Source organism: Crotalus tigris, unplaced genomic scaffold (genome assembly GCF_016545835.1).
Source record: "Crotalus tigris isolate CLP2741 ecotype Arizona unplaced genomic scaffold, ASM1654583v1 scf7180000017541.2806704, whole genome shotgun sequence".
Taxonomy (NCBI): domain Eukaryota; kingdom Metazoa; phylum Chordata; class Lepidosauria; order Squamata; family Viperidae; genus Crotalus; species Crotalus tigris.
In genome coordinates this window covers 1,528,662-1,600,750 of record NW_024096462.1, presented here as the reverse complement: position 1 = coordinate 1,600,750, position 72,089 = coordinate 1,528,662, and the positions used below count along the sequence as shown (strand labels likewise).

General features: G+C 39.8%; 4 protein-coding genes across 30 annotated transcripts in view; 2 read left to right on the top strand and 2 right to left on the bottom strand.

Annotated features, from left to right (window-relative positions):
• Positions 1-643: 643 nt before the first annotated feature.
• On the top strand, positions 644-14,094 carry HDHD5 (haloacid dehalogenase like hydrolase domain containing 5). The gene is made up of 8 exons (XM_039362720.1): positions 644-867; positions 3,177-3,383; positions 6,302-6,414; positions 9,097-9,190; positions 9,982-10,015; positions 10,226-10,400; positions 12,754-12,942; positions 13,409-14,094. The coding sequence occupies exons 1-8, from the start codon at positions 724-726 to the stop codon at positions 13,764-13,766; spliced, it is 1,314 nt and encodes a 437-aa protein (XP_039218654.1). The 5' UTR covers positions 644-723; the 3' UTR covers positions 13,767-14,094.
• Positions 14,095-19,402: 5,308 nt separating this feature from the next.
• TMEM121B (transmembrane protein 121B) lies at positions 19,403-22,025 on the top strand. Its single transcript, XM_039369484.1, has one exon. It carries the CDS (start codon positions 19,521-19,523, stop codon positions 21,126-21,128), a length of 1,608 nt encoding a protein of 535 aa, XP_039225418.1. The 5' UTR covers positions 19,403-19,520; the 3' UTR covers positions 21,129-22,025.
• Positions 22,026-23,235: 1,210 nt separating this feature from the next.
• IL17RA (interleukin 17 receptor A) lies at positions 23,236-54,257 on the bottom strand. The gene is made up of 12 exons (XM_039362587.1): positions 54,027-54,257; positions 46,710-46,734; positions 45,516-45,662; positions 44,018-44,145; positions 42,539-42,665; positions 40,917-40,964; positions 40,680-40,840; positions 39,665-39,742; positions 34,686-34,794; positions 33,903-34,004; positions 33,211-33,252; positions 23,236-32,686 (listed from the first exon to the last, which is right to left on the bottom strand). Exons 1-12 carry the CDS (start codon positions 54,165-54,167, stop codon positions 31,248-31,250), a joined length of 2,547 nt encoding a protein of 848 aa, XP_039218521.1. The 5' UTR covers positions 54,168-54,257; the 3' UTR covers positions 23,236-31,247.
• Positions 54,258-62,848: 8,591 nt separating this feature from the next.
• The window catches only part of CACNA1C (calcium voltage-gated channel subunit alpha1 C), a 590,134-nt gene continuing 580,893 nt past the window's right edge, over positions 62,849-72,089 (bottom strand). For 25 of the 27 annotated variants that reach the window (XM_039359892.1, XM_039359986.1, XM_039360172.1 and 22 more), the window contains one exon: positions 62,849-70,353. In XM_039359892.1, the coding sequence (XP_039215826.1) occupies positions 70,057-70,353 (297 nt within the window). In that variant the 3' untranslated portion in view covers positions 62,849-70,056. The remainder of the gene's footprint in view (positions 70,354-72,089) is intronic. The other 2 variants (XM_039360686.1, XM_039361578.1) reach the window with 1 other exon arrangement.

The window sequence follows — 72,089 nt, the reverse complement described above, 5'->3', positions numbered from 1 at the left end:
AAAAGGGCCAAGTTTGAAGGCCTTTGGTCTAGTCTCTCAACCTTTATTTTTGGTGGGGGAAAACATGTTTCAACACCGATCCGGAAAAAGATGCATTATTTTATTGAGCAAAAAAAAAAGTCTCTTTCTCCCTCTTCCTCCAGAGGATATTTGCGGGTGGCCCTTATTTGTCAAAGATGCCGCTCGTCTCTCCGCCGTCCTTTTTTTTCTCTGCCAATCCTTTGCACCCTTCCTCGGACTGACCCGCAGCTGCTCCTTCTAATCCAGAATTTCTCAAAGTTGGCAACTTCAAATGGACTTCAACTTCCAGAAATCACCCATCTTAAAGTTGCCAAGTTTGACCGACCCTGTTTTTAATTCAACTGGCTGAACCCGGTGATTCACACGCAGCCTTGTATGGTGGGCTCCTTTGGATTGATCATGAGTGAGTTACTGGATTGGATCGATCTCGTTCTGCGAAGCCCTTTCTTGGGTTCCTGCCTGGCGTGTTCAAAAAGGAGTCGCTTCGGGGTCTTCAGGACAGCCCTTGCCCACCTCCCCCTCCCTCCCCCCGCGAGCAGCGGAACCTGGGAACTGTAGTTCCTCGTTCCTCCCAGCGCCGCCGGCTCTCTGCGGTCCATGTGATCTGGCCGAGATTGGCTGCCCCTAGGCTCCCCCCACCCGCGGGCAGTGCCCGGCAGGCGGGTGACGGTCGCCGGGGCAGGAAGCGAGGCGGGCGGGCGGATGGCTTTGCGCTGCTGGCGCCCTGTGAGCAGAGCCGCGCTGGGAAGGGCGCTGCGAGCCGGCGCGGGGCAGAGCAGGGCCGGGGCTGGCCGCTTCTCCAGTCTTAGCCGCGGCTTTGCAACCGCAGCCTCCGGGCTCCATCAGGTGAGCGGAGCCCCCCGGTCGTCCTCCCGAGCGCTAGGGCGTTGGGGTTTTTCCTCGTCGGTGACCTTTCCAGGGAGACCTAGCCGGGCAAAAAGGAGCCAGGCTCTTTCGCCTTGGCCCACCGGGCTTCATCGCCGCCGACGGGCAAACGCGCTCGCCTCCAGCCGCTTCTCTTTCGAGCACGGCGGGTTCGGTGGCCAGGAAGGGGATCCCAGGCGTTGTAAGCGTGGTTCTCGGTCTGGTGACCTCCAAATGCGTGCGAGCACTGTTCGCCATTGTGCTCACACAGCCAGCGGGGCCTCCCCCTGGCACGCGTTCCTTGACCGGGTATAATGAAGCGCTTCCACTTACAAGTAGTCCTCGACTTGCAGCAGTTCGTTTAGTGACCAAAGTTACAGCAACATCGCTGAAAAAAAACCCGGACCTATGACCGTTTTTTCACGCTTAACACCAGCATCCCCATGGTCACGGGGATCCAGATGCGCTTGGCAACTGACTCATATTTATCCCGTTGCTTTGTCCTGGGGTCATGTGATCCCCTGTTGCAGCCTTCTGACAAGCAAAGTCAATGGGGAAGCCAGATTCACCTAACAACCGTGTGACTAATTTAACAAGTGCATTGATTCACTTAAACAACCGTGGCGAGAAAAGTCATAAAATGGGGCAAAATTCACCTAACCGCTATCTCACTTAGCAACAGAAATTTTGGGCTCCGTTGTGGTCGTAAGTCGAGGACTACCTGTATTAACTGGATTGGCTTAAAATTCACTTTTGTGGCAAGATGGGCAGAAAGGAATGGTTAACTCTGGGTAACTGGGTTTCTTATTTAGTCTGCATTTTACAGGTGCATCCATCTGGTCTTAAGAGTGGCCTGAGCAGTTGAAGGTGATTCTGGTGCCCAGATTCCTTGTCCTGCTGTGACTGTGATTCTCAATTGTAGTAGTATGAAGGTTACTGGGTATGAAAGATCATCTTGTAAAACGCTGTCAGATGTATTCCCCAGATCTGTATTTCAAGACTCAGCAGCCCATGTTCCTTGACCTTCCTGTGACCCTCTGGTCCTCTGCTCACCCACCCCACTTGGTGACCTGGTTGTGGGGAATAGGAAGCTGTTCTTCTCTGTTTACGGGAGCTGAGGAGTACTAAACTGAAGAAATATTGCTAGGAAGAGAAATGAAAACTTTTAATGTTTATTCTCATGTCCATGCTCGCTTCTAGAATTACTACACAGCAGGGGTGTCCAACTCAATTTCATTGAGGACCGCATCAGCATTGTGGTTGCCCTCGGGGGGGGATGGGTGTGGCCAGGGTGGGTGTGGCCTACTGGGTGAGCATAGATGGAGTGGGTGTGGCCTACTGGGTGGGTGTGGCCAGCTCTACATCGTTCGCGTCAAGGGTGCCTATGGGGGCCTGGGTAGGAATGGGACAGATCTGAGGGTCTCTGGCAGAAGGGGGTGGGACCCGGGCAAGTGCCAAGGCACAGTCCATTTCTTCATTCCTCACAAAGGGTGACACCTCCCCAGCATGCACCCAGGGGCGGGGCTGACACGGCAGGGGCTGGTTCCTCGCTGTTTCCAGACAGTCTTGTGGAGCTAAGACTGAATCGGTTTCAGCATAGATGGCCACCACAAAATTGTACATTGGCTCCCGGCCGGCCTGGGCCAAGGCCAAGGCAGCGGGGGCCCTTCCCTCACTGTTTCCAGGATGGCTTTGCGGGCCACATGAAACCACTTTGTGGGCCGCATCCGGCCCCCAGGCCTTGTGTTTGACATGTCTGCTATAAAGATTTCTGGAGTTACTATATAGATATTTCCAAGTGGCTTTCTTACAAAGTCTCTTACCTATTGATATAATAGTTTGAGGTCCCCAACCATACTGTGAACATGAACGTTTCAATGATGGGCCCGGTTTCTGGAATAATTTACCGGAGCTTAGCATATGTATCTCATTCCTGACTTTTAAAAAAAATCAAGTACAGCCCACTTCTTTAGAAACCTTGTGAAATGAATTGTTTCTTGAGGAGCCACTGTTAATAATCAGGGATGCTTTCTACATCAGCTTATTGACTGCCTGAGTTTTAAGTGTTAACTTTTAAGCAGCATTCTTTATTGCTACCTCGAGTGTATGATAAGAGAATGGTTGAAATGTATTAATTAAATAAATTATTGGAAATGTTTCACTTGCCTTTGTTTATCTCTTCTTGGAAACGTAGTCTTGATAAAGCTATTAATGCAACTCAGTCTCACTGTTGTTCATAAAATTAAACATTGCACATAATCCAAATCCCTTTTGAATCTTTGCCACTACAGGTGACATCTCCTTCATTTGGATTCCTCTTTGATATTGATGGAGTGCTTTTACGGGGCCGGTTAGTCATTCCTGCTGCGAAGAAGGCATTCCAGAAACTAACCAATGTGAAGGGCCACTTCCATGTGCCAGTTGCATTTGTAACCAATGCAGGGAATTGTTCTCGGGATAGCAAGGCTGAGGAACTGACTGAGGCCCTTGGATTTAAGGTATGAAGATTACCTATGTTATCAATTCAATGGCTGACTACAAGAGCAGAATTATGAAGAACTAAGAAGATCATTGTGTAGGACAGCGGTTCTCAACCTATGGGTCGCGACCCCATTTGGGGTCGATCGACCATTTCACAGGGGCCGCCAAGCAAGGCTGTCTGCCATTTTTTTCCCCCTTTTCCGGCGGGTGCCTTACCTCCCTTGGGCTGGGCCAGCTGGTGGCCCAGCCGGTGGTCAGCCTGCTCGGTCTCTGCCGCTTGCCAGCTACGCCTCAGCCGGTTCAGGAGGCGGCACCACGCATGCATGGCGCTCCCGGGCAGGGAAAGTCCTCGACTTACGATCGGTTGGGTAGTCCTCGACTTACAACCGGTTTAGTCCTCGACTTCGACCGGTTTAGTCCTCGACTTACGACCGGTTGGGGGTCGCGGCATTAAGAAGGTTGAGGACCACTGGTGTAGGATCTTTGTAAGGAAAAAGAAACCTATAGTGTCTGATTGTAAACTTAGAGCAAGAGCAAACAACTGATTGCATCAACTTATTTTGGACTGCAAGTTTTAATTGGCAACTGGTATCTGAAGTTGATAGGACTTGATCCCAAACTGATAGGCTCAACTGACAGAATCTCTAGAATTGGTTTAGTTAGTACAACTAATGTTGCATATATTAGTTTATCTAGCGGTTAAGGTAGCAGGCTAGAAACTGGAGATTGTGAGTTTTAATCCTGCTTTAGGATGAAAGCTGGTGGGGTGACCATTCACTTTCTCTCTCAGCCCAAAACACCCCACAGGATTGCTATTATGGGGGAAATAGGAGGAGTACGGTAGTTGGATATGTTTGCCCCCTTGAGTTATTTGTAAAAGTAATAAAGATGGGATGCAAATAAATAAATGTATGTTGGATAATCCATTTGTTGGATATTATTCCTATTTATTTTTTATTTCTTTTATTTATTTGTATCCCTACTTTATTATTTTTAGAAATAACTCAAAATGTCAAAGATATCTAATACTCCTTCCTCTTCCTATTTTCCCCATAACAACAACCCTGTGAGATGGGTCAGGCTAAGAGAAAGTGACTGGCCTAAAGTCACCGAGATGGCTTTCATGCCTAAGGTAGGACTTGAACTCACGGTCTTCTGGCTTCTAGCCTGGTGTCTTAACCACTAGACCAAACTGGCTCTTTCTTATTTCCAAGCTGATGCATTAATAGTACAGTAGTCCTCGACTTAACAACCATTTGTTGAGTCACTGAAGTTACAATGGCACTTTAAAAAAGTGCCTTATGACCATTTTTCACATTTACGATAGTTGCAGCATCTCCACAGTCACGTGACCAAAATTTAAACGCTTGGCAACTGGCTCATATTTATGACGGTCACAGCGTCCCTGGGTCATGTGATCCGTTTTGCAGCCTTCTGACAAGTCAAGTCACTGGGGAAGCCAGATTCACTTAACAACTATGTTACTAACATAACAACCTCAGTGATTCACTTAATAACTGTGGCAAGATAGGTCATAAAATGGGGCAAAACTCACTTAACCACTATCTTGCTTAGGAATGAAAATTTGGGGCTCAATCGAGGACTACCTGTAGGTACATTCCCCCCCCCCAATTCTGGATAGATTAAAATTTTAAGGAAATAAAAAATATGATGTTCCTGCTAGTGTATTCTTTCAGCTGAAATATAGCTACACAAGTTCCTAAAGAGACCCCTATTGGGATTGTAAATGTGTATTTGGGCTTCTTCTGCCATCACTAAAATCTTTATCATAAATTGGGCTGTCTGCAATCTGCCCTTTTTGGATGCTGAGCTGAAATTCTAATATAATATTTCCGGGAAATTTTTTCCTTGAAATTCATTTTGTGCTGGATCTGATATTGATTCAGTTCTGAAAAATAATCCAGTTAACCTGAATTTGGATCCTAGAAAGAAAAAAAGAAAATCTGTGTGTGCCACAAAAAAGGGAAGAATGTGGTTAAGTAGATGTATGTTTTCTGTTCTTATTTATTATTATTTTTCATAGCATTTGGCCCACTAAAAAGTGTTTTCCAAGCAGAGTATAAATATATAGATTCATGCATACCTGAATGCCTTAAATCTCCATAAATCACACAACCAAAAGAGCCATCATCCTAACATAATAACAGGTACATCATTCCAAAATTAAAGTCCCGCTTCTCAAATTGCTGGGAGAGGAGGAATAATTTATTCCAATCCTAATCAAATAACAGTGTAAGCACCAGGTTAGCTTTTGAGGAAGAATATTTGAAAAGTGGGTTGCCATGATCAGAAATATTTGCTTTCTTGTAGCTAAGAAGGAACATGGATATAGGGAAAGATCTATCTAGATACAGGAAGAAAGTTTCCTTGAGATAATCTGGCTCCAAATTGTTCAAGACTCTAAATGGCAGCATCAACACTTTGCATTGGCTTGGAAAAAAATTGCCACCCAGTAAAGCTGATGAAATAGTGACATTGCATGCTCATATTAGCCAGAACAGAATTTGGATAAGCATATGTTTCTGAGCAATCTTTAAAGGTAGCTTTATGGTCAATGTGTTATGGCAAGTCAACCAAAAGGTAACCACAACATAAATATCTAGATTTGTCCAGGTGTAGCTTGTATCTGGAATATCAACTGTATAAAAAACTTTCGTTTTTATGTATCCGTTTATTTAAACAAATGTGTAAGGATGCCCAATTCTATAATGGTCCTAGCCTTGGAATTATCTGTCCTTCAGTGAAAATGGTGAATCTAGGCATCTTTCAGTTTTGAAGCTGGCTTTTTCAATCCGCTTTAGAATGGGATGGAAATAATCTGGACATTAACTAGGGAAATTATCTATGATGGCAGTCTTTTTAACAGCCATATAAAAAGTTGGTTAGTATCGTGTCCTTTCTTTTTCTTTTTCAGGTATCTCCTGAATGGGTAATCCTTTCCCATAGCCCACTGCGACTTTTCCATCAGCTCCATGACAAGTGTGTGCTCGTGTGTGGACAAGGTCCTGTGGAACAGAATGCCAGGGAGTATCCTTTTCTGTTTCCAAAATTTTTCTGTTCCTTTTCCTCCCATTTCCTTAGCTGTATGTTGAGAAACACTGTTATATAACAGAAACAACTGCAAGTATTTGTTCTGTTTCTACCCTGTTTTCCCTTGGAGAGTTCAGGATAGCAGACATGGAGATTTCCCCTTATTATTCTCCATACAAAAACAAGTAGGTTGGTGGAGATACAGTGAGAGACCCAAATCATACAATTAACTTCATGGAGGAATGGCAAACCTAGATCTCACTAGTTCTGGGCCAGCATCCTTGTGCTACTTTGGAATGGTGGATGTAGTGAGCAGATGGGGCTGAAGTCCCATGTCACTCAATAAGTGATCCCAAGCACAATATGGCTTCATCTGTTTTATGGATATGAGGAAGAAATAAGATAACACTGTGATGCTGTGAGGAACATATTTTGCATAAATTGATTGACTGATTACATGCCGTCAAATCATTGTCAGATTTTAGTGACAACATAGATTTTCTCCATCGTGATCTGTCCTTGGCTGGTCTTTCAGATCTTGCAGTTTTTGCCACTGTACCTTTGGGTAGCCATTTTGCTTCTGGTCATCTTCACTTTCCTTTCTACTTTCCCAGTATTAGAGTCTTTTTAAGAAAACTGGGTCTTATCTAAGGTGGGTTATTATATCTCAGTGGTGGAGAACCTGTGGCACAGGTGCCAGAGGTAGCACTCAGAGCCCTCTCTGTGGGCACACGCACCATCGCCCCAGTCCTAGGCCTTCAGCTGGGTTTTATAAATCCTTTTCGCTTTAGGCCTCCGCCGCTGTGTGCAAAAAAAAAAAAAAAAAGTTCAATTAGTCAATTTCAACTTCTTGCGGGAAAAAAAGATCTTGCAAAGTTGGACTTGATTGATTGAACTTTTTAGTCCCACCCAGTCTGCCGTTACCACCGCATCCACGCCCACCCAATGGGCCACGCCCACCCAATAGGCCACACCCACCCGGCACTCAATGATGCATAAGTGGGTTTTGGGTTGCAATTTGGGCACTCGGTTTCTAAAAGGTTCACCATCACTGTTATATCTCCTGAAACTGTCCCTAACAATGGAAAATTTCTAACCAAATTAGTGATTTAGTGATGGTAATTAATTAAAATTGTGCACATTCTGCATTAATCGAAAAGGTCTGTCAGTTAAAATTTATGATAAATGGCAACCTAGTAAGAACAGTCATATGAGGTAAACAAAGTTGGGTTGTGGGACTTTGGTTACCCTTTAATGCATCTTAAATGAACTCTTGGGGGAAGCATTTCAGTAGCAATGAGTTCAAAGATACTGAATTAAAACCTCCAAACAGGTCTCATAGGATATGGGGAAACAGGGCTGAGAAGGCTTTCCTAAGCTTCTTGGAGTGTCAGTTAATTGTGAAGATTATAAAACTAGACTTGTGCAAAGTGTTCTTTTCCAGAGATTAAACATTATGGGAAATTCTGCACCTTTATCTTCTCTAGATCAGAGTTTCCTTGCTTTTTTTGGAGTTGTCCAGCACTTTTAGTTAGTCTTCTGGAACAGGAACAGAAACAGGAAGAATTGAAATTCGAGTTCAAATTCAATCCCAATTTTTTGCCTAGATCATTCCATCATCAGACCTCTTGTGTTCCATTTTCATTCACTCACTCATTCATTCTTCACTCAATCACTTACTCGCTCTTTCATTTATTTTCTATAGCACCCGCCTCAACCAAGTGATTCTGGGAGGCTTACAATTCTAACATTATAAAACAATTAAAACACATTAAATGGTAAAACATCCACACAATAAATAAATACAAACAGCAGCCATGATGATTAATCAACTAACAGTAAAGCCAAATAACAAGGCCCATAACACATTCTGAGCACTAGGCCTGGGCACATAGCCAAGTTTTTAAAGCCTTACAAAAAGCCGATAGGGTTGGGGCTATTCTAATCTCTGAGGGGAGGATGTTCCACAGAGCAGGGGCTACAGCAGACAAGGCCCGTCTTTTGGTTCCCTCTAGTTGACACTCTTTGTCTGACAGGATCTGCAGCATGCCCAATCTGTTGGCTAAAGTTGGATGGGTAGAGGTTCTTGAATAGCTTGGATAACCCGGTCCCAAGCTATCTAGGGCTAGTTTTGTTCTTGTTTCTCCAGCAAGAGAATGATGGGCTTTTAAAAAAGTTGCAATAACTGCTCTATTGTATGGATTTCCTGTTAGTAGATTCTGTTACAGATAGTCCTTGACTTATGATCACAGTTAGAACCAAAATTTTGGTCACTAATGATGCAGTTCTTAAGTAAATCATCATGTGATCAGAGCTGATTTTACAACCGTTTTTATTACTGTTATGTAAAACCGCACTGCTGTTAAGCAAATTTGGCTTCCCCAAGTGACTTTGTTTGTCAGAAGCCAGTTGGGAAGGTCACAGATTACAATCACATGACCGCAAGAGGTTGCAACCATCTAGATGTGAGTTGGTTGCCAAGTGCCTGAATTGCAATCATAAGACTGCATGGGTGGTGCAATGGTTGTAACTTCGAGGATGGGTTGTAAGTCACTTTGCCTGAGGCTGTCTTAACTTCAAGATGTTGTTAAACAAGTAGTTGTAAGTCAAGGACTATATATATTTCTGATCATTTTTCCTTGGTGAAAAAAAATGCTATTCCTTGACCATCCGACATAGCTTGGGATTTCAGCATATTCTCACCATTGAAGACATTAGGAAAGCATTTCCTTTGTTGGATATGGTTGATCAGAAGCGGCGGCCTAAAGAACTGGCAAGTATTAACTGGGCATAGAAAAGTGTGATATAGGGGCGAAATATAGATTATGTCCCTATAACATTTATAAGACAATAATATGTGTAAGGTAGTTTCAACTTCCTTATTGCCACATGGACAAATGCATTCTGCTCTGAGGATTTTATTGTACCTAACTTGAAATAGTGCTGATGGAAGAACATTATCTGGCTTTAAAAAGTGCTATTCTCAACTTAGACAAAGTTAGGTTTTGCAGGTAACATGCACCCCTATTTGTCCATTTCTGTCAAATTGGGAAAGCCTGTTGACTTTACTCTGAAATTAATGAATTGGTTGGATCTCAGCTTATAGATCAGGGGTTCTCAACCTTGGCAACTTTAAGACTTGTGGACTTCAACTCCCAGAATTCTGGGAGTTGAAGTCCACAAGTCTTAAAGTTGCCAAGGTTGGGAACCCCGGCTATAGATATTATAGAGGGATCCCATATGAAGCCAAGTTATGCCATTTCATAGCTATGATATAAGAAAAGCCATTAAGGACATCAGGGGCAGGGTTCTGGAACAATGAAATCTCATCAGCTAATTTGAAGCTAAGTCTTCTGCTATCTTCCCTTTATCATTTCTCTTAGAAAGGAAGTCTTTTGTTTGGAAAAAGCAAATGTCAGGGATGGAATTTCTGGGAGGCAAATAAGATCCAACTGGACCTCTCCTGCTTTATGGACTTAAGAGAATTTATTTCTAAATTTGGTTATTTTTCTCTGGCAGTACCTTGACTCATTTGCTTAACATTTGTTTCTTTTTTTTTTATAGCCTCCTCCAACCACTGACTTTCCCACCATAGAAGGTAACTATTGTTGGGCACCTTTGCAGTTTTAAGGATACAGTTAGCTCTTCTTAGCTCAGACTTAATTTATGGTCTTGATCAGGCTGCACTAAATAAAAATAGCAGTAGAAAAAAAGTTGTGGACAATCTAATGATATTGTAAATTTTTTAGAAAGTGTGCTATGCAGACATCCCTTTTTGAAAAAGTTGTCTGGCTTTCTCCAACTTTAGGAATAATTCTGTTGGGGGAGCCAGTAAGGTGGGAAACCTGTCTTCAGTTGATTAGTGATGTCCTCCTGAGCAATGGGAATCCAGGAGTAGAGTTAGCCTCTGTGCCATATCCACATCTACCTATCATTGCTTGCAACATGGACCTCTTGTGGATGGCAGAAGCCAAGATGCCAAGGTGAGCGAAATGACTTGTGGAGATGTCTCAATTACATTTTTTAATCATTTTCTCCCACCCATCCAAATATCACTAGCATTCTTGATGAATCTCTTGTAGAATATGCCTTTCCCAGTTAGCCTGCATGAACCGGAAGCTGACTATTATCTAGTGGACAAGCTGTAATTTGGCATTATTTTAGGAAGGGAGTTTTTTGTCTTTATATATAATATATCTCAGTCAAACAGATCTGCTAGTGCCATTCTATGGTGGCATTCCTGCAAGTAATGGAACCACTGAAATGTTGTTTTCTCCACATCACATTTGACTGAGCAACATTAGCAATCTTATATGATTAATAGTGTTGAAGATTGCTGAGAGAGCCAGAGAAACCAACATGATAGTATTCTCTAGGCCTCTCCTTTCAGTCATCCATCAAAGTAGATAAGGCTTCATGTATTATATCTAGTCCTGAAACGTGATTGATGGCCATCAACTCTCCAGTATCTCACTCAAGAAAATAATATTTGTAATGATGTAGTAGTTACTCAGAACTTTAAGAGTTGAGGGAAAATGTCTTCAAGATGTGAGTCCTACTTGTAAAATCATCATCAGAGAAGGACACTTTCATATTTCTGTTAAATTCCTTGATACATGCAGGATGTCACAAAAATCTATTCTTTTTCTCCTGCTGTTCAATATTTATATAAACCTACTGGAAATAGTCCTCCAGTGACTTGGAGCTTGATGTTTCCAATAGCCAGATAACACCCAGTTTTGTGTCTTCTTTCCAGCTAAAGTAGGAAACACTATTCAGATGATTGGTAATTTCGGGAATTTGTAATGGCTGGGTGATTTCACTATATTGAAGCTGAATCCAGATAAGATGGACATAGCTTAGTTCTCAGTTCTAGGAGGTAGAGAGATAGCAGGCACTTGATAGGTTAGCATTCTTTTCTCTACCAGAATTGGGTTCCTTGGGGAGTGGGTTCTCTTTCATTCCTATTAATTCATTCCTATAAACTTTATTGTCATTATATGTGTATACAGTATACACATACAACGAAACCCAAAGACCAGGTCCCACACACATAATCCCCAAACACACTCCCACCCACCACAATTCCCCACCCCTAAAACTGCCCAAACTAAAAGTGCAGGTGGTCTTGGTGATAAGAAGGGTTGATGCCCAGTTTCAGTTGATATGCCAGCTATTATTCTACCTGCACCAAGAATGCCTAGACCAGTGTTTCTCAACCTTGACAATTTTAAGGCATGTGGACTTCAACTCCCAGAATTCCACAGCCAGCAATGCCTTAAAATTGTCAAGGTTGCGAAACACTGGCCTAGACTCTTGTGACAGTTGATCTTTCAGTTTCTCTTACGGTATTTGTTTGCTACAGTTCGTAGGCTTGCTTGAAGTCAATCCAGGAGCTACAACTAAGTACAGAATGCTGCTGCCTAATTTTTAAGTGGGGCTATATAATTGTGGGCCTGAAAGTACTACACTGTTAGCACCTGTGAACTAGCAGGCCCAACCTAAGGGGTTGATATTTGTTTATAAAGTCATTATAGTTTAGGATCCTAATATTTAAAATATCACTTTCCTTTATATCATTCAACTTGTGCAGTCAAATTGCTGGGGGGGGGCCTTTCTTATGGATTCACTAATAATGGCTCACAGTGTGGTAGCCAGGAGTAGGAATTTTTTTTAGTAATATCCCCATTATGATGCTTTTATGTCCAGGCATTTATGAGTTAACTGTTGGAAAATTTCTGGTTATTTTTTTCTATCTAATGGGGGGAGTTCTGAGAGAACATTTTTGTTGTAGTCTAATGGTAACAGAGCAAATCACTAACAAGGAAGCAGCAGCAAATATTGAATTTTGCAAGAGCAAATATCAGTGACAGGTGAACATCCCAGAGTATGTCACTTGGCAAGTAAAAACAAAAACACCCTGGTGCTTGCTAACAGCATCTAAGTCAGGGGTCTTCAAACCTGGCCCTTTTATAACTCAGGCACGCTGGCTGAGGAATTCTGGGAGTTGAAGTCCACAAGTCATAAAAGGGCCAAGTTTGAAGACCCCTGATCTAAGCAATCCTAGGCAGTGTGATGGAAGTAATTTGCTGTGGCCTGTTTTAGCTCTCTTCTTCCCAGTTTAGCCAATGGTTCTGGGATTCTTAGGTCATTCTCCATGGAAGTACTAATTAGGCCTGATCCTGCCTCCACTCCACTTGCTGAGGCCAGTGCTTAGACATTGAAATATGGTATATTTAATCCAGAATACATATAAGGCAAACTGTTGTACTCCAGTGAGTCAGCATATATGTTGACTTCCTTTCTCCCTGTCCCACTGTCTTTTCCATTGGCAAGGTTTGGCCATGGCACCTTTCTTGTCTGTTTGGAGAACATCTACAAGAAAATGACAGGCAAAGAACTGAAGTACGAGGCCCTGTTAGGCAAGCCCAGCACTGTTACTTACCGCTATGCTGAACATGTGCTCAAGCAGCAGATGGAGAGTTGTGGCTGGTCATCCCCTCTTCACCAACTCTATGCTATTGGGTAAGTAGTCCTCCTATCTTAGCTTGGAAAGAGGAATATTTTGCCGTAGTGCAAAAAACAGCAAGGAGCATTGTGTTGTTCATTGTTGGTTTGGGTTGAGCAAATTATATGCATCCAACCATTGTGTGTAAGCATGGTTTGTGGCTAAGCACAACCAGGCAGTGTGGAAACCTAATCTCTGTTCCTGCTGATCTTGGAGTATCTATTTATAAGCACTAAAGTGCATGGTTAGGGTATGGATAATTGTCTCAGGCGGAGGCAAGTGTACTAATGAAGTTTTTCACATTGTAAATGTGTTATTTGGACCCACTTGTGCTACTTGGAATTGGGGAGTTTTGGTCACAACACAACGGGAGGATAATATGTTTGAGAAGAATGGTTTAATGGTTGGCAAAAATCATATATTAACTACTGTTTCTCCCGCCCCCACCCTACTGTGTTCTTACATCTTAACTCTACTTTATAGGGACAATCCAATGGCTGATATTTATGGTGCCAACCTCTACCACCGCTACCTCCAGTCTCAGGCTGAAGTAAATGTAACTGCTATGGCAGCAGAGAGTGAGAAACATCCGGAGGCGCAGAGAGACTGCAGTATCTCAATAAGCTCTGCAAAAAGCTGCCATTCTATACTAGTTTGCACCGGGGTCTACAATCCTCATGGAGACATCCCTACTGACCATGAGAACATCCTGAAGACTCTGTCCCACGGCCATCGTGACTTCCATTTTGATCCATCCTTGGTGGAAGCTTCTTATGTTGTTCATGACGTGAATGATGCTGTGGAACTTGTATTTCAAAAAGAGAATTGGAAACAAGAATGAGCAATCTATTGCCAGCAGCATCTGAGGTAGAGATGCAAGAAAACCTGATTATTTTTCTTGTTTAACTCATGCCAGAGGGGAAGAAAATTCTCCAATTCCTTTTTTTTTTTTTTGGTAGGGATTGTACTAAACAATTTTTTCAAATCCTGGATTTGTCAACCATGTAGTTTAAAATTAATCTCCTTTGCTAATGTTGACTTGGCCACAGAGTGTAAGGACTTTGTAATTGAATGGATCATTTGGTGATCTCATAGGTAGGATACACATCTGTGAGATTTTAAAACTCTTCTTTTTGCCTGAAATACAATCAGCCATTGAATAATCCCAACTTGTTTCATCCATTATTGTTGGGATGGGGAATCCTGTCTAAATACTCTAATCCAGTGTCAAGAGTGCTACTACAGGTAGTCCTTGGATTACAACAGCGATCGAGACTGGAATTCCATTGCTCTACATATTTCCAGTTGCTGTTACTAAGTGAGGGCCACATGGGTTGTTAAGTGAGGACTCCACATAACCGCGACTTCTGATTTCGTGCCAGCTTTCCCATTGATTTTTCTTGTGGGAGGCTTCGGAGAAGGTTATAAATTGCAATCACATGACTGCACGACACTGTTGGTCAGAACTCTGAGGACCTGTCATATATCCCCCTTGTTCAGTGCCACTGCAAGTTTGAACAGTTGCTGACCTGTGGTCATAACCTGATAACTGCCTGTGCGGTTTTTGGGTTTTTCTTTTTTCCTCACAAATTTATGATTTGACATATTAAGTGTGCATCGTAAGTTCATTTATAATAAATGGGCTACTTGGAAGCTATGGAACCTCTTGTCACAATAGAAATGTTGCTTTATGCCATATAAATTAGAGTAGGGGTCCCCAACTTTGGCAACTTTAAGACTTGCGGACTTCAGCTCCCAGAAGACTGAGGAATTCTGGGAGTTGAAGTCCGCAAGTGTTAAAGTTGCCAGGGTTGAGAACCCCTGAATTAGAGGATCATGATTGGTAGGTACCATAGTAACTAATTCAGATTTTCTTCATGACTACCTCATTTTACTAGTCCTTAAATATTTATCTCTACTTGCTCTAAGCGGTGTAAGCCCTCCAAATTGCACTTTTGAAGGTCTTACATGTATCCTCTTAACAACTATAGTTCTAAAATAGGTAAGATCTATCATTTCATGCGAAAAGTAAGATACAAAAATAAGTGCATCTTATTAAAAAAATTAAAATAATTTTTATTTAAATATTTAAGGAAATTTATCCAGGATCATCTTTTTAAGAGTAGTTTACCTTTTTAAAGAGTATTTTCTATAGATAGATTATTCTATATATAATGATTTCATATAAAACTATGTATTTGTACAAAGTAATACACACAAACACAAAATTAAACAAGGCGTATAAGACTTCAGGAGGTTTTTTTGAACAATGAATGCGAAAGAACCTACCTTTGTTATTTTTACAAATAACTCAAGATGGAGAATATATCCAACACACTTTATAATAGTTAAGAGGATAATAATACTGTAGTTATATGAGCATGCTGCTAGAGGAAGATTTGGATATTTTCACAGCTTTTTTTTACCATCCTGTCTCCATATAACGTTGATCAGAAATTGGTCATTTAGTTTACAAAGTACTCAGATTTGTGCATGTACAACCAACCCTTTATTTACAATAGAAGGAATAAGAAAATAAGAAAGTTACATTACAGTATTCAAGATGGCTGCACCAGGTTTCTTTTTTCTTACTGTGTCTGTGACAAAGGAAGTTTGGTGTGCTCTTTTAGTACAGACTTCCTGTCTGCTTCTGGACTCCATCATGGCATCTTCATCCTCCATTTCGAGCTGTTCAGGTGTACTGATGTCACTGACTGACTGCCCATCAAACTGGAATCTGATGTACTTCATTGACAAAGCCTGTCATTCACAAGTCTCTACGCCAAAGCAAATGGGGGATGGAAAGATCACAAGGACTTCTTTTAAAGAAAATTGAAATTATGGGGGCTAGAGAAAAATACCTTAAGAAGCAGATGCTCTTTAACCCAATATTAAGTGCTAACTACCATTTATGGCAGGGGTCCCCAACCCCCGGTCCGTGGACCAGTACTGGGCCGCAGCATGCCAGCAACCAGTCTGCACAAACAAGCAAAGCCCCATCCGTGGGATGCAGGCAATACATAAAACCACGCAACCTCCTTTCCACGGAAAAACTTCTCTCCACGGAACCGGTCCCTGGTGCCCAAAAGGTCAGGGACCTCTGATTTATGGTGTTAATTGTCCCCCAAATAGACCTTCCCTTTCTGGATTTGTATAAAGTGTGGAGCACCCATTTAAATCAGGGCTGTGTGTTTACCTCAACCTTTCCTTCTAGGCCTCTTGTTTCTTGTTAAAAATCTAGATGTAGTCGTGTACATACCTAGGTCACTTACAAGGAAGGATATCCCGATAGTCCTTGAATTACAACCATTCAGTGACCATTTGAAATTACGACGACACTATAAAAAGTGAAATAATTCTCACATTTATGACTGATGCAGCATCCCCAGGGTCACCTGATGAATTTTGCAACCAGCATATATTTAAAACAGTTGCAGCATCCCAGGGTCATGTGATCACCATTTGCAACCTTCCCAGCTGCTTCCAACAAGCAAAGTCGATGGGGGAGGCTGGATCTATTTATTTATGAGACTTATATACCGCTTTAAGTGCAAGCACTCTCTAAGCGGTGTACACCAGTAAGCAATGTATATATATATTTACATTGCCCCCAACAATCTGGGTCCTCATTTTACCTACCCCGGAAGGATGGAAGGCTGAGTCAACCTTGAGCCGGTGAGATTTGAACCGCTGACCTGCTGAACACAGTCAGCTAAAGTGGCCTGCAGTACTGCACTCTAACTGCTGCGCCACCTCGGCTCATTATATTGCAGTGATTTGTTTAATCATGGCAAAAAAATGTAAAATTGGTCATGACTTACTTAACAATCACCTTGCTTAGCAACAAAAATTCTGGTCCCAATTGGGGTTATAAGTCAAGGACTACTGTCCTCTCTTGTTTTAGAGTACAGAAGTTGGAATTATGGGTTTAAAGTATAGGACACATTAGACTCCAATCCAAATTTCCCAGATGCAATCCAGGGTTAAGATTTCTGGACAAGGCAACCACAACCTCTTTGGTCCACCAATTCTGGGGAGCTGCAGCAAGTCCTTTGAAGGAGGTCAGTAAAACATGGCTTCTTGTGTTCAGGTGTTGAACAAAAGGAGCCAGCGAAGAGACAGAAGAGGGGAAATGAGATACAGACTGAACAGAATGCAAAATAGGAATTAGCCATTGGAGAGCAGTGCTTGGAAAATCAGCAACATGAGAGCCATTGAGCCGAGAGTGTTCAGCACCATCTTGGCATGTTAATTTGATTTGTGAAGCCGCTTACTGTCTCAGGAGTGTCATCCATCCCCTCCCACTGAAACAGCTATTTGCACTTTTAAAGAGGAATCCAATTGTCTCCCTTCTGCACCTGCTACCTCTTGACAGATTTTGTGAGGCATAATTGTGGGCTTCTGCTGTTTTATTTAAAACACTCCCCACTTATTCAGACTCTTTGCTCTAAAGAAAGATGGCTTTTGATAATCTGGAGAATAAATTTTTCACCCCTGGTCTTTCAAGCAAGAGAGAGAGGGGGGGGAGGGGGGGGAGAGAGAGAGAGAGAGAGAGAGAGAGAGAGAGAGAGAGAGAGAGAGAGAGAGAGAGAGAGAGAGAGAGAGAGAGAGAGAGAGAGAGTCTATTTTTTAACAACATTTTGGCTTAGGTTCTCTGTTCTGTCTCCCAGCAGTCTCATTTTTTTTAAAGTATGAGTGGTATTAGAAGAATAATTATGATGCATTGTGTCAAATAATTTAGTCATAAAAGTAGTTATTGTCTTACTGTCATTTAACCTCATCTATGGACCAAAAAGTAAAAAAAACTAGACCTTATTTTTTCTTCTTAGTTTATATTAATTTTTATTGTTATAAATTGTAATATTTAAGAATATCATTAAAAGACCGGTAAAAAAGTCAACATATGGGCCATGACATTGTGATGTAAGTTGCTTTTTTAACCTTGGGGTTTTTTTTTTGGCAGATAGCCCTGTCTGATGTCACTTTGCAGCAGATCCTTTCCAGATTTGTATTTTGTACTAAAGCATTTGAACACATTGCAAATCCACACTGCATTTTGGGGTGTTAGTCTGACAATGCAAGCTTCAACAAAGTCCTGTTAGGTCCAAACACAATTGATCTGTAGATTTTTTTCCCCTTCTGCTTCTATTAAGGTATGTTCATGAGGGGTTACCTAGGCAAATTGCTGAGCAAGAATAATTCTCCCCCTTTGAAGCTAAATAGGAAGAAGTTTGCTGGAAGCTTCTGTTCTGTTGAAGAGAATTGCCTGTCTGTGGGGAAGAAAAGAGAAGCCCCCCCTCCGATGGTAGGATGCCAAACTTCTAAGTACATAGACTCATTACATAGCTTGGTGTTATGATTTGGTTTTATTTTATTGTGCTCAGGACAAATACTTGGTTTCCTTCCTCTCTGTTAGAAGGGAACTATCTATTGGTCCTTCGTTCGTACTTCTAAATCCAAGTTCTTTAATCCTAACACCCATCCCTGTTTTTCTTTACCACTGAATCTTCTTAATACACTCTAAATATACTTTAAACATTTGGGAGTCCTCTGTGTGTCTTTGCAGAATTGTAGCCCAGTAACATAACAGAGAAGGCCTAGGTTTCTCCTGACTGACTTCCACATGGCAGGCTTAAATTTTCTCAACTAGCCAAGAGGATGCTGCAAAGAATAACTACCAGTTCAGGATCATTGATATTGCATCACACCCGACTGTTCTGTTGGGTGAGGACAGGTCATAAAGCGTTCTGCCCAAAGTTCAATGGGCAGGATTAAATGTCCTTCTCAGAGAAGGCGAGAAGGGGGGAAAAGCCCCCTTTGGAACCTTGGGCTTACAAGGGTGTAAAGCAGAAGGCATCTAATGCAAAAGTTACTTTTCTCCATCTGATGCCCTCTATACTTTCTCTGGAGATGATATAGGAGCTGTAGTCCAACTCTCAGAGAGGCAGTTTGGCATAGTGGTTTAAGACTTAAGTCATCAGGCTAGACTCCTTCAGACAGTTGTCACAGAATTCATGGGGTGGGCGGGCTCCATGTTGGACAAGAGTCTCTTCCAACAACCCTTCCTTAATTCCCAAAGTATGGGGGGGGGGAATACTCAGGGTCTCAGACTGCCTTTCCAGCTAGGCAACGATTTCCTGCCCCCTCCAGCAAGTGACTCATGTGCTGCTGTCACTGGCCGCCCACCCAGTTGCCAAGAAGAGCGCTGGAAGGAGGTGGGGGGGCTTCGCTCCCAAGTGTCTTCCTACCTCGCGCCCGCCCCTGCCCGCGGCTCGGCAGCGGCTTCCTCGGAGCAGAGGCAGCCCTCGCCTCGCGCGCCCGGGACCCTCAAAGGCCGCCTCTCCACGGCGGCTCTGCCCCTTCTCTGCCTTCTCTTCCTCCTCCGCGCGGATCCGCTCCGGGTTTCCCCGGATTCCGACGATCCAGGCCGGGTCTCCGCCTTCGCTCAGCCTCGCCCGCCCGCCCGCCCAGCGCTCACGCTCCCCGCGGCTCGACTGCGCCGGGCAGGGTCGCTGGTTTTCTGGTGGCCGCCCGGGCTGGAGGGCTGTGGCCCGCCGGCCCGCCCGTCGCCTCGGGCAGCGGGCTCAGGCTGACCATGCACCGGGTGGTCTCCAACCAGCGCTCGGTCTCCTCCTCCTCCGGCTCCTTCCAGGCTCCCCCGCCGCCTCCCCCCGCCGCCGCCGCCGGGGATCTGCAGCCGCTCTTTCTGGGCGGCGGCGGCGGCGGCGGCGGCGTCAGCAGCACCAGCAGCTCCAGCGGCGGCACCCGGAGGGGCAGGCGGGGCTCGGTTTCCAGTTCGGCCTCGACCCGGAGCAGCAGCCGCAGCCGCAGCAACAGCAGCAGCAGCCGCAGCAGCGAGGACGAGGAAGGCGAAGCGGAAGAAGCCAAGCCGCTGGTGCCGGCGCAGGAAACCGCCTCGCCGGCGGCGGTCGTGGCCATTCCCCCCGCCGCCGCCGCCGCCGCCGCCTGTGCCTCGTCAGGCTTCAGCAGTTCCTCCTCGTCTGGCTGCACCATGACCGCTGGCGAGCTGTACGGGGCTCCGCTGGCCGGGCCGGAGGCGGCGGCAGGCCCGGCGGCCGGGCTGCTGTGGGCGGGGGGCTTCGGCGGCGGGCCGGCGGGGCCGCGTTGGGGCTACCAGGCGCTGTCCTTGGTGCTGCTGCTGGGCCAGGGGGCGCTGCTGGACATCTACCTGATCGCCGTCACCGACCTGGACTGGTGCAGCTGGATCGCCACCGACCTGGTGCTGGCTGCCGGCTGGAGCATCTTCTTCTGCCGCAACAGCCGCGCGCGTCGGCGGGAGCGGCCGTTGGGGGCCGTTGGGGGCCACCCGCCGCCCCCGCCCTTGCACCCGCTGCTGGGTCACGGCCCGCACGGCGGCAGAGGCGGCGGCGGGGCGGGCTCGGGGGGCAAGACGGGGGCCGCTCCGCGGGGCGGGGACTTCGCCTATGCCCACTTGGCCTGGCTGATCTACGCCATCGCCTTCACGCCCAAGGCGGCCCTCATCCTGGGCACGTCCATCCTGGAGCTGGTCGAGCTGCGCCTGCCGCTGGGCGCCACGGGCTTCCGCATCACGCTGGCGCTCTCGGCCCCGCTGCTCTATTGCCTCCTGCGCGCCATCAGCACGGATCCCGGCGGCGGCCAGTTGCTCCTGCCGCCCCAGCCGCCGTCCCAGCACCGCGCCTCCGCCGCCTTCCTGGCCACGTGCTTGGACCTGCTGGACAGCTTCACCCTCCTGGAGCTGCTGCTCCTGCAGCCGGGCCGGCCCGCCTTGCCCCTGCCGCCGACCGTCCGGTACGTGCTGATCGCCGTCTATTTCTTGTGCCTGGCCTCGCCCGTGCTCTGGCTGTACGAGCTGAGCGCGCCGCGGGCCCCCGGCGCGGGCCGCCTGGTTCTACACTGGCTGCTCCCCGCCGGACTCCTGGATGCGCCGCTGCTGGCCCTGCGCTGCCTCCTGCTGGTGCGCTACCAGCAGCCGCTCTCCATCTTCATGCTCAAGAACCTCTTCTTTCTGGCCTGCCGCGGCTTGGAAGCCATGGAGACCTGCTACCTTCTCCACTCTGCCAGCGGACAGGGAGGCAAGGGCAAGAACGTGTCCGTCCTTTCCACAGGCGTCGGGGCTGGCCAACTCAGTCACTGCATTTCAGAGAATGACATGGGGCCCCATGGCTACGTCAACACATTGGCGGTCACTGCCCAGAGCTGAGGACAAAGGGAGGGGGCTTCAAAGTCAGACTGGGGGCCCTCTTTTCATTCTACCCATTCATCTGCTGTAAACTGTATTACTTTTTAATCCTGTTTAGCTGCCCGGCCCTCTCTGGTTATTTTGTATTTACAGCTGTCCGGTTATTTAGGCCTCCTTCAATAGATGGCATCCATTCAATTGTCCCACCAAGTTTACTCCTTCTCCATAACTATGTTGGTCACTTACTGAATGCAACTGGAAAGTGGGGGGTTCTAATTTGTATTTACTTTGTAGTCTTTATACCTGGATCTCTTGTTGCATTCTTCATGCTATTCTTGCTTCCCTTTCTTCTCTACCCAACTATTTATAATCATGAGGATATATAACTGTTGGAAATGTATCCAGATATCTCTTCTCCAATTAATCCCAGTAGTGTATCCACTGAGCCTAATGATGGCAGCAATAACCTTTTTTAACAAAAACAAAAACATTCTTAGATTCTTAAAATCTAAAGACTTAGATTCCTAAGTCTTTCCTCCCATAACTCTAAATATTTTCTTTCCACACCTGACCCTATTTATTGTATAGATTCTAACAGCTGCTTAATGTGCTCTGCTACAGACTCCTTTTTGCTCCTCACCTATGATTTCAAGAAGGAGGCAGCTTCTTAGTCTTATCCTCCAAAGAAAGGGGAAATGTACATTATTTCCATTTCTTCACCTTGTCAGATTTCCCACTCACCTGTCCTTGCTGAGGTGCCTCTGCCATCAATGCCTACAATGAAGGGAGAACTGGGGACAAGCCAACCACCTTATGGCATGCTGTGGAAAGATCATGAAGCTTTGCCTGATATGTTCTTCTAAACCAGTGATGGCGAACCTTTTAGAGACCGAGTGCCCAAAACCTGGACCTGCCCCGCCCCCCCACTCCACCCCCACCCCCCCTGCTTCGTCCCCGCACCCTGCGACCACCCACAGGGCCACCCACCGCCTGCCGTAGATCACCCAGACGGCCCAACAGCACCATGACAGCCCCCCTCAGCCTGCGCCCCGCAGCATCAATTGTGCACAATGGAGTGTGATGGTGGAGTCTTGTCCCCGCTGCCCAGCTGCCATGTCCTTGGCTGTGCTGCTCTGCACGGGCCGTGCTCGGGGGCGACTCTCCTCTGGGGGGGGCTGCTAGCGAGGAGAGGGGGGAGGCGGGGCTAGAACAACGGCACGGCTGCCTACAGAGAGGGCTCTCAGTGCCACCTGTGACACGCGTGCCATAGGTTCGCCACCACTGTTCTAAACTGTTCAAATTGTCCATACTTATCTTAAAGTGTCCCCCCTGCAGCAGTAGGTAAAATCTATTTTGGGTTTAGTCAGACTCTCAGTAACATCATGAATATCAGTATGTAGTCATCTTGGCAACCAAACAAATACAGCTTCCACATTGCCTTCTTCCTGGTTTTTTAAAATATTTCCCAATCTAGCCTACCTGCCTATATTTCCTAATGGACTTAAGTACTGATGGCAATGCTGACTAATGAAAGAAAATAATTATTTTTTGCTGATGCTATGTTGGAATAGTTCAATGAATAAGGATATGGAGGGGATTTTCCAATTGAAAAAAAAAGGAAGATCCTGATCAGATGATCCCCTGATATAAACATTATTTCTATATCAAAAATGACATGTCAGGCATGTGAATTTTAGCCTTTTCCCTGATATGCCAAATTTCTACCCATAGTCTCTTATTTCTAGGGTTTGTGTGTGTGTGTGGGGGGGAGTCTATGGATGTGAGTTATCACCTGCAGGCTGAACAAGCTGGGCACAAAAATACCATCTCCTTGAGAGTTAAGCCATTTTTTTTTTCTTTTAAAATGTGCCTCTCAGCATTGCTGCTCCAAGGTGCTCTAGGTGTACCAGCTGCTTCAACTAAGGGCAGATCAAGGAGACGTTTTTTTCTTAACAATTGTTTCCTTTTCTACAGTCTCTCAGCTCACTGTGTGGAGGAAAATTCTGCATCAATTCAGCATAACCATCCCAAACATCTATAAGAACAGATAAATCAGTAGATTCTTGGGAATCTACTGCAGGTTCCTTTTCTGAATCAAAAGATTCAGCCACATATGTACTGTAGGCTCTTTTTTTTTTTGCACAGTCATAGTGTCCTTTATTGCTTTAATTTTGTCCTCTCCCCTTGAATTCCAAGGCTCCAAAGTGTTTCAGACTGTATTATACTCTTGATCGTTGTGACTTAGGAACCGATTGCCCTGGACCTTGCCATCCTCAGCATGCCTGCCTTTTGAAACTGTAGCTCTCCCTCTCTTGTACCTCCTTTTAAAAAAAGTTGTAAACATCACCAACACCTGCTGTTCTCCATCCTCACAGAGATAGTTTCCTTTTAGGGGAAGTTCCTGGAATTAGGATGCTGCCTACACTCTTGCTGATGTCTACCTCTGTGCTTGAACCTTACTACATTTGGAGAGGGGGCCTGAATGTTCACCTCTCTCGATTAACATCTAACTCACTGGTGATAACAGGGTCTCTTAACAACCTCTAATTGAGGCTTTCATGTCTCTCGGGATAAGCCTTGTATGATTTCTATAAATTGGTGCTCTGTTTTGAGGACAGCCTTCCTTCAGATTTATTAAGTTCTATTTGCTAAAATGCCCGCTCAAGGCAGGCGGAATAAATTTAGGTTAGTCTTTTTGTATATGATAATTCATGAGTGTGACATAGCTTCCTCATATGTTCAAACTAATTTGATAAGGGATTAAATGTGACAGGACACACCCGCAAAGATCACTAGTGAGAACTTGGATGTCTTGGCAAGAGTCCTAGCACTTCATAATGCAGCCAGGCTTCAACAGGGCTAGAGAAAACTTCAAATTTGGACAAGGCTCCAAAGTGGATTTAGAGTAACCTGTTTTCAGCCACCCATGTTTTACTTGGAGACTAAAGGCTCAGAAATGGTGGTAGGTGCACTGATTGGCAAGTAAGAAGATATTCACCTACTCACCTTTTCTTAATACCTACTTTTTCAGAGAATCAACTTATTGGACATAATATGGAAGAAATATAAAGTTATTTCTTTCTCCCTATAAACTGGCTAGATCAAGGAAACTATTCCATAAAAAAGATGTAAAAGGTATATGATAGTGTGTGGGGAAAGCACTGTTTTCTCCCCAATTCAGTAATATTCTTTTTTGCAATTAAGTTATTGCATTATGAAAAAAAAGTGAATAAAGGATCTGATCCTCCAATGTAGCTTTAAAACTACACTTTACTCTTTTTTATAAGTTATGGAATAAAGGTTTCCATTGGGTGCATCACTATGTAATTCTGTACAATTCTTCTGTTATTACGGGACTGAAGATGGTTTACCTTTCTCACTAGTGCTTTATTCTGGTCCCAAAGCAGAGCTTTTGAAGAATAATGGAGTAAAATTTTGGCCAGAGGCCTTCCATTTAGTATTTCCTTTCTATTTGTCTTGATAATCTTGGTGCTGTGATTGTGATTGTGAAACTTAAGTACTGTGCACTCTTCCCCCTGCCCTTTGCTGAACTCTGTGATATTTTAAATGGGGATGCTAGTTGCCTACTAAAGAAATACCAAGTTCTATTTGTTCCCCAAATATCATTACAATATGTGCAACTGTTGTCTTTTGAAGCAGTTGGGCTAATCTTTTGTAGCATCAGTCACTTCATATTTCATAGCGCTGGAAATAAGTATTACACCTTAATCCATATTGTACCTTTTAAAATGATACACACTTATTAACTGAAATAACAATGACTGCAAGTTGTTATGCAGTTGAATTACTTTAAGTTAGCATTATTGAAATGATAATTAACTGCAAGCTAGCATACAAATTTGAACTACAGCTATCTGTAGGAAGCTATGTCCCACACCCTTAGTTTCAAGCAGCAAACCTCTAGCATATGACAAGGGCAGCTATACAAATGACAATACCATGGAAAGTAAAACAGTTATATAGTCAAGGAAACTTAGCATCCCCATACATTTAACAGAGTATTTGAAAAAAAAAATAAAGATTTTGTTCTAAAAATAAAAAGTATGTATTTTTGGCTGATATCTGGTTAAATATTTTCAATTTATGATAAAAATGTGTCACTTATCCTCCAATTTTAAATGAGCAAAACTCAGAATTCAGGCAATTTCAATTCTTGTATGAAAATACAATATGGAGATAAGATGCTGACATAGTAGGCAATAGGCTGGATGTTTATTGGCTCTATTGTTTTCCTTTTTACTGGGGATTTAAAAACATCTCTATGCTCTGGACACTTATCAAAACATGTACTGGAAATTTTCAGTTCTTCAAAAGTTGAGGAAGTACCTGGTAGGCAGTTTTCCATATGTGTATTTCTTTACCATTCACCTGCCATGGTAACTTTGGGCTATGAGAAACCATGTGCATTACTTCTACACCTTGACAAAATAAAATGTTTGCTTTGTGGCATAAGATAACATAGGTACCTCAAGCACTTCATGTAGACCTAGTTATTTTCTCTTGTGCGAATCTCCACTGCAGTCAGTAGAGGTTAAAGCTTCAGCTGAATTATGATCTTAGATTGAAGGCCACAAACATTCTTCAAGTTCTTAACTTTATATATAGTTATACAAAAGGTAGTAATGTACTGAGGATGTACTGTATGCAGTTAGAAAACTCAGAGGCCAGTAAGTTTAACTGTTCCAACAGAAACACAATATATTTACAACATTCCACTGGCTGTTTTAGATTTTAGTTATCTGTAATTAGTTTCTGGACAATAATCACATGAGCAGATTGGATTAAATATGTTACAGAGTTTAATGTTTCAAGATAAATTTTGCATCTTTTAATGGGTATTTAAATTTGATATGAAACTTGCTAACAGCTACAACTACGTAAAAACTGGTTATGAAATACTGCCCTAACAAAGAAAATGAAGAATACTCTTGTATTCCATCATTTCAGGGCCACTGAAGAAAAGAATTGTTACATTAAATATTTTAAACTTTTATTAGAATAACATTATTGTGAACTGTCTATTTATATACCATGTCTCTGAAATGCAAAGTACTTGGTACTTTGCTGGCTGTGGAATTCTGGGAGTTGAAGTCCACATGCCTTAAAATTGTCAAGGTTGAGAAACACTGCATTAATTCTTCCTATTTCTAATATATAGATAATTCAGGCACAAGGGTTGTTGACTCATGAGCAACTATGAGTTAGCCACAGGTTTCTGACTTGGCTGATATTTGCTCTTTAAATATTAGGTAAAAAATGAAACAGGTTTAGCATCTGTTCAGCATTCTCTAACTGCTCATTTCCAAACTTGGCCAAAAGTAGTATATATACAAGTGCAAAACAAAACAATCTGATTAATACAGTACTAAAATATGGTTTTATTTGATTACAAATTTAAATTAAGCCAGCAATGCTTAAAAATATAGTACACAATTTAATTGTGTAATAGAAGCTAGGCTGGAAAAGACAGAGCGTAAAATTAAAATAACCAGCTTGAACATCAATGATAAACATTGAAAGATATTGCAGAGTAATTTTCAGTAGGCTAGCAGGTCATTAGTTGAAAAAAACAACACTCCTGCTCATTTGCCTTAATATATTGATCTAATTAGCAAGAAAGTGGGTTTCACAATGTATGAACATAAGGTAATCAACTTGGGAAATTACTTTCCCCAAATCCTCCACAGCAGTTGCTATTTAACTGAGTTTGAACTGAATTAACCCCATGTACTTGGATCTTTTAATAGCCTTTTCAATTCCTATATAGGCAGTAGTGTAATAAAATTGCAATGTTAAGTTTATTCAACAGAACAAGTAATCCTTAACTTACAGCCATTTGTTTAGTGACCATTCAAAGCTGCAATAACTGTGAAAAAAGTGACTTATGACGGGCCCTCACACTTAAAATGGTTGCAGCATCCCCACAGTCACATGATCAGAATTTGGGCACTTGGCAACTGGCTTGTATTTATGATGGTTGCAGCATCCCAAGTCATAGAATTGCCACCTGCAGGCGACCTTCCCAGACAGCTTCCAACAAGCAAAGTCAATGGGGGAAGCTGGATTCACTTAATGACTGCTGTGATTCCCTTAACAACTGCAGTGATGTGCTTAACCATGGCAAAAAAAGGTTGTAAAGTCAAGCATGGCTCACTTAACAATTGCCTTGCTTGGCAATGGAAATCCTGATCACAATGGTGTTGCAAGTTGAGGACCACCTATATTTAACTCTGAAGATTCTGTATCAGTCACTGATCTATACAAAAAAAAAAGTTTATTTGGATTCTTGAAGGTAATTTTAAAAACAAGTCTAAATTTTGAATCAAGCGATAGATGTTGAAAACCAGATTCCCTGCACACTAAATAATTTCTGGCAGAGAAGACTTCAACTCCCTCTCTCATCTACTGCATGTACCCGAGCACTCACATAGACACACCCTTTTCATATCAACTGTTTGCTTCTATCTGTTGTCAGAGCAACTGTCCAGTTTGGGAACCATGCATGTTTTAGAGCCCCTTTGTTTCAGAGGCAACACACTTTTGCTATAAAATTCTGTCTCTGTTGCCGCAAATAACATTCCATGGAGAATCCAAAGACACGCAGCTAGGGGTAAAATTGAAAGCCACAGCATCAGCACAACTGCAGCTATTTCCTATATCTGAGTCTCATTTATTTATTATTTATTAAATGTATACGCCATCATCTAATAGGGTGACTCTGGATGGTGTATAGAACATAAAAAAATAAATAGAAAAGCCACGAACAATTTAAAACTCTACAAAAAACTGGAACCAAGGAGGTGGAGGGTATGGGAATGAGGTCTTCTTATCAGGTCAATCACCTCCTGTTGGCCCTAGGCCAACCATCAAAACCAAGTTTTAATACCCTTCTGGAAGGCCAAAAGGCTGGGAGTAGTTTTCACCTTCAGTGGTAGAGTATTCCACAGGGTTGGTGTCACAGCAGAAAAAGGCTCTTCTTTACCCCACCTGCTCGAATTCCTTAGCAGGTGGAGTCTGTAGCAGGCTTCTTCTGCTGACATAAGTGGGGTGGGCTAGTCACGCTGGGTGAGACAGCTCCTCAGATACCCTGGATCCATGCCATATAGGGCTTTAAAGGCTTTAACACCTTGAACTGGATCTGGAAGCAAACTGGTAACAGTGTTATACATGCCAGCCAAAGGGCCCTCAGAACTGTGTTGTGTTGCTGCACTCAGCTTCTAAATACTCCTCAAAGGTAGCCCCATATAGAGAGCATTGCAGTAATCCAACTGAGATGAGTAGGGTGTGACTATGTGCAGAGCTTCATGATCCAGATAAGGGGAAACTGGTGCACTCTTCGAGCATGAGTTGTGAGTCCAGAATGCCCAGGATATGCACCAGATCTGTCTGTAGTAGTATAACCACACTAAAAATACAGAACTAAAAATTATAAATGACCATATCCTGAGGTCTCCTGCCCCCACAGCTATTCCATCTTGACAGGGTTCATCCAGGTCTTTACAGTCTCCAGGCACTAAAGGCAACTATAGCATCACTTGGAGCACCAAGGATAGAGATGTAAAACTATAACATCTACATACTCATGCCTCATTCCTGTGGCACTCATGAGGGAGTGGCTGTGGGCTAAACCTCTGCTCCCTATTAACACCAATTGGGACCAGTCTTGGAAAAAGGAGCCAAACCAGTGCAATACTACACCTCCCATCCCCAAACCCTGCAGCTGGCCCAAGAAATTTAATCACGTAATCCTTCTGTTGCTTCCATATTGCCTTGATACTAAAGTAATATTATCCTGGTAGTAAGTTAAGGTGGTGAAGGAAAGACATATTGTCCCTATTCAAAGTAGCTGTATGTTCAAGACTGTCAATCAAAATTCCTAAAGCAATTATAATAATTAAATATACTCTAAAGTCAGGCAACCCTGCTAGGATTGTTTGGTAGAAAAATATTTTTTTCATATCATTTGTAAATAAGTGGACCAATTCCTTAGTGCAGGACTTCTGATCATTAAAATTTTATTAAATTTCCCTTTAAAAATGCTTATGGAACTATGCCTTATAAAATCCCTTTTATTGGACAAGAAAGTGACAAATATACTTCAAAGTAAGCAAGTCAAATGCAACTATATTGAGACAAGATGCTCAAGTTCTGCATTCATTAATGGAATCTGAACTGGTGGAAAAGACTGAGAAAAGATTTTGAGGCTGAACAATGTGCCTCACTGGCCTATGGTGCCTATGAAATGGGGATAGTTCATACAAGGGGGCAGTTAGTTATTTTATAAAAAGAACTGAAAATCAGCCAGTATCAATTATAGTTGGACAGACTGGAATTCAGTTAACAGCTCTAGCAATATTAGCTTAACACAGACATCCTAGTATAGGAAATTGCAGAAATAAGTTATCCAACTGATCAGTTAGCAGTTGTGATAAAGTGTTTTGGATACTATAGTTCAGAAAAAAAAGCAAACAGTGACAAAATCAGGTACAAAAGAGAGAAGGGTGTAAGTCATAAGGTAAGTACTGTAGAGTTTTTCTTCCTTGCTAAGTAATAAAATAAATATAGATAATACTATGAAATTAAATGGCAAAGGTGATAGAAAACACTTCTTTGTATAGGGCAAAACTGGCAGACAAAATTCACTGCTACAAATTGGAACTATAATTACAAAAGTGAATACTTATAAAAAGAGACCAAAACTACTAAATGCATAGATAATCTGCTATCAGCCACAATGGAGATTGGACTAGACAGTATTTTTCATGTCACGTAAAGTTTCTTTTACCTTAATACTTATTACTTTCAGAAGAGGCTTCAGAATATTTGAGAATTCTCCTCATCTTCTATGACTATCCCTGTACTCTTAAGAGGCAGTTTATATCATCATAGCACTTTGCTATTTAGCTCAGATTAGACGCTGCACAATTCAACAAACAGCCATTAACTTCTATACAATACTACTAAAACTCTTGCTTCTGTTTGACATTTTGTAGCCTCCAACTGGGCAAAATGGTGTATCATAGAGCAATGATTTTTGAATCAACATACTTTAAAGAGGCCTACTTAACAGAATGAGTCCAAAGTCTGGGATCCATGACTCCCGTGAGATTGAAATTTGACAAAGTTTTAGTGCCATACCTTCTGATTACACTTTCCAGGAACCTGTAGGTTGCATTACACAGTGGCCCCTGGCCTTTTAGGCACCAGGGAGTGGTTCCATGGAGAAAGTTTTTTTTTGTGGACTGGAGGGGTATGGTTTTGCAGGTTGCCTGCATCCCACGGATGGGGCTTCGCTTTTTTGCAAAGCTTGGTTGCTGGCATGCCACGGCCCGGTACTAGTCCATAGCCCAGAGGTTGAAGACCCCTGGCATAGGACAAGGAAAGTTGGGAAGGGCATACACCTACTCTGTATCCAGCCTCCCTCTGGCCCCTACACCCAACTGGCTGGTAGCAAGAACTGACAAGCGATCAGTGGCAGCTTTGAAACCATGGCCAAAATTTTAGATCTCTTGACGGCAATGGCTAATAAGGGAAGAATGAGGGAGTAACGTGGATGCCTGCTGGTAAGAAAGGGCTGTTTGAGATGAGCCTTCTTCCTGCCTGAAGGGAGGGGGCCCTTGGGGACATGCCAGAATGAGAAGCAGGATGCAATTTTCCTTGTGGTCCATGGCTCCCATAGTTCTCCCTTTCCACAACAATGTGGCAGGCAGTTCCGCAGGTCAGCTGAAGGAAGGAGGAAGGTTTGTGAATGGAGGGGAAAAGTGCAAGCCTACATTATATTTGGAAAGAGAAAGGACGAAGGAGTGACTGGGATGCCTGGAGAGGACTGGCTGGGGTGTGCCAATGATAGTTGAACCTTTGAACCCTCCTTCTTTTGTGGTAAGCCCTCCCTTTATTCTCCCTTCCCCTAGCAAAGTGACAGGCAGTTCCATGAGGAGGAGGAAGAGGAGGAGGAGGAGGAGGAGGCGGCTTCTTCTCCAGAGCTCTCAAAGGTCACAAGGGGAGGGAAAACATTGCAGGCCTGTATTATATGTTGAAAGAAAAATCACCCAATCAGTCATGGGCTGTCTAGCTGTTTCAAAAACAAAACAAATTCTCCCTTCACTCTCCCAAGTGACCTCAGCTACAGTTTTTCTGGATATCTTGGGAAAACAACTGCTGCTGAAGACTTTTTAGACTATTCAAGACATCTGCCGTGAGATGCCCACCAGAACAATATCCTTCCTGTTGGTTCTCTTCTTCCTCCTGTTCAACAGGGCTATCAGAAGGCAAAGAAGAACATCTGGAGATATAACCCTGATCTGACTGTACCGACTGTCTCTGAACTTTGCAAGCCTCGTCAAATACCAGCTGTTGCTGTTCATTAACATCTGCTTGGCAAAGGGGCACATCCAAGGGGACGATACTTTGTTGATAGAGGGAATACATCAATCCCTGCAGTTGTTGCCTCACATCAGCTGGCAAGGCCTGGGGATCTGAGGATAAATCCTCTTGAAGAATGACATTATTTCTTCTTGGGATGCTAGCTTCCATCATAGGCACACTTTCTAGCCAATCTTCATTGGTCAAAAGTTTATGACTGAGTATCTCTTTTTCTTCTGCAAGGGCAGTTGGCTTGACCACCTGAACAGAAGGTGTCTCAGCAGGAGTGACCAGAGTTTGGAATGCTAGATCTTCTTGTGACAGATGCTGAGGTGTCAATTTATATGCTCCCAAGTCCTCTTCATTAACCAGAAGATTGACTAAGCAACAGCTATTGGGGTCAGGTTCCTTTGGAAGCAGTTGCTTCTTGAGAATTCCTTCCCCGGGGAATATTAATTCTTCTTCTCCGAGTTCCCCACTCAGGGACTGTAGATCATCTTCATCCTCACAGCAGACACGTTCACTTTTAAACCAATCTGGGCGTTCAGCCTGCCATGCCTGGAATTTCTGCAAAGCCTCCTTCAGCTGTTTGCCACAGGGGCTTTCGGTGTACTTTTCAGGCGAGATGGCTGGGATCTGATGCATTCGCCCTGGCTCAAATTTTTCAAGATCCTGGATTAGAAAGTAAATTTCCTCAAATTTATCCATCAGTTGATATTTGGAGGTGACATGGAATGGGTCTGGAATGTCACTCTCATTGCTTATGCCCTCAAAGTAGCAGATTAAATACAGTCCAAAGCAAGCTGGCTGCTTGAAGTCTGGTAAAATCAGATTCAGTGCTGGAGTGAACATGTCCCCTGTTGGTCGCAGATTATCTTGCTTCAGATGTACAGTGGATTGCTCGTGCCCAAGCATAGCTTGCCACTTGGCTCGAGTACCCCGGGAACACAAGATGATAATCTTCGACGACAGCTCTTCCATTTTCTGTTTCTGCCGAGTAAGCCAGCACATTGCTCCCACCTCGGATATCTGATGTTCCTCTAGCAGGTCTAGGATGACCTCCGTACCACACACTGTGATCATGAACTGAGCAAATTTCAACACAACGTCTACATAGAGCTTGTGATCAGCAGAATACACAATCCAAACTGTACGTGGCTTGAGGTGTGGAGGAGGCTGCAACATAGGGGTGACGTCTGGAAAATCAAAAAGTTAAATACATAAAAAGTGTAATATTATGGTTACTGCCGCCCCCCCCCTCCATACATGGAAAACAAGGAGTACAAGAAATAGGACTGTTAATTGTATACATTACTGCACTTAATATTAAAACAATGCTCAAGGTTATTGGCTTCAGTTTAGCCAACTAAACTTTACCTCTAGTACCAGGGATAGATTTTAATATGGAAGATATTTTATTTCAGAAAATAGCAATCCTTGGTGTAGAAACTTATTTCTCCTGCAAAAAAAGTTTTGTCAGAAAGTAGTAGTCCTTGATATTAATATAAACATTGCCAAGCTGATATTCAGCCACAGAAATAGATGAATAGTTAATAACTCTATAAGAATTGACTTTGTCTTTGTTTGTGTGTATGTGACTGAAAGCACACACGCAACTTTTTTGGAAAACAAAAAGTCAATACTGTCCCCTCTCTGAATCTAATCCATGTATTTAGATTATAAATCAATGCAGAGTTATAGAAAGTAAAAATTCTCTTACCTTGGAGTTCAAAATCACAGTTTTTTGCTGCAGAATTTAATTCTAGGAGGGAAAGAAGAACATAGAAAATGTTAAAAAACATAATTTTGATCAAAAAAGTTCAGATAATAGAAGGGATGACGATTCAATGACTTTCGTCCTGAGACTCAAGTGCAAGCAAAGCAAAGCAGGATCTTGAATTGGAATTTAAGTTTTCCTTGACATAAATGAAAGGCTGAAAAAATGGTGTCAGATTGGCCAGGAAATTAAGATGATTGGCTATAATTAACAATGGGTAGGATAAAGCCTTCCCACTGAATCACTTTGTATCAATAGGCTATCTAAATTCTGCCCAAAAGGGCTGAAATTGAGCATGAATTTAAGTTAACACAAGTATAACAGAGCTTCTTATTTCTTCTCTTCTCTTCTTCCTTGGCAGTTTTCCCAGGCTCTATCCTGCTCCTCCCCTGTTGAATAGCATGGATTAACAGGTGGGGAGACAAAGGGCAAAGAAAGATATACCTGAAAATTAAGCCCTGACCTGATTAGCCTCTTCCCAGCCTGCAGCGCTCTACAAGATTCAGCCTGTCTGCCCAAACTTGAAGTGTTTTTTTTTTTTTGGAGCTTCCAGGGTGAGAAAATTAATGTCTGCTGCTCCTGCTGCTCCAAATTTGGTCCACCTCCACACCACTCATTTCTAAAACCCACCTTACCTTTTTGTCTTCGAGTAAGGCAGATTGCGGAAGCAATAGCTGAACCAACTAATAAAATGCAGATGATAGTGTGGGTCCAAGGTAACCCCACTGAAAATGTATCTGAAAAATAATAATAATAAAAAATGATAGGTTGAGTCATCAAACTAGATAATACTTTACAGAATGTCTTGATACATAGGAAAGGCCACATTTTTAACAATGGACCACGAAATAGTAGAACAATTTATTTTATTGGTTCTGCACAGAAGCTATTGTGATATTTAATATTTCAAATTCCAATCTTCAGCTTAATGCACTCTCCAAAACAATGTGGTATAACAGAGGGCACATGTAAGTGTGGTCAGGCATCATACAAATTATTACTGTATCCACAAAAACATTAACTTTCAAAAGAAAGTTCCTTTTGAGAGTAGGGTAAGCTCCTGCAATATTTTTTTTCCTTGATTCTGCTCCAAGTCCACATTTTGTGGTACAAAAGCAACAACAGAATCAAGTTTACATCTTTCTGGGAGAAAGGACAATTTGTACCCCTTCAGTTGTTAACCTTAAACTATACTCATGGGGGTTGCTAAACTGAAGGAAAGTCTTTTAGGAAAAAAGGGGAGGGAATTTGCTAAATCATCCAGATATTGTACTTCCTTCATCCTCAGAAGTTTAGATATATTTCTGTACATTAAAATACATAAACTAGGGGAGAATCACCAGTTCTTACGCTCTTGTTCTATAGAAAAACAGACTCTTTTCTAACTATATCAGATGACTTTAAGAGTATATATGCACCATTTTTTCCGGAATGATCAGCAACACTTAAAGCATCAGCAGAAGAACACGGGATTAAAAATGGCTGCCTCGTACAGTCTGTAGCACAGGCAGGAAAGATTGGCTGGATCTGAAGAAAAAAGAAAAGCGAGGGTAATTATAGCAATTAGTTCAGTGCTCAATCAGCCACCAGATTTAAAAAGTTAAAGAAAAAAAATAGCTTATGTGGGACTACTATTTTCTCTTGGATACATTATATAAATAAAAGGTAATATATTATACATTATTAGACAATACAATGTACAATAATATATTAACATAATGTGATTATACTATATAGTATAATGTACGATATTATTATACTATATAGTATAATGTACGATATTATTATATACTATATTATATATAGTATATTAACAATATACTATATATAATAATATACCATATATGCCGGCGTACAAGGCGACCCGGCGTATAAGACGACCTCCGTCTTTGTCGCCGAGTCGCATTCCTAGAACGTCGTCTTATACACCGGAAGCTATCAGTATTTCCGGCGTATAAGATGACTCGGTGTATAAGACGACCCCCGTCTTTGTCACCAAGTCGCATTCCTAGAACGTCGTCTTATATGCCGGAAACTATCAGTATTTCCGGCATATAAGATGACTCGACGTATAAGACGACCCCTGTGTTTGGTGCCGATTTTAACGCTTGCGGAAGTCGTCTTATACGCCGGCATATACGGTAAGTAAACTTTGACTTTTTTATTTTTTGTCCCATCAAGTCAGTTTTAAATACTGGTGATTGCTTGGACAGGTCTCTGCAGTTTTCTTGGCAAGATTTTGAAAGTAGTTTGCCACTGCCTGATTCTTCTTAGGTCTGACAGAGGGACTGGCCAAGTTTACCCAGCTGTTTTTGTGTGCAAGGTGGGACTAGAACTCAAGTCTCCTGATTTCTATCCTGGTGCCTTAACTGCTACATCAAATATGCTCTCAATATAGATAATATAATATTATTATTGATGATGACTTTGAATATAAACTTGTAAAGATAACAGACCAAATATAACTGCAGTTGGAAAAAAAAAAGAAAATGTGGATCATTGATGTGACAATACCAGGGGATTGTAGAACAGAACAGAAAGAATTGAAGATCACAAAGTATCAAAGATTTGAAAATTGAAAGATTATGGTATAAACTGGCTGTGGTTCTCCCAGTGGTTATCGGCACATTGGATGGCATACCCAAAAAATCTTAGATAACACATAGAAAATCTGTACATTGACAAAATTTTCATTTGTCAATTACCAAAGGCCACACTGCCTGGTTCTGCACATAAACTATACTGATACATTATGATTATCCTAGGTTCTTGGGAATAACGTGATGCGTATGAAGGCCAATCATAAGCTTAAGAACTGACAACTGTGAACAGATAATAAAAGTAGTTCTCGAGGTACAACTGCAATTGAGCACCGCAAAACTCATTATTTGGGATGGGGTGATTTTTGCCAGAACTGTAAATAAACACTGGTTTCTGGAAAAATGTGGTAAATGGTCACATGACTGCAAGTGTGCTGCAAACAGCTGTAAATGTGGGCTGGTTTTGAGTGTCTAAGATACTGTAACTCTGAACTGTTGCTAAGCGATCACTTGTAAGTCAAGGACTACTTGTATTCAGAAAAACTAGGCCAAAATCCATAGCAATGTTGCTACATATATTCAAGATAAAACGGTTAAAACTTAACAATTTACTAAACTTACAGTTAACTGAATGTGTTGTGTTCATAACCCTGTCTTCATAATAATCAAAGTTTTTAAAAAAGCGGGCAACATTTCTGGGACGATGGGCAGGTTTGGAATTTTAGTAAGATGAATGTTATCCCAAAACAGCTGGAATGACATGCATGATGAGATTGTTCCCCATATCTCCTCTGGCTAGGACCCACTTAATTATCCTAAGTGACCTCTGTTTTTTTACTGAGTAGGTGGGCAACTGTCAAACAAAGCACTGGAGTACAACCCCCTCCCTTTATTTTCTAAATATATGTATGGGACTATCATATTTTTGGAGGTGAAGGTGAAGAGGTACCTCATGATCTTGAAGGTAAAGCTAATGTTGGAAAATGCCTAGCCAGTCAGAGAGGAGGGATCAAGCAGGGAATTAGCCTTCAATCTTTGTATAGCCGTAAGAGATCCAGGACTGATCCCCCTAAGCTCCATAGAACCTTGTCTATCTGTTCCCAAGGGAAGGCAAGCAGTTTGGGAGATTCCTATATTATAGGCAGAATCTAATAAAATAGTTAGTTTGAATCCTATTTTGTAGATCTGATTACTTGCACCTGACAGCTGGCTTCCTAATGTCTACCTAGACACATGCTGATTCTTTGACAACAAAATAGAAATGGCTTTTAAAAATCCTTAAAAAAAATCAACTTTCTGTAAGTTTTTAAAAAATTCCCAGAATAATCCACAGTCTTCGCTGAGGTTCGACCATACTTAGCATCTAGATGCAGACAAAGTCCTGCAGAGTTAATGCTAGATTAAAGGCTGACACTTTGCTTTTAATTTTTTTTTTTTTAAAAAAAACACACCTAAAAAAGTGATCTGGCAGATGCCAAGAGAAATGTCCATAGGCACATTGATGTTCATGAGCCCTATATTGCTACTCCTAGTTAAGAGTGAAGCAGATGTTGTCTGAAGCAAAGAGCAGCACGGAGCTGATTTCCCTTAATTCAGTTCTGAAATGAAAGGACTCTTTTCCCTTTTGATGTTTCTTTTCCAGTTTCTACCACTTCAAAGGAACATTCCTTACTTTAAAAGACTGCAGATGCCTAAAGAACGAAAAGGAGAGAGATCTCTAAAACAAGTGAATCAACACTGTCATCTTGTTGCCGCATGTTAACAATTCAGGATTCTGTCAGCTAATTCATGACCACCCAAATCCTGAAGTTTTGGCAGGTGAATTGAAAAGCTAAGCAGTACAGGGTCTACTCAGTATTTGGATGGGAGATTATTGGGAAATCCCAGGACTGGAGATAAAATTGGGAAGTCAAAACATCCCAGAAGAAAGCAAACCCATTATTTTTTTACTGTTGTTTTATGGTCATCAGAAGCTGAGCTTGACTCCTGGAGAACATCGTTGTCTCTAGTTTTCTCCCTCCCATCCCCACCAAGGTAGTCCTCGATTTATGAGCACAATTGAGCCTAAAATTTCTGTTGTTGAGCAACATGGTTGTTAAATGAGTTTTGTCCCACTTTACGATCTTTCTTGCCACAGTTGTTAAGTGAATCACTGCAGTTGTTAAGTGAATCATACAGTCATTAAACAAATCTGGCTTCCCCCATTGACTTCGCTTGTTGGAAGCCAGCTGGGAAGATCACAAATGATGATCACACGGCCCCCTGGAGAGGACACTGCCTATAAGTGCTATGTATTAGAGCTTTGCTGGCTGAGGAATTCTGGGAGCTGAAGTCCACAAGTCTTAAAGTTGCCAAGGTTGAGAACCCCTGTGCTAGAGCTTGAAGCATCATTAGAGACCCCACATACCCATTTCACAGCCTGTTTCTGTTGCTCCCCTCTGGAAGGAGGTTTTGAAGTATTTATAGCAGAACTACTAGATTCTGTTAACAGCTTTGTTCCTTATGCCAGAGGTGACCAACCTTTTTGGTTTGATAGCCCAGAAAGGGAGGCAGGCACTGTTATGGCATGCACTCACACACAAATGGGCCACGCACAAGTGCACATGCAAACAGGCAGCGCATGTGCACATGGGCCATATGAGCATGAGTGCCGTAAATGGGGCGGCGCTAGCGCCAGCAGGATGCTCAGGGTGGCACTAGCGCTGATGGGACTCTTGGGGCAGTGCTAGTGCCGGTAGGATGTTTGGGGGCAGGGCGGTGCTAGCACTGGCGGGATGCTCGGAGCAGTGCTAGTGCCAGTGGGATACACAGGGGTAGGGCGGCGCTAGCACCAGTGGGATGCTCGGGGGCGTAGTGCTGGTGGGATGCTCACAGGAGTGCTAGTGCTGGTAGGATGCTCAGGAGGGGCAGCAGTAGTGCCAGCGGGATGGTTGAAGCAGTGATAGTGCTGGTGAAATGTTTTGGGCAGAGCGATACTAGCACTGGCAAAATGCTTGGAGGCGGTGCGGTGCTAGCACCGGCGGGAAGCTCAAAGCAGTGCTAGTGCAGGTGGGACGCTCAGAGGAATAGTGGCGCTAATGCCGGTGGGATGCTCGGAGCAGTGCTAGTGCCGGCACGATGCTCAGAGTGATGCTAGTGCTGGTGGGATGTTTGGGATGGGGCGATGCTAGTACTGGTGGGATGCTCAGGGCAATGCTAGTGTGAGTGTGGGGAATGAGTGCACACACAAACATGCGTGCACTGGCCATCCCTTCACACGGCCTGGTGGCCAAGATGCCATAGCCCGATAGTGGGTGCGGCCCACAGCTTGGAGACCCCTGCCTTATGCCATCCCTCTGGTAAACTCGCAAGATTCGTTTTTCTAGTCATGTATATGTATATATTTGAACTAGGGTGTGATGTTTTTGTGTGTCATATATGTGTGTGTATTTGGGGATATGTATAATGGTATTTTTTTGAGAGCCGAATGCAATGAAAATTCATTTTAGTGTATGCTTATTAGTGCACATTTAAAATGACAATAACGATTCTATTCTATTCTATTCTATTCTATTCTATTCTATTCTATTCTATTCTATTCTATTCTATTCTATTCTATCCTATTCACATGGCCCCTGGACAGTGCAACTGTCATAAATACATGCCAGTTACCAAGCACCCAAATTGTGATCATGTAACCACTCAGATGCTTCAATAATCGTAAGTGTGAAAACTAGTCATAAGTCACTTTTTTCAGTGCTATTTTAACTTTGGTCACTAAACAAATGTTTGTAAATCAAGGTCAATCTGTAACTGAATGTGACTATTAACCTGGAAGAAATTATTGTTTTATCAGAAGCTAATAAAGCTAAACCTACCTGCACTTTGTATTTGCAACAGATCTTCAAGTTCCTTTCCAGCTTGACTGTGACATTAAGACGCTGCTGCAGACCCTTCTGTAGAAACCAAGAGGCACAGTTGAGACAGGACCAACAACAGCAGTGTGATTAATCTAAAACAGGGGTGTCAAACTCACAACGACATGTGATGCGATGTATCATGACTTTTTTTCCATTGCCAGCAATGGGGTGGGCGCGGTTTCACTATGACGCATCTGGCCCGTAGGCCAGAAGTTTGACACCCCTGATCTAAAATATTGTACCTATGGAGTAACTAAGCAGGCTCAGAAATAGAAATCAAGGGACATTTGCATTTTATCATAAAGCAGTGAATGGATTCAGGACAGCTCCCATATGGATGTGAGTGGCAGCTGTTGTAATTGTGATGCACTTGTGCATTTTTCAGTAGCTATGCCAACATGAAATCAAGTAGCATAGCATAATCTGGAGTGGCTGATCAGACTTCACAAACAAGCATGCAGCTATGTGACTAGTGTTCTGCTGCTGAAAAAGCAAGAAATTGCAGCTTCTTCTATTCAATTATTATAAAATAGTTTCTTCTTTTCCAATAAACAGCAAAAACATTTCCTTGCTTGCTTGGAAGCGGTTCTGGTTTAAAGGCATATTAAGTAAGCAGATTTTTGTCTAGCACACCATTCAAACCACTTTGAAAAAAAAATCCCTTAACCTAGGAAATAAAAGCAGCATAAAATTCTAGATTCTGACATGGTGGAAATGCAAAAGCTGTCTCAATCTCATAAATAAGCAGGTATCTAACTCTCACAATCTACTATTTATGTGGTATTCACATTTTGTAGTAAACAATGCTTTTTAAAAAGACTCAAATTCCAGACATGCTAGCTCTTGGTTTTTTATTACTGGGAAGAGGAGAGTTCTGATGGATTGGCAAGTAATGGATTGGCAAGTAATGAGGAATTGCTAAAGTAAATTTAAATGCTTGGAGGAGAAAATACACCGGAGCAAAACTGATTACCTCTGAAATGCTTTCCGTGGCCTTCTTGCACACCTTTTCATCCTCCCGAACACTGATTACATGGATAAAATAGGTGGCTGGCATCTCTGCAGGGTCAAAGCTCAGCAACACAGAATGATCATCTAGACTTGTTCCATTAATTCTGGGTTCCCACAAACTCCCTAAGTGCAGAAAACTCATCAATGACATCAAATAGCATTGCTTAGGGATGCACCCAAACACCTGAAAAAAACATACCTATTCGCACACACGGTTCTGTTCTTTTCATGGTAGGATGTGTGCAATCTGCAATGAAAAAAAAACAAACAAACAAATCCAGAAAGATTGCATCTGTGTTCTGAAAGACAATACCGGTTAAACTGATTTGCAAGTAGCCTAAAAAGAACTGTGCTCAAATGTAACCCAACTATGAAAATATTATTGGGCTAAAACTATTAGTTTTACATCATTAGAAAAAAAAACTGCATTAGAGTTACAGAAGATGTAATTTTTTAAAGAAAGCCCATTTCAGGTAGCTTCTACAAAATTGCTTCCACAGACTCACATTGCATCATTTAGCAACTTCCACAAACATCCACCAATGTACTAGAGGCCTTTTATATCCCTCTTGGCACCCTGGGTTCCAGCGCTGTTGTGGAGTCAGATAAGCCAGACTTAGTGTGGTTAGAGGAAGTTTAAGAACTATGGATGTGCAGAGACAAAATGGCAGTGGTGACAATACCACTGTTGCCTCTACTCCCTTCCTTCACAGGCTTCCCAGCTGAGTGGCTTTAAATGCCATGTGTTGGAGGTATTCTGAAAGAAGGCAGGATTCTTTTATCTGCTTCCACTCTGCTCAGAACTAGGTCATTCTAGTTCTCCCCTGCTTTTATTTTTTTTTATTTTTCCTTGATGTGTTTACTTTAAGCACTGCAAACTGCAACTTTGAATGTGCAACTTTTGCACTATGTACTGTAGACTTTATCAGTAAATTCTTCTTCATATTCTGGAAGTGCAGGATATCCTAATGTCAATTGGCACAACTAAGGATTCTTCATTTACATCTCTTTCAATTCCATTTTTTAAAATTCTTTCAGATAAGCCTCTGCTTGTCTATATTTTTTTCCAAGCAGATAGGTGCCAACCACCTAAATTTTGATCATGTGACAGAGTGGTGGGATTCAAATATGTGAACATATTGTGTGGATGCCACTTCCGGAAGGCCATTCTGGGCCTGGGCAACAAAAGATTAGCTTCCGGTTCTGTCAAACTGGTATGAACCGGCTGAATCCCACCACTGCTGTGACCACAGGGGTGCTGCAATGACTGTAACTTGGTGGTCTGGATGTAAGGATCATTATTTCAATGCTGCTGTAACTTTGAACAGTTGCTGAATAAATGGTCATTAACTGAGGATCTATATAGTTGTGAGGCCCCCCCTAATGGTTACCCATTGCTTATCACCTTCCAGATCAAGTACTGAAATGTACTACAGTATACAGGGCTGCCTTTAAAGACTATACAGAAGATACAGTTGGACAGAATGCAGCAATCTGCTTCTTAACATGTTGGCCATATAACACTGGCTCTGTGAGCACCCATTAACTTCTGTTAAGCTTCCTCGTACTATTCAAAGTGCTGTTTTGATATATAAAACCCATTATGGTTTAAAAACCAGATATTTTCATGACTGCCACCTTCAGGTAGAATCAAGCTATCTGGGGCTTTCATCCTGAACCAGGGGGTTGAGACTCATCCCCATCAAGTTGGGAGTTGATGTCCACACATTTTAAAGTAGCCAAAGTTGGTAAGCGGTGATCTAGGAGTGGATTATCAGTAAAAAAATCTGTAAATTAATATATCATAAAAGTGTCCCTTACTTGGTACTGTGAATGGCTTTGATCTCCTGTTATAGTCCCCTGCAGTACTTAATTTGGGCAAATGATAGACAGTTACTTGGTACATTTGGCCTGGTTGTACCTCAAAACGGTTGAAAGAGAAATTCCACTGAAACAATATAAGGAGAAATCTTTTAACAAACATGCAGTGAGTCAATGAAGTGACTTATAACACCGAACTTGTATGAAATTCTGTACTAGGAGAAAGAAAAGAAAATTCACAAGCCACAACTATACAAACACTTAGGCAGAGCAATTCATTTTGTTCAGATCTTGTTATCTGGATTTGAATGATCCCTGTTTCATTTTCCCTGATTTGGGGAAAGAAAAGTAAGGAGTTCTTTCTCCAGATCCGCATAGAAATTCGTTCCTTTCACCAAATGTGGAAACATAACATATTCTAACACAGGTACTTTTTCTTCTGCTTTCCTATAATGAAAGGGAAAAGAGGATTCTCTTCACAATGCGGGAATCTTGTAAACATGAATTCATATTATTTTATGTACAAGATACCTAATACAGCTCTATCCTAAACAAATGTTAGCTTTTAAAAATAGTCTAGGACAAAGGTCCCCAATCTTTCTGGTTCGGCGGCCCACCAGGGGGAGGGGGAAAGAGGGGTTGGTTCCATGTGAGTGGTAGGCGCACGCACACCCATCGCTTGCGCAAATGGAGTTTCGCACATGAGTGCACACATCTGCTACTCATGTAAATGGAGCTGCGTGCCTGCCATACTCTCATCTGCCGTTTGTGTGGCCTGTGGAATTGGGGACTGGGGGTTGGGGACCCCTGGTCTAGGAAGTAAATTCACTCTTTTTCCCATATTTCTGATATAACACAATGGACAGTGAGAAAACTGTGATGTTAAATAATGGATTAAAAGATTTTATAGGCTGGCAACTGGAGTCATGGGAGAGAAAAGCATTCTGGGGTAATCAAATGTATTTGCTTCCCATGAATGTTTTTCAGTCTGTGACCTCTTATTCCAGGACATCCAGAAATATTCAGCCAATGCTGTTAAAAGGAAGTTGCAGCACTGTGTTCTACACCTCCTTAAGTTGAGGAACACAACATAGTTGGTGCTTTTATATCAAGCAGAAATGGGAGCAGCAATAACCAAATGTATAAGTGTAGCTGTTTCCCTGCTTATAGCCTGGAACAGGTCATTTTCATTTTTTCTGCGCTGCAGCATAAATCATATAGTTATTCCAACACTAGCATTTCACACACAGCAGAGACTATCTAAGCTTGCTGTATGTAACAGATCATGTTCTTAATTACAAGGCTTTTCTTAAGCACCAGGTTATTCTTTGTTTAGAAAATGTCATACTTTATATAGCAAATATACTGTTACTTATTTATTTACTTTACTAAATGCATCAGGCTGCCCAACTCCATTACAATTCTGTTGGATTCTGAGGAGGCAAAATATAAATTTGTAAAACATTCACGATCGCTTACCCGGCCCCCATTGTCTGGACGGACTTGGAACGTCAAGTTATTTTGAAAGTCAAATTGAGCGCAAACCTGCCGGTTACTGCTTAATTGTACTACAGCCAATTCCACTCCTCTGAGGTATATGATGCTTGCTATTGTTGAAGAGAAGGGAAGACATAAAAACATTGGTAAAGAGTTCTCTCTTTGTATCCTCTGGTTATGCTGCAAGCTAAACCATAAAAAGATTTATAATTTACAAACAGCATGCAGATGGTCAGGACAAGTTTTTTAAAAAAGTATTCCTTCCACCACCATCACCCCAATTGTGCAAAATTAAGTTATAGTGTTCAGTCCAGGAAATGGAGAATCATGGGTTACAAAGACTAATGATCACAGTCAGCATAAAGCAACAAAGACTTGTTCAAACATTTTGATTTTATTCTATGAAAAAACCCAATACATACTGACATGCTATACGAGACATGTCAAACACAAGGCTCGGGGGCCGGATGTGGCCCGCGAAGTGGTTTCATGTGGCCCGCAAAGCCATCCTGGAAACAGTGAGGGAATGGCCCCTGCTGCCTTGGCCCCGGGCCAGGCCGGCCAGGAGCCAATGTACAATTTTGTGGTGGCCATCTATGCTGAAACGCATTCAGTCTTACCTCCACAAGGCTGTCTGGAAACAGCGAGGAACCAGCCCCTGCCGCGTCGGCCCCATCCCCCGGGTGCATGCTGGGAAGATGTCACCCTTCGTAAGGAATAAAGAAATGCACCATCGCCTGGAAGTGGCCAGCAAATGGCCCTCACCTACTTCACATATCCGTCTTGATGGGCTTCGGGGGAGGGGTTTCAGCAGGCTCTTCCAGTGGACCATGCCTTGGCGCTTGCCCTGGTCCCACCCCCTTCTGCCAGAGACCCTCAGATCTGTCCCACTCCTGCCTAGGCCCCCACAGGCACCCTTGACACGAATGATGTAGAGCTGGCCACGCCCACCCAGTAGGCCATGCCCACTCCAGCCATGCCCATGCAGTAGGCCACGCCCAACCTGGCCACACCTACCCGGCCCCCTGAGGACAACCGCAATGCTGATGCGGCCCTCAATGAAATTGAGTTTGATACCCCTGTGCTATATTGTCATTTTAATATTTATCCCTAAATTACTCTAAATTTTTACATTTTTATTCTGAATTGTTGTTATCTGAAAGGAAAACTACCTACTCCCCAATAATTTACCTTTAAAATTGGAGGGTATCTTGGATTCACCCGAAACATAATAATACAGACAGATTAATTTTTTTCTCTATTTTTTAAGGAAGTGTTTTAAAATCAGGGTTATTTTCTTTTGAATAACTTTTGAATAAATTTTTAAAAACATCACCAGTTCATATTGTTACTAACCTCCTAAACTAGCCTCTAAAACATGGTGGAGATAGTTCTGGCTACTATAAGTTGTTTAATAGATAATACAACATTTTTACATGCCGTAAAAATGCAGTTCTATACTGATTTCTTCCTTACTTACCATCAGTAGCCACTTTCCACTCTATCTTCAGCACGGGAACCAATTTCCCATCTTCAGCAAAAAATGTATCAATAAATACGTCAACAGAACTTGGGGCTGAAGGAGTCCATTTCGAAGGAAGGAGCCAGCTCTCATCCACACAGTAACCTACAAGTTTGATGGAAATTAATTCAGTCCCACTTTTGAGATAACAACTGATTTTCCTTTGGACTGTAACATTCTAGCTGTGATGCCTCCTCTCAAATTTTCAGTGCAGCACAAGCTATCAAATATTATCTGCTGCATTACAACGCTCTTCAGAAAAGCTAAGAAAAATAGAATTAAAGGTGAGCTTACACATACATTAGTGTCCACATTGAATAGTCAATACTCCACATAAGCTGCTATGCTTCTTAGCAAAATGTGCTTTCTAATATTGATTAAACCTCTCACCTTCTACCAGGCTTTCCTAAATTATCTCCAGATGTGCATTTCCTAGAATTTCTAGCCAATTCTGATAACTCTGTAAGATACCAGGTTGAGAAAGGCTATTCTAAAAGATACAGATAAAAATATGTATGATGAGATGTGTGTTAGATGTAGCTGGATACATGTTATTTAGAGTAAGAATTCCATAGAAGGGTATACTCTAAAACTGATTATTTAGAGTATTGTTACATTTCATTCCTGATAAAAAGGTGCACTTTGGGTTAATTTTTGGAAAAACAAGCTTATTATATATTTCTTGATTTAGAGAAAGCATATGATAAATGGAATGGGATTAAGTTATGGAACATTTTATGTGGATATGGAGTTGGAATTTTGATAGCTCCATAGAGTAAAAGTAATGTATGAGAAAAATAAATGAAAATAAATAGAATGTCTAGTGAGTGGTTAACATTAAGCAGGAAGACACATGTGAAATATTCTCTTCTTTGTTTAATATATTTGTAGATGTGTGTGTATAACAAATGTTTGGAGTGACACCAGAGGTGGTTGGGGATGTGAATATATGTATATTTTCATATGCAAATTATTTTGCATATATTTTGGTCCTGAACTCATTTGAACCGAACATGAGATATAGATACCTTACACTAACATTCCTCCTACTGAAATATCAATCTTATAAAATGTTGGACAGAACAGAATTAGTATTACAGTTCTAAAATAAACAAAATTAATTAAGGGGGAAACCAAAAAAAGTGTACTTACTGTTTCGCACAAGGCAGCGTAAACCCTACAAGACAGAACATAAATATGTTACAAAAAAAGTCTTAAGAATCATGAATGTTGCTTCACCTCAAAATGGGTATTAAATTTTATCAGTAGTTTTTCTCACTTATATTTTCAATTCAAAAAACCTCATCCCCTATTTAACTGATACTAAGCTTTACAGACGCTGATTTATTAGTTTACTAAGCTGGGTATTTATTAAATGGTTTTTCACCTGCAATTACTTTAACATGTTTAAAAAGAATGTATTTTTCTTTGTCATATATGTGATTATAAATGTATTCTGAGAATACAATATAGGAAATATTGACAGTGTGACTGAAGTAATTATTTAGTCAATCTATGCGTAGCCCTCTAACCACTTAAAAAAAAAAATCCCCAAAGTTACCAGGACACCATATTTTTACAAGTGAGTAAGATCCTATTTTGATCCTCGTTCACATGGAGAATGTTAACTTTCTTGACAAAATTTACCAAATGTCATCTGATGGAAAACTCTACACTGTACTAAGAATCATTCACAGATACATTGAGAGTCAACCTAAAGTACCATATAATGTCTCCAATAACATTCTGTCATGGTGTGTTCAAAATAGTTTCTACCATACGAGTAGCGATTTTGCAGAGCTTATAAGCTTAAAAGAAGTCCTATTACTTTTACTGCTCTCTGTTGACACATACTTCCCGTACGTTGCCCCAACTTTCCAAAACTGTGGTTAGGGATGTTTGCATATCTGTCCTTAGTCACATCATTGCTGTGCGATTTCAGCCAAAAGAATGAAGAAAGAAAGAAAGAAAGAAAGAAAGAAAGAAAGAAAGAAAGAAAGAAAGAAAGAAAGAAAGAAAGAAAGAAAGAAAGAAAGAGGGAGGGAGGGAAGGAAGGAAGGAAGGAAACAGAATTGTATAAGTTTCTGTATGTGGTTGCGAAGTGTCAATGCATGTTCTTCACTATCTGTTTTAGGACAGGCTTGGCAGATAAACAATAATAAAAGAACTTACAGTTTATACACACCAAGCACACTAGTGTTCTTACATGCTTTTATCATAAGTCCCCAGTGACTTATGCTTGTGCTAGAATTCTACACTATATAAAATTCTCAAAGTTAGAATCAAATTATAGAGTTTTAGAATCAAATATTTTAGGGCTAACATTTCAAGGCTGAAAAACTACCCCTGACCGTTAAATGGAGGGGTAGACTACTGTAATTTGTATCTCTTGGTTGTCTAGTAGTTCTCTGCCTTCCAATAGCTCTAAAAGGGCAGTAATATTTCTTAAAAAAGCAATGCAAAACAATATACTTGTTCCGTGCATTTTTTAAGCAAATTATATTGCATGCAAGTTATTTTGTGCAGCTTGATTTTTATGTTTATAGAGAACACCTTTGATATAATAATTCTAACAGGCACACAATATTATTGTTTGGTTTAGTATTAAGATCCTTATTAAGGAATGCAAAAACATAGGGAGAAGTCACATGCTTGCAGGGCAGTTAAATACGTTACTTTTGGGAAGGGTCATTTCCTGGAGTGGTGGTTTATTTATCCCTCAGTTCATTTTACCACCATTACCAGTAGCACAAGTAGGCAGAGAACTATTTCCATAGCACTTGTCTGCTGTAGATGATCTTGCTGAATATTTAAGATGAATTGTAAACATATTTTATAAAGATCAAATAAAACACCACCAGGTCGACTATGACATTCAAATAAGAGAAAATGAAGTTATTGTACTGCATTAGATCGAGTCATATAAGAAAACTTTAAATCTTCCTGAAGTTTCTGAAATTTTTTAAAATTACTTTAAAAAATCTAAGACATTTAAGTCCTTTAAGAATCCATCTGCCCCCACCTGTTTTATAGCTTATTTTTATTCGTAGAAATTTGCAGATCAAGCTATTATTTAAAAAAGATTTATTGTCTAGATTTAAATTCTGGAAGATTTTAAGGCATGATAAAATCTTAAAAATAAACAAAAGTTACTATCAGTTTTAAAAAGATAGCCCTCAAGTTATGACCATTTGTTTAATGAGTACGAAGCCTCATTGAAAAGTGACTTACAACCACTTTTGTTGTCATGTGATTGCAATTTGGACTGTTGGCAATGTTCTCGCATTTATGAAAGGTTGCAGCATTCCGTGATCATGATTTGGAACTACTTTTGTAATTTTCTGGCAAAAAAATCCATTGGGAAAGCTGGATTTACTTAACAACTGTGTGATTTGTTTAATGACCTCTGATTTGCTTAACAATTTTGGGATTCACTTAACGACTGTTGTAAAAATTGTCATAGGTCTGACTCAATTTAATGATCACAATGCTTTAAGATGGAAATTCCAGTCCCACTTTTGGTTATAAACCGTGGTCTATCTGTACATTTCATTTGCTCTTCTAAACAGTCAGTTTAGTCTGTACTTAAATGTAATATGGGAATAATTTAATTTAGCAAAGTAATTAGACATTTTTATCCTCAAAATTATGAAAGACATTCTTCATTATTAAAATTATTGTTTTTATGCTTCTTCCAATAATTCACTGGTTATTGTGGGGAAAAAAGCACGTGCAGCAAACTGCCATGCTTCCCCCCCCCCCACAAACCTCATAACCTTTTGATACCCTTTGTCCCAAGGAAGCAGCCAGAAGGTCATCCCCTTTTGACTTAATATCTCACCTACCTAAATAAATAATATGCTTAAGTTCCCTCTTATCTCTTCCTGCCTTTGTTAGTTCTTTCTCCTTCTGATCTATCTGTATTTGTTTTTACCTGGTCTCTGAACAGGTAATATGTTACTAGAAAATAGTTGCTTATATGAAAGGAATTTTGCAATGAAGAAACTTGATGTCAGCATATCATGGTTAAACTTATGAATGTAAAATGTCAGCATTTAATGGTAAAGCCTATGTATGTAAAAAGTATATAAAAACCAATAAAAACACAGAGACTCTCAACTGTCTCAAGCTGTGACAAGCAGCTCTGCAGCAGCTTCAAATCTCTGCTCAAGACATGCCTGAGTCTTTTTCTTAGCGTCTTTACAGTTATGATATTCTGAATCTTATTTTGGTTAATAGGTGCTACTAATAGGCCACTTACAGTACATGAGTAAACATAATGTTGGAGGAAGTAACTTTACAATTTTACAAATGAATAATTGCAACCTGGAATTCATACTGTGTACTCATGTAAATACTGAAGTCATATTTACTAAAATATTGAATCAAATCTTTTATTTTTATTTAAACATATTTAAACTAATCATATACATTAATTTCAATGGAACTAAGTATAAATGCACATATTTATCATGAAGTAATTGGAGAAACATGACATTAAGCAATATTACTCTAACTAGTTTACTCTGCTTACTGAGGGTAAGAAAGAAATGTTAAGGTCACAATTAATCACACAATCACTATCTCTACTTTCTATATACATTTTCTCCTGACACAATTGTTCCCTTTTCACCATGTATATTCAACATAGATGGTCATGCAAGAAAAACATGGACAAACTGCACTATCATCATTGGTTAAGAAATTTACTATGTCCTCATCCGGAAGTTAATAATCTTGGTTTCCTACTATTGTACAATTCATAACTGATGTGTGACTGCTGTTTTGTGAAACAACTTTAACTGCTTGAATTAGTCTTGTCTCATTTTAGAAGCAAGACTTACTTTTTTGGGTGTGCATTGCACTTTCAGTATTCTAGGTACAGGTAGCCCTCCACTTATGACCAACGTTATGACAATGCTGCAAAAAAGTGACTTACAACTGTTCCTTGCACTTACAACTATTGCAGAGCCCTTGTAGATACATGATGGCAATTTGGCCACTTGGCAGCCGGCATGTATTTACAATGGTTGCAATATCCTGAGGTCACACAATCACAATCTGTGACTTTCTCAGCTGGCTTTTAACAAGCAAAGTCAATGGGGAAAAGCTGGATTCATTTAATGACTGCAATGAGAAAGGATGTAAAATTGTGTGTGGTCATGTGATGACTCAATAAGTGCGCTACTTGGTGACACAATGTCTGATCCCAGTTGTGGTTGCAAACTGAGGACTATCTATAACTTTTTTTTCCTTTACTATTCCTAAGTCTAGTGTTGGGGCTAGATTTACCATAGCACAAACATTTATTTTTGCTTTAAAAGAAGATAATTGGCTAAGTAGAGCCATCTTTCTTTATTTCAACCCTTCAGGCACTGAGATACTAATATTGGAGCTCAGGGATTGAAGAATGGGTATATTTATGGACCGGGCACCTGTTTTTTCTTGATTTTTTTTTCACTTTTTTTTAATTACTGTAGTTCTAATGTTTGTGTTTTTATCACTGTTGAGAGCCATCCAGAATTGTGTGCTACAAGATAGGTGGCCATATAAATATTTTAAAGAAACAAATAATGCAGAATTAGTGAAAACATGAGGACTATATAAAGCAAGAAACTGAATACAACATCTGAAGTATATTTCAGCTGTATTATTAGAGCTTATCCTCCTCAGGACATGGCTATACAGATATCCTCGACTTACAACTTCGATTGTTCAAAATTACAAGAGCACTGAAAAAAGTGACATAACTGTTTTTCACACTTACAACCCTGTACAGCATCCCCATGGTCATGTGATCAAAATTCAGACATTTGGCAACTTATTCATATTTATGTTGGTTGCAGTGTCTGGGGATCATGTGATCACCTTTTGCGACCTTCTGAGAAGCAATGTCAATGAGGGAATCAGATTCACTTAACAACCGTGTTACTAATTTAACAGGTGCAGTGATTCACTTAACAACTGTGGCAAGAAAGATCATGAAATGGAGCAAAACTCACTTAACAAATGTATCATTTGGTAATAGAAATTTAGGCTCAGTTGTGGTCATAAGTCAAAGACTACCTGTACGATGATCCCTAATCAAAATAAAACAAATATATACATGGTTTGTTTCTGATGACTCTTACATAATCTAACTCAGACATGTCAAATACAAGGCCTGGGGGCCGGATGCAGCCCGTGAAGTGGTTTCATGTGGCCTGTGAAGCCATTCTGGAAACAGTGAGGGAACGGCCCCCAATGCCTTGGCCCTGGCCCAGGCCGGCCAGGAGGGAGCCAATGTACAATTTTGTGGTGGCCACCTATGCTGAAACGCATTCAGTCTTAGCTCCACAAGGCCATCCGGAAACAGTGAGGAACCAGTCCCTGCTCCGTCGGCTCTGCCCCCTGGGCGCATGCTGGGGAGGTGTCACCCTTTGTGAGAAATGAAGAAATGCACCATCGCCTGGAAGTGGCCAGCAAATGGCCCTCGCCTACTTCACCTATCCAGCTTGATGGGCTCTGGGGGAGGGGTTTTGGCAGGCAGCGGGGCGCTCTCCTCACAGTGCCAAGAGCTGAGCTGGGTGGCGCAAATATGATGAGAAGTGCAATGCTGCCTAGCCCCCAGCCTACCCAGTTTCAGCAGGCAGCAAGGTGCAAAGCTTCACACTGCCCGGCTCAACCTCTTGGCGTTGTGAGGAGAGCTCTCCACTGTCTGCTGAAATCACGCCCCTCCCCCGTAGGCCACACCCACCCTGGCCACACCCATACACCCCCCCAGGGCATCCGCAATGCTGATGCGGCCCTCAATGAAATTGAGTTTGACACCCCTGATCTAACTGTTGATTAATTTTATTTGCATTTACTGAACACTTGTGCGCTGAATGTATGCTGGATACTTGTTTATATTCATTTTTTGAAATGCTATTGCTTGTATTTTTGTATTAGAAGTTACAATGAGATAAAAAAATGATATAAAATGTAGAAGAAATTCACTTTCAGTCAAAATATTTTTTTTCCGTGAAAAATATGGTAAACAAGAGTATATTTTAATACATCTCTTTACCTAGGGAATACACAATATGCTGTGCTGTGATACAGCTGCTAAAAAAGCAAATACTATCTTGGGATGCAATTAACAGGAACACAAAGTCCAGGTAATAATCCTTCCCTTATCAGACCCAATTGGAAATATCGGACACCATCTCTGGATACTGTAGCTTAAAAAACAAGTAATAACTGAAGCAAGTTCAAAAGACTGCATCTAAGGATGAAGGTCTGAAAACTGCATGAATAGGAACCCTAAAAGGACCTGTTCATTATTTGACTGAAGAGACATCAGATAGCAATCTTCAAATACTTGAGGGGCTATAATGGAGGGAATAGATTTCTTTATCGCTCCAGAATAGAGCTAAGAAGTTACCAAATTAAATGTTTATTGTGGTCATAGACCAATATCAACTAATGGGTTAAAACTGCAAAGGAAGCTGCTTCAAGCTAAACATTAGGATGCACTTCCGGAGTGCTTTAGCTGGGAACTAGTGCAACGGGTCAGCAACAGGTAGTGAGTTTTTATTCATTACTTTCATTGGGGGTCTTTAGCACCTGGATGGTAATCTGTCACAAGTATTCTAGTGAATCTTATAAAGGGTTGGACCAGATGACCTGTAATTTTCTTTCCAGCACCTTCTATGGCACAGGTGTCCAATCTTGGCAGTTTTAAGACCTGTGGACTTCAACTCCCAAAATTCCCCAGTCAGCCAGGCTTAAAGTATAAATATTAAAGCAGTCAAAGCTGAACACCCTCGTTCTATGGTGTTATGCTAATAGGAAAATAGACTGAAAAACAAAATGCAAAGATCAAAACGGCAAGATCAGGACCTTTTTGGACACCTGGAAAGATCAGATACACCCTGATACACAAAAGCTTCAGAAATAAAACTAGTATCTAATCTGCAATTAACTTCGGGGGGGGGGAGGATGGGTTGGAGGTTAAATAGGTCAGATAAGTAGAAATAGTTTTATTGTATATAATATTGATGTTTCAATTTGGAGAGAGGAATTGCTCAGGCATTTCCCGTGGACTGCATCCGGAGTGAGAAGATAGGAGGAAGGGGAGAAGTAAGTAGAAAGGTTGAGGAGAAGGAGGAGAGGGGGAGAGTGAGGAAGAAGAGGGAAAGAGGGAAGTGAGAACAAATAACCTGCAATTAACGCAGAAAGTGGCGATTAGGGATCGAGAATCTTGCCTAAAGTTTCTCAAGGGAGTTCAAGGCAGCTCGGCACGTTCAACGTCCCCAAACGGGTGACTCTAAATGTTCACATCATCCGGCAGGCCCAGGATAGGAAAGGCTGCTGAACACACACGCCTCTCCCGAATACAGTGAGTTACGCTTGGGAAGAAAGGCGCGTGTCCCTCCGCCCTGCTTCCCACGCGCATCAGGCAGCCCGCGCACTACCACGCTGTGCGCCCGTCCGGGCCCGACTTACCGGCTGGGAACAGTTGAAAAGTGGCGGGGCGCTGAGGAGAAGCCTCAGCCCTGAAAGCCCAGGGAGCAGCCCCGCCAAGAGCACGAAGGACCACGAAGCGTCTCCCCTCATCCTCCGCGCCGGCGCCGCCGCCGTCACCATGCTTCCGAAGCGAGACCACCGGCCTCATTGACCTGGTTCCGCCCGCCTCTGGCTTCCGGGACGAAACTCGAAACGGAACACTGGGGCGGAGTCTGAGGAAGCTCACCTCAGGCGGGGCATAGAAGGGTGGGTGGGCGTGGTCGCCAGAGAAGGAGGGCGCGCGCCGCGCACTCTCGGTGAGGGGGCGGTGCACGCGCGTTACCTTGAGGCGAGGAGGTGCGTGGGGCGGGGATTGCAGGAGAAGGTGGGCGGGCCTTCTCCTCATCTGGACCGGCGGTGAGGAGACAAGCTGAGGAAACGGGGGCGTGGCCGCGCTCGAGCCGCGGCCGTTAGTTAGCTCGAATCTGGGTTATCCTTAAAGCTTTTCAAAGGGCGTCGATGCGAGCGCGCATTCCGGGGGTTGAAAGAGATATTATTGCCAATATTGGTTTCTGTGGGTTGCTGCTTTGATATTGATATTTTTGCTGTGGAAATTTCAGGCCGGGGAATCTTAAGCATTCCTTTCTTCCCGCCCAAACCCCACTTTCTCCTTCCAGACAGCGCCTCCTCTGGGTTCTCTTGCTAGCCCTGATGCCTGTCAGAGAAGGGCCCCCCCAAGTCCTTCTGGAGTTCAAAAGCTAAAAAAAAAATACAGAAAGTTAAAATCGAAAACAATTGAAATAAATCCAATTTTTATCAGAAAGAAGTAAAACTTTCTTTATCAGAAAGAAGTAAAATAAACCCAAATTTTATCAGAAAGAAGTAAAAAGCCCCAAGAACTACTAAAGAAAACGCTGCATTTCAGACAGCCCTTAAGATAAGATTAGTCGGCTACAAATGTATGTTTTGTCCTGTGATGGGTTGATGTGATTTATGGCATAAGTTACCAAAAACATCTTCCTAATCAGCCTGAATAATGGCTGAAATTACACAGCACATGCTATTTTGTACAGACAACTGACAGCAATTGGGTGTAAAAAAAAAAAAAACCGTCTGAAGCAAATTCTGACTAGAATATGTACCTTATTTCTACAGAACACTTTTTTCCCCTTGAAGCAGACATTCTCTGCTTTATTTGATTTATCTTTCTTTTGGAAATTCCAATTGTGAGGCTGTGGAAAATGTTTTTCCTCTTTCTTTCAGCCTATTTTTCCTTCAGTGCCCTCTTCCAGTTTTGTCTTTTTCTGTAAAGGTCAGTGTGGTAAGCTATTTTATTAACAGGCATAATCTTTCATGAGTTGCAGGTCACATTTGCATGGGCTATAGTTATTGGCGTCCAGCATTCAGTATTCATGATTACATATTATCTCCAGCATTAGTTATGATGGTTATGTGCCTCTTCAGGTATCAAGGTAAATTATTCAGAACAAACATAAAGATGGTCTATTTGCAGAGCTTTTTATAATCAGCTAATTGTCTATACAGTGCTAGTGTCTTTTACAGTTTTACATATTTATAACAGGACTTTTTAAGTAAGAAAAATATTAAGACAAGTCACAATAGAAATATTGCATGGTAGAAAGACAATGGAAAAGAAGTCCCCCCCCCTTCCTGGTATAAAAGTACAATCCATGATTATCCAGTTAATCAATGAAGCAGAATTCTCAGACCTTGGACAAATAAGGATTTACCTTTCTTACAACATATTGTTAAATATGATTTTTGTATTGAACTTTGCCCACCTGAATGGCTTCAGAAAAGATTCCATATATTCATGGAATTTACATTTATCAGTAACTATTATATATAATGGCTATTTGTTACTTTCATTTTCTGGCATTGTGTCTCACCATATAAATTGCTAGGCAATCAAAGAAAGAAGACACTGTTGTGCTGATATCTTACTGGTTATGATCTTCATAGACATCTGATTGGTCAATATGGAAACAGAATGCTAGCCAAAATAGGCCTTTGGTCTTGATCCAGCTAAGTTCTTCTTATGTTCTTTGGCAAATTGAAAGAAATCCAATACTGACTGATACCTTACTTACCTCAATTACCAACATAGAATATATACATTAGTTATTTTAAATGATGATAAAATGTATTTGGAAATAGAACCAAACTAGATAGGACTGGGTTTCTTACAATGCTACAGATAAGAATGTTAAATCTACACATTTAACCAGTGCTTTTTTGTAAAAAAAAAAAAAAAAGGTGCCGGAATTCACACGTCATACAACCCGCCTTGCCTGCCCTACAAGGTTCCATCCCAAAAAAGTGCCGGAACTCCGTTTTGGGTGTTCTATGACAAAAAAAGCCCTGCATTTAACTAATCTAGGACAAGAACTGATAACAGATTTACTATATAAAATTTAAGTCTGTTTTTGTTGGGTTCTCAAATTATTAGTAGAGTATTCACATCCTTTAAATGAGCATTTCCAAAGTCTTAAAATATAGGAACATATAGGTAGGACTATTTCTTATGTAATAATTCTATCAAAGTAATATTAAAATAAATTTCATATTCTTTATAGAGTTAGAAGGCGGCTTTTTCTCTATTATGCCCAATCTCTTTGAGAGATGACTTTCTTTTGCTTGAACATATATTGTGAAGGGAGACTCTTCTTAACTGAATAACTGGTTCCATTTATTTGACATTTTTTGCTCTTAGGATTTATTTTTGAAATCCCAATTGGAGTCTGGCTTCTTGTAACTTAACTCATTACAGCTCTCTTCAAATTATGGGTGCATAATTCATCCATTTAAAGATAAATACTATTGAATTTTAATTTTTTCCTGCCCCGTTCACTTTTATATTCTTATATGTCGCATCTTTCACATACTTTTCTCTTAATGCAATGAATGTCATTTAGAATTGTAGGCATTTTGATGGGCATGATATGTTCCATGTAGAAAATTCGCTTGTTTATATACATAGGCATGTATAATTGAGCATATTTTCCTGCAGTATAGCTATTTTAAAATATATATTCTGTAAAATGGGGAAGATTGTTGCTTAGTAGAGATTTTAGGTTCAGTTTTTAAATTTATCCCTTAGCATTTTTAATAGAAAAATATGGAAAGAGTTCTCATAAATCAAGATTCTTGATATCATATTCTGATTTATCTCAAATTGTTCATTGTTTGTAATATACTATATGTATATATAAAACTGATTAGGTAATGTATTTTTCTGATCTTGAGTATTATGCAACTGTTACTGTGCTCTGTTGTGAGTGTTGAACTGCCCTTTACCTGCAATAGCTACATTTTTGATGGTAGCAAATTAAGACTAAATCTGTTTGCATTTTGCATTGACGGGGCTATTATAGATAAGATTGGGATGACTACATTTATAAATAATGACAATATCAGGCAAATTGGTAAGTTTGCAGTAGATTCCAAGAGGAATTTAGAAAGAGTTAGGATAAGCCAATAATGATATAGTTAAAAATTTATTAATAATTTTTAAAATAACATAGTGCCTTAAATAAAAATGCAGTCTTACAGATATATACATTTGTCTCACACCAAGGCAATTCTCTGGCTCACTTCTGAACAATTCTGTTTATTTAAAATATTTGAAAAGAGGTGAGACTTTTTGTTTTTGACCTATGGCAGGATTGTATGGTTACAAAGTATACAATTTTATTTTACAAGGGCAGTGCAGCCTTCTTGATTTCAGTAAGTTCTTTAAAATTCTAAAATTGTAGGTGTGGTAAACAATTATACCTGGCCACATCTCTAAAACAATATGAGCATTTCAGGTTAGAGAAAAGGGAAATGTGAAATAGACATATAATCTCTTAACTGTCTTACATTTGGAGAATGTAATTAATTCACAAATCCAGACAATTAGAGAAAAAAAATACACGCAAAAGGCTGTATCATGTAAATAAATATTTATAATTGATGGTCAGAAAGGCAGATCTTCAAAATTATTATCCAGCCTACCTTACAATGAAATTAGAAAAGGTGGCTAATATTTTTTTTCAGGATCAACCTTCTTAGTTTAATGGGGTAAGGATAAATATGGCTCTTCCTGTACTAAGCTGAAATCAGAGACAATGATCTATAAGTATAATAACCTACATTATGTAATTTTTAAAGTAAAATTATATAAATTGTTATTTCAAAAATTCTTATCTTTCTAAATTACATTCATTTAGGAATAAATCTTCCCATTGTTTATACATACATATTGAAGAAAGGCACAAGGTAGCCTCATTATCCAGACATTTTGAGATAATCAAACATATCTGCAATAGAGGCATCGTTGACATAGAGATATTATAAATATTAAAATATTTACTGATAGAGACATGCAGCATGTTTATTTTATGGAAGAATGTTGATATGGAAGCTCTGGGTATGTAAGGTTATAATATGCCTTATTTATGTATGAATCTCAAATTTATTATTATAGAATCTGGAAAATATTTTCTTTTTTAGATGTACAAGCCTTGTAAGATACCTTTTATCCAGTAGTACTATAGGAACTAATTGGAAGAATTCAGTTATTCTAATTCTAATGTATTTGTAATATAGAAGATTAATAAAAAAAAATGTTGTTTAATCAACTTGCCCCTATTGACAGAAATTTACAAAATGAAAGCTTATTGATAACAATGGGTCAAGAACTTCAAATTGACTTTAATATAAGACCACATTATTAGTCTAATTGTTTAATGTAATATGAGGATTTTCTTGGAATAGATCCATGGTATATACATTGAAAAGAAAGCTGAGATTAATTTTGTACTGTGCTTGTTGTTTTTAGCCTTTGATTCTGGTTAAGCCAGTGCAAACATAATAAATCATGAAAATTTTAAATTGCCCAGGTACTTATACTAGAAATATGTCCAGAGAAGAGATGGGAAATTAAGGCAAATAAGGGGAATGAAAACAACTTAATTATATTTAAGGATATGCTCATGCACATCTTCTTAAGTTTCTTGGGGGAACATAATTAAACTGTAATGAATAAAGTCTGAAAAATATATGTTTAATTTTGCATGCACAAGGAGAGAAGAAGCGATTCATCAAGAGAACATGAGCAAACTGCTATTTAGACACCTTTTAATCATTCAGAGAAGTCTATCACTATGCTTTTTCCCCACTGTTCTCAAAAGTCAGTTTGCCCTCAGCCCACTGCCTCACTTTTAGGGATCTGGAAGAGAACAAACAGATCACTTTTCTGTTCTTTTCCAAAAATTTCTGGAATGGTTGTAGTCTTTGATTGCCAAGTATGCCTAACAAAGTTATGGAAGAAGAAAGAGGACCTATTTATGTATTTTGGTTAACCACACATATTCAGTTACACATACAGAGGAAATGGGGAGCCTTGGTTTTTGCCTTCCCGCTTAAATCTTTTATGGAAGTTGTTTCTAGCTGCAGTACCACACTAGCAGTTTTGGCTAACTAGTTTGCCTGGAAACAATTTATGTAAAAGTTCTCAGAAAATGTAATAGGATTTTTTTTTCTTTTTTCATTTTGGAATTGGTCTCGCCTCCATTTATCAATCAACAATTATATAAATCTTCCCTAGTCATTGAAAAATGAAAATGTGAGATTTGTTCATCTGCAATTTGGGTCCATAACACATATGTGCCCACTATAGTTAACAAGTAAGTAAGCAAATAAATATATAAATAAATATCCTAGACAGTTCTTCAATAGATTTTCTGGGTTGTAGAATTCTGTATTTAGCCCCTGCAATTGTGAAATGCCTGTCTGAAATAAATTGTTACCAGAAGCAGAGGAATAATATAGGTTGTCTGCTGTGAGCAGAAGTAAGTGGGTGGAAAAGGGGAAAGCAGTATTGGAAAGCACATGCCAGGGTCTCAGTTGAGGACAGAGGTTGCTTTGTCTGTAATTCAGATATTTACATGCTGCTTTCTTCTTTTTGCCAGATTGGAGTTTTTACTTTTATATCATGATCTAAGTTGCAAAAATCTGATGACTGCTAGATGTGAGCAAAAAGTTTGAAAATTCTGTGTCTGCTGAATCTGGTGGTTGCCCTATTTTCTGACAATAAAACCATTTGAGAATGGCATTAGTGATTATTCCTCCATCTCCTTTCTAGTATAAAGTCCTAATAATTACTGATCAGATGATTGATAACAATGACATTGAGTAACAGAGACATCAGCAGCCGTGAAAATTTAAGATTTAAATGTTAAAAATACAATTTCATTGCTATCAAGAGTAGCCACATGTGAAATGTTAGGTTTAGAAGAATGGAGTTTAGAATGACAGAACTGTGACAGAATTTTGAAGAAAAACAATATTGATAATGGAAGCTAGAATGCTCTGCTTCAAAGAATTGCTTAAAATCCTGAATTAGAGTACCTTAAAAGTATGGAGAATACATAACCATATTTTATTTTAGTTCATATTTGTTTATTTTAAAAAGAAACTTAGTATCTCCTTACTCATAAGTAGGGCACTGAAATGTGCAATCAAAAGTATTCTGGCTATGGAACGAATGCTATTTTGTAAAAAAAGAAAAAGGGACCAAAACCTTCTCAACAAGTGCTGAATAAATGGCTTTTTTTTAAAAAAAAAAAAACACCACCAAATTAATTTAGAAATAATTAAAAAAATCAGACAATGATAAAAGTGGGGAGAGCCTGAATGGTGCATACAAGAAAAGAAATATTCTCCACTCTTTGGTGCTCATATTGGGGGTGTGCTGTTGCACCCGATCTCCACATCTTCTCAGTATTACTGCACTCACAATCAGAGTTGATTTTTCAGAGTTGGTTATTCTTCAACTTGCACTATTTGATAAAATACAGAATAAGCTGCATATAAAGACATACTGTGTGCTGTAGTCCCTGTAGCTTATGCTAAACACGGGTCCAGTTTCTCTGAAAAAATACTGCCTTTTTGTATTTTAGACTACATTATCATTCTCCCTTCCACACTTCTCTGTTGGCAGCAGTCATTTCAGAGGAAGAAGGAGATCTGATCCAATCTCATAAATGTTCATGAATTCTTGATTTTTATCATTTCATACTTGTAATGAGTATTGTTACATAAAATGTGGCTAAATTTCTTTTCCATTTCAAGTTAAAGCTGACTATATCCAGTCAATTTTAATATAGGAAATTGTAAGTTACTGTTACAATTCTTATAAACCTTAGGTACTATATTTTGAAAGTCTAATTTAATCTAGAACATTGTTTCATTATAGCACTTAGCAATGGAATTTCGACTTATATATCGCTTCGCAGTGCTTTACAGTTCTCTCTAAGCATTTTACACAGTCAGCATATTGCCTCCAACAATCTGGGTCTCATTTTATCAACCTCAGAAGGATGGAGTCAACCTTGAGCCTGTGATACTCGAACTGCTGAACTGCTGACAGTCAGCAGTCATGATAGCAACACAAACATACTTTTGATCCCAGACCTGACATCACTTGCATTTCCTGATTTCTATTGAACAAATAATAATAGAGGTACCTTCCAGAAATATAATTCTGATTATAATGTTAAATCCCTTCATGCAATAAATAGCTTGGGTTACCTTGGATTGCAATGCCTATTAGGTCAATGGTTAATGTTGTTCTCTATTCTTATAACGGTTCCTTATATACATTTCTGTTAGCATCTCATCTTTTTCTGCAAGAGGATTTTGAAAGCCTATATAAATATTAAACTATAATAATCTGTTTTCTAAACATTGTAAAATATTCCAGAGGTGCTTTTTCACAAGGCAACTGGACTTTGTTTTTTCTTTGAAGATGTTTCACTTCTCATCCAAGAAGCTTCTTCAGCACTGACTGGATGGTGGGGAATGGAAGAGTTTATACTCCTTGCAGACAGCTGATCATTTGCATTCTTTTATAGCAGACAGGTCAAACTCGCAATGTCATATGATGTTGCTCGAGGTATCGGGACAGTTTTGCCATTGCTGGCAATGGGATGGGCGCGGCTTCCACATGATGCGTCTGGCCTGCGGGCCGGCAGTTTGACACCAATTTTAGAGAGTTGTTGAGGCCATTTGGAGGTTTATTTGTCAGGGTCACCTGAGCAATGCAATGGTATGGAGCCTTCTTGGAACTGCTGAAAGGACTGCTGAAATTCCTTTCAGCAGTTCCAAGGAGGGTCCACACACATTTACACTATTCAGATTACCCTAATGACACAGATAGACCTCCAGGTGGCTTCAACGACTCTAAAAGAATGCAAATGACCAGCTGTCTGCAAGGAGTATAAACCCTTCCATTCCCCACCATGTAGTCAGAGCTGAAGAAGCTTCTTGGATGAGAAGTGAAATGTCTTCAAAGAAAACAAGAAAGTCCTGTTGCCTCGTGAAGCACCTTTGGGATAACTATGACCTGGATGACTGAGAATCTCCACAGACATTGCAAAATATTTTATTTGTGAAATGTAAAACCATTCATGTGTAATAACTCAGTTGTTCAGTTATAATGTTCCACAATTTTTCTTTAATTAAAAATCTTACTATGTATGTGTGTGTATACACATGCATACTGTAATGTTTTGACACAAATACATAGAAAGCAGTGTAGAACATGGTTCATATATGAGGGCTTTCTCTATAGGATAATGTGTTTTTTAAATAAGTATTTAAGAAACTTCAATTTATCTGAGTAACTCTGATCAGCTAGTAGATTTTGTATTGCCTAAAAGTTTCTTCTGGCTTGTCAAATTATATTTGTATATAAGTATGAATTTTTCATAGAAAGATCTCAAACTCTAAGTCAGAAAAAGACACAGGAGGCTGGCTGAGACCCATACAATTGTTATATTGGCATCAATTTAAATAAAGCAATGATACATTGCTTTGAAAATTATCAAGAAATGTAAAAAAAATGCATTTGCCCTTTTTTGTTGTTGTTGTCTTCATAGTCATCAGTGATATGGGGCCGGGGTAGAAAACAAAGCAGAATAGATGCAATCCTGTACATAGTGCTCCTTTGGCTGCTTCCTCAGACAGTGGGAGTTTGGTTAATAAAGCAGATTGGATCCCTTGCAGTAGCAGCAGTATCTGCATCATCATAATCATAAACTTCTTCATCATGTGTGTTCACTGGAAGAGGTAGACGATGCAGAGAAATTCTGGGGCTAAGGGAACTCCTGCTCTGGATCATTAATCCCTGTTCCCTCCCATCTTTTAAATCATACAGCAGAAGGAAGAAAAAATACATCCAAAATAATTGATCTGGTGGAAATACCAAGCTGGCTGGGGAAGATGGAAATCTTGGTATTTGCAATCAATGTCTTTAGTTGTTGCACGAGTAGACAAACTCAAGAGTGATGCTTGCATTTTCCCTTCTAAGAAACAGCCCAGTCTTTAGGTTCTGTAAAGCTTCCAGCTGCAGTGCAATGACTGTATCCAGCATATAAGCTCAACACAAAGGGAAAAAAGAACATGTTATGAAGTCAAATCTTTTTTCGACTTTACCCCAAACTCTGCCCCGTTTAAAGGAGGCAGTAGCTCTTTGCTCATACCCATTTGAAGTTTCTCTCTTTCTAGGTTACAGCCATGTGAGCTGAATTGTCAACTATCCACCAGCAAAATGTGCTGGCACCAGCAAACTCTTCCTTTTAATTCACCAATTTCTCATTTAAACCACTACAGGATACAGTTTTGTTTTTACTGAACAACATCCGAAAGGATGCTAATTAGGACTAATATATTAGTGCTCATATATATTGATAGTTTTTAGAAATGAAGCAAGTGTTGCTACCAAGCTGAATATTGAATTTTCTTTAATTGGAGATGTAACTAATATCCCAAATCCATAATCATGGCAAAATAACTTACCCTAAATATTATCCTTTTTCAGATCTTTTGAGCACTCATAATTCTTTTCTTTTACATAAGCATAAAATAAGCACTGTACCTTATGTAAAGAGTGTATTAATGCTGTTCCCTAGGCTTTTGGAATGTTACCATTTATTTTGACTGTAACTTGCATAAAAATTATTATGCATATTTGTATGAGGCATAGAGAATATACACAAATGAATAGTTCAGATAAGAGCCTTTTAGAATAACCATTCAATATATAAAGTCTCAAAACATGTTCGCAAATATGCAGAAATTGACAATATAAATAGATTAGTTCATATACTATTTGATAAGTACAGAAATAATTCCTTTTGATCAATTCATAATTGACTTATTCTTCACTGTCATCTAGAGAACATGCTTCTTGTATTCTTCTTTTTGTATAGATCTGGCACTGTTACTTATGCCATCACTTACTGCAGCTGTGTTTTACCTGAATATGCAATGTCACAATTTAATTCTTATACCAATTAAATAAATAACAAACCAATTTGGCATTTGCAAACCCTGGGCAAAGGTGCTTATATACCACAAGAGATAAGGAAATAGCACCATACATGACCAGTTACACTGGTAATATGCTACCTGTGGATTTCAGTCTTGTAAATAAAAGATCCTGACAGCACCTAGCTGACCTTGGCTGATCTATGAAGTATAACTGAGAAGTAAAAAAAAAAAAAAAAAGAGGGTATTAGCAAACCACTTGTTTATCACATAAAAATATGTTTGTATCCATGCAAGTCACCAGTAGTTGAGCTTGATCTGAAAACATATTGACATTGGTAAAAAGATAAAGTTATCACAAATAATAATTTTGTAATTGCATATTGTAACCCTTCAAAATATTTTCACAGCTGGTATAAAATAATTCAACTAGTTGTTTTTAATCTGATTCCTTGTTCATCGGAATTTGTAATATATATTTGTATTGGGGATGAGGGTTAGCATACATTTTAGGACTACTGTGTATATGTATTAGTATATGTTTATGTATGTGTATATATTATGATTTCTTGCCAATTGAGTGCTTATACAACTGATGAACTAATTAGTAACTAATTCTGGTGAAAAACTTTAAGCTGTTTCTGAGATATCTGAGGAGCAATATGTTTTTTTTTTAATATGCTATCAATGCAATATTAGAAGCCCCAGAAAATTTGGGAAAAGTTCATGATAATCTGAAATAAATGTGTACAGAAACATTAATCTTTTCTGGACTTGCAGTATGCTACTATGGGAATAAGCCATATTGTAGATTTATAGCATTTGGTCTTGAGGTTCACATTGTTCATATTCTACACAATGTAATGTATCTTGAGCTTTAGGTAATGTGAAGTTTTACTTCTTTTACTTTCTGATGTTTCATCTATTGTGGTTGAAAAATAAATGAATTATCTCAGTTAATGGGTGCTTGGGGAATTCTTTATTATGGCCAAAGTCAGCAATTTAAATTAGCTCACAAGAACATGTATGCTCTGGCTCATGTGCTTGTGCAATTTCTTTACCTAAGGTCAAAATCACAACTAACACAATTGTACTTAGAAGTACTTCTCATTAAGTTTGAGTTTACTCCAAGACACTGCAACCTAGTGATCAAGATGCTGATATGAATTCCCCCTCCCCCCCGTGATGATATCAAGGGGAAGACTAGATAAATAAAACTGGAAAAAATAGTGGCATAATATGCTTTTAATATATGTAGAAGTTCTGTAGGCATTTCCTAGAATATGCTGATGAGAGAGGGAGGGAGAAAGGGAGGGAAGGAAGGAATTTCTCAGGCAGATTTTGTATCTTTGTCTTATAGGTACCGGTAGATATATTTATTGACTGATAGCCAATTTCTAATTTCAGGTAAACTATTTTATATTTTAGTGAGCAAGATTTGTTTACCAATATAAATATTTTAGATATTTAAAAATATTTTGTAGGGCTTTTGAAACTTTCAATAGTTGAATTAATGACTATTTATTATGTTCATAGTAAAAGTAGGGGGGTTGGCTTTGAAGAATGGAGCATAAGTATCTAAAAAAAAGAATAGTTACATTGCAGAACAGAATAAAGAATGTTTGGAATCATTGATTTCAATGTGCTTTGTTCTATTTCAAATACTGACTAATAATTAGTGCTTGTTTCAAAAAATAAAGGATCAGTGGGGGTTTTATTTGCTGATAAACATAGGGCTTTAATATAGCAGAAGAAATTTAGTTTTGCACTGTGAAGATAAAAAGCAATGATGCTGAGTATCCCAAATTATTTATTATAGGATATTTTTGAATGACTGGAGTTTAAAAGAAATCTCAGTAAAGTGATATGCTTTCACACTTCTGAATGTACTATCACATAGAAACAAATGGTAAAATAAATGTGTCAGATTAGTGAGAACAATATATTTTGATTTCAGTAAAAAATTGTCAAAGTACTTCATGATATGCTGATTAGCAAGTTAATGAAGTATAGGCTGGATGGTATATGAATGGATACAGAGCTGGCTTGAACATGATGACTCAGAGAAAGCTTGGTGGAGGACTATGGATGGCCTTAGGAAAAAAAAATTAATACGGATATAACAGCACTCTTCAAATACCTGAAAAAACACTGCATAAAAAAAGACAGAAATCAGTTGTCTCATTCCAGAGTGCAACAGATGATATAATAGATTTAGGCTATAAGAAGACAGATTCAAAATAAATTTTAGTAAGAGTATCCTAACTGTTAAGAGCTGTTGGATGATGAAACCAACTACCCAGAGAGATGGTGCTTCTTCTTGGATGTATTCCAGTAGATAAATATTAGAAACCATTTTTCTGAAAGTTTAATTTGGATTTCTGCATTAACCAAGGATTATAAAAAGTTTAAATGTTCAACTTTATAATTCTGAAGGGGGCTCTACATGGTGTATAAACAGTATTCTAAACAGGATTTTAGAGTAGATTTTACTGATTTGATTTGATTGGAAGAAATCTGAATTTTATATTAAGAGAATCAAAGATTATTAACAGGTTGGGTTCTACATGTAGGATAGGTGCTGACATTTGTTTCTTGAAAATAATATTTCCTATGAGTAGCATCTCCAAAAACTACTCATCTATCTTCTGTGAAGGAAATTGCTTAGAAACTTTATTTGAAATATTTACATCAAATTGCCTTTGGCCTGTGAATTATATATGTTTTCTACATCAGTGAATATACATCATGATGCATGTATCTCCTCCTCTTTTGAGACCTGTGTGTTATAGTATATTATTATATTGAGCATGTGGGCCTGCAGAAGAGTTTCCAAATGTTAAATTGCGAACTATATTTTAATCCTGAGTAGCATATAATTACAATTACAATATTAATAAGCTACTCAAATTATTCTACTAATTCTCAAACAAGTGGTTGATGTATTATGCCAAAATGCTTTCCTTATGATCAGGAGGTAGGTGATAATAGATATGCTCAAACATTTCCAAGTACTGTACTACATTGCTGCATGTATGAATATGTGAACTGAAGCTACAGAAGCTGTTTTTAAATATTTGAAAGGGGTCAATATTTCTTTCTATCTTTTTTTAGTATGTTACCATATCACATCTTTCTGTATTTGTTCTTTATAGTTTTATGAAGTATTCTCAGTTAAATTCAGTTTTGGAAAATGATAATTACATTCTATGTTTTTTAATCAATTAATATAATACAATATAAAATTCTTGTCTTATTCATTATGAGATTTCTGACTTATATCAGACTTAATCTCTAAATACTTCTTAGCAATGCTATTATTGTTATGTTATTCTTCATTTTATTCTTGTGTATTTTATTCCTGTTTCGAATGGGCCATGTGTTAAATTGTTATTTATTTTCTTTAATCTGTGTTTTTTTCCCTTTTATTTTACCATGAAAAATATTTAACTAGTCTTCTGAAGTACACAAGTGAAGCTTCTCTACACATACAAATTTGGTTAAAAGTACAGTATGTCCTACTGAATTTATAGCAATTATTCAATTCCTGACAATCATTATTTGATGTCATAACAATAATCATTGTAATATTTGCAGCATATAATAAAGAAGATACTCCCATCCCAGTTGCTGATGCCAGCTCAGTTTACAGGATTGGATATATTTGATTATCCTAGCATATGGAATTATTCATCTTTTAATTAGGAGAATCATTGAGAGAAACTATGCAAAAAAAGAAAGCTGGATAAGAATCCATAGCTTCAAAATGCAAGATAGTCTTCCCAATTCATTATCATGCATGTTTAAGAAAGTGCAGAATAAGGAAAATGAACACAAGATATGCAAAATCAGTTAATGTTCAACCTGTCAGTGGGTTGCAGGATAATTACTTAGCACTAGGTACACTTTGTTCATTATACAAATTAAAAAATGAAAAAAAAATAGTATACCCTTTCCCCCAACCACATGTAGAAAAGCACTTAAAGTTCAAAGGTAAAGCTTGGCACACTCCAAATACGAAATGATTTACTTTACATGCAGCAAAATATACAAGAATTGTTATTTTTTCCCTTAAACAAACTTAATTCATTATATTTGCTTGGCACAATTGCTATTCAGTTTAAAAAAATAGTTGAAAAATACTGAAACTGACCTGAATTCAAGTATTACGGTTTCTTCAACAGAAACATTATCAATGCAATAAAACATCACACGGAATATATTGAAATATAACTCCTTCTCACTTGGTTGTTTTTGTTTGTTTTTAATCCCCTTGTTTTGTTTTTCTATACAGTTTTAATGCCAGCACAATTCACACATTTTATTCAAAATTAATATTATTGCATTGTTTTTGCATATCTTGTGGAACAGAAAATGCAAAGAGTTACTGATTCCCCTTTCAAAAGCAGAGACAGTGATTTATTTTTGCACTCAAATCACCCCAGATAAAGCTCTCCTTCAGTTATAACCAGGAAATGGAGAACTGTATCAAGTTGCACACTTTCAAGTGTGTATTCACTTGCTCACTCATTCACCCCGTCCTGCTCATTCGTTCACACATTGCAAATATACCTAGTACTATAAAGAATCCAAATCAATCATTCATATGTGCAAGATTATATCAAGTGCATTGCCTACTATCTTTAAATTATAAAACAACAACAAAAAAGGAAATATTCATTACTTCAAATAAAATTACAAAGTCTGGTATACATTATGATTGGCAAAACTCCTAATATCATTAGCTTCTACCAAATGTCAGTGGAGGAAAACAAAAACAAAAAAATAAATCAATGTTAAACATTAGTGAAGGTGAAAAACAAAAAGGCAGGTGATTACAAAACTCTGTAAACACTCCATCCCTCTCCCTTAAAAAATAAAATACAATAAAATAAAGTATCCAAAAATAAAAATTGGAACATGCTTTCAAGAAAATATTAAATAGCAAGAACAAGGAGAGATCTACATAAGCCCATCACCACCTCTCTTAGAAATGGGCGGGTTGCCTGAACTCCTTTTGACAGAGCTGGCTTCATGCTCTTGGAGCCATTGGCACAGCTAACTGTCTTGAACTCAATTTGGCAGAGATGACTGCCTGAGCTCTGATTGGTTGGCAGAGAAGACTGCCTGGGAGTCTCTGCATTTCCATCAAGAAATATCTGCAATATTGCCACCTGCATCTCTTATCTTGCAACTTCTGCTTCCTTCTCAGCAATGTGTGGGATCTGTTGCAGAAGTCTATTTCACTTGTAGATCAGAAGGGTCTTGGCTTATGGAGACAGTGAGGCTCATACAGAACATGTGCAAAATGATTCCTCTTTGTACAAGCAGAATTGAAAGACACCCGCTTGATACCGTGTCCTTTTGGCTACAGCCATCCACAGGAAGTTGAGGTTTTCCTTCACATTCAGGAAGCAGCTGTTGTTCCTTGTGCAGGGATTGAAAAAAGAAGGAAGCTGACACACTGCCTTTTACTTCTCCTGATTCTTCCTTCACGGACACATGCTGGGGTTGTATATTCACTCCTGAAAAGCTCTTTTACACCACCCAACTCTGCAATTCTTCCCGACAGAAATAAATGAAGAATGCTGTTCTGGTTACTCCTGGTCACGAGAACAGTGAGGCACTTCTGAAACAAACCCATTAGGAACATTGAAACAAATTAAAAAACCAGCATCACTTTCAGCTTCAGCAACTACAGGCTGCTGATATAAATCCTGGTATCCTTAGACTCCTCTTGACTTTTCCTACAATCTGGGTTTTGGGCTGCTTCTGCTTCTTCACCCATACAGTCCTGCCCTGGGTCCCTGCAGTTAACAAAAGGCAAGAGGTTGCCATTGGGGCTTGGTTTGCTGTTACCATTGAGAATGTTGTCTGCAGCATTCTCCATCTCTTCTATTGTCAAGTCACAGGCATCAGCTAGTTCTTGGGTGGTAACCTCAATGAACTTTGGATCTTGAGCAAACTGCATCAGTCCTTCCGAAATCAAGACCTTTTATAATCCAGGACATCAAACACAAGGAACAAAAATGAATATCAGTATTAATATCACTGTTATAGCAAGGATAAAATAAATCAGTGAAAGAAAAAAAAGATATAAAACACTTAATAAATAAAGAGATGAATTTATATATGCAAATTCAAAAAGCCCAGTGAGATTGTTTTATATATAAAATTACAATTGAACCCACATCTTTAATTGACAGATGCTAAATATGTGGCTGTGGAAGTGGAGATGCATGGGATTAAATATATTTGTATTGGATTATATGTACTATATGATGATAAAGATATATTTTTTAAATACTTGGTGAATCAATTGTCTTCATACCAGAATTGGTATACATTGGGGCATTGGAATGGCGTATCCCTTCCTAGTTTGATAGAACAACTAGTAAGGGAATTAAATCCAATCAGGGTAAGTTATCATTTTTTTTATTTGATGAACAATTTGGCATCGGTAGAGTCTCTTGGAGACAGAAAAATGGAAAATTCAAGAGAGTATACTTTTTTCAGAAAAACAAATCTTTTTCCAGAATTGATTTGATATGGATTTCAAAAACTTTGGCTAATATATAGACCAAGTAGGCTTTTTATCAAAGACTTTTTTCTGACCACAATCCAGTTAAATTAATACCAAAGTTTACCATTTTAGATGGAAATTAAATGAAGCATTACTTCAAAAATACTGTGTAGTAGAGAATTGTAAAAAAAATAAATAAATGAGGTTTTTGATAGCAACCTTGACAAAGACACAGAATTAAAGATTGCCTGAGATGCTAGTAAAGCTGCAATGACAAGGTGTTTTATTCAGTATAATTCTGAAATTAAAAAATCACAAGAAAAATGCAAACTATTCTAGAGAAAATTCAAAGAAAAGATGAACTACGGAAACACCAACAGATTCCTCCATTTTATATCAAATCAAACTTTTATAGCAACAATTACAGATATTAACTGCACAAGAAATAGAAACCAAATTAATGAAATTACTGAAACAGAAAAAAAAATTGAATTTGCCAACATACCAGGAAGACGGTTGGCTTATAAACTGAGAAAACAGAAAGAAAAAAACCCTAAAAATTCAAGAAGGTAATAAAACTGTAGTAGATAATGCATTATTATTCAAATTTATATAAGAGACAGGAAGTCTTGGAAATATCGGAAAGGAGATGGATAATTATTTGAAGAAACAGAATTTACCAAAGCTTACACAAGCTCAGAAACAAATTATGAATAGCCCAATAACAATCTTTGAAACCTCAGAAGTTATAATGAAAATTAAAACAGAAAGCAGATTTTTGAGTTTATGCTGGAAATGTTTTGAGGAACAACTTTTAATTCCCCTTAAAAAAAGTGATGCAACATTTCCCTCCGGCCAGATTAGCCAAAATGTATAATAGATATTCATCTATGTGTTGGAAATGTAAAAAAGAAAAGGACACCTTTTTCATGTATGGTAGACTTGTAGAGAAGCACAGGTATATTGGCGTATGGTCTGGAATTGGGCAATAGAAATGACTAGGCAAAACATTCAATACAAACCGGAGACATTACTATTAGGAATACTAAGGAAAAATCTAAATAAAGAGGACACATATTTAATTATCCATGTGGTCACAGCAGCAAGGATACTATTTGCTCAAAAGTGGAAAGCAATGGAAGTACTGAGTAGGGAAGCACTAATAAAGAAAATTATGTATTGCGCAGAACTAGATAGGATAACAA

What these genes read in the sequence shown, in the direction of transcription:
- HDHD5 (XM_039362720.1), top strand. Translation starts at nt 724, where the DNA reads ATGGCTTTGCGCTGCTGGCGCCCTGTGAGCAGAGCCGCGCTGGGAAGG. An exon ending in GTGGAACAGAATGCCAGGGA is followed by an intron (nt 6,415 to 9,096) that starts GTATCCTTTTCT and finishes CATCCGACATAG; the next exon opens with CTTGGGATTTCAGCATATTC. An exon ending in AGCGGCGGCCTAAAGAACTG is followed by an intron (nt 9,191 to 9,981) that starts GCAAGTATTAAC and finishes TTTTTTTTATAG; the next exon opens with CCTCCTCCAACCACTGACTT.
- TMEM121B (XM_039369484.1), top strand. Translation starts at nt 19,521, where the DNA reads ATGCACCGGGTGGTCTCCAACCAGCGCTCGGTCTCCTCCTCCTCCGGC.
- IL17RA (XM_039362587.1), bottom strand. Translation starts at nt 54,167, where the DNA reads ATGGTGACGGCGGCGGCGCCGGCGCGGAGGATGAGGGGAGACGCTTCG. An exon ending in GTCCAGACAATGGGGGCCGG is followed by an intron (nt 42,666 to 44,017) that starts GTAAGCGATCGT and finishes ATATTGTTTCAG; the next exon opens with TGGAATTTCTCTTTCAACCG. An exon ending in AAAGCCATTCACAGTACCAA is followed by an intron (nt 40,965 to 42,538) that starts GTAAGGGACACT and finishes TTTTCATTGCAG; the next exon opens with ATTGCACACATCCTACCATG.